Below are 53,585 nucleotides of genomic sequence, written 5' to 3' on the forward strand. Positions count from 1 at the left end.
TGGAATTAAAGGCATGTGCCACCACTGCCTCGCTGAGACAGGGTCTTTTTTTTTTTTTCCGTTGGTTTATTTCATTTTGTTCTGAGATGGTCCCCACTATGTAGCCAAAGCTATCCTGAAATTCTGTATAGATCAGGTTGGCCTCTTGAGTACTGAGATTACACTTAGTTTAGGAAACATTTTTTTTAAGAGCCAGGCTTTGTGAAGTATGGTAAGACCTTGAGGGTAGATTGAGGATGCCCCAGTCCTAATAGTATCTCCAAAAACTCTAACCCCAGCTCTTATCTGTCCTGCACCATAACAAACCTCACTTTGTTCAAATGAGAATTAATACCCTCTACCTGCTTTAGTAGACTTTGGAATTCAGAGCCATGTTCTAAGGTTCATAAATCCAAGAGGACCCAGGGGTTCACGGCAGGATTCTGAGAGACTCTGAAGGTAGAATGGAGATGCCCCAGTCCTGATAGCAGAACCTCAAACAATCCATTCGTACCACTTTTGTTCACCCTACACCAAATGGTGACACCTTGTTGGAATGAGCTCTTCCACTTCTTCCTTTTGACGCAATGAACTCTGGAATTTGGAGCTGTGTTCTGAGGGAACTGTTAGGGAACTTGATGAGACCTTGGAGATACATTTAGAAGTTTCCCCCTGATGGAGATACTCCCCACAAGAATGATCTGACTCTGATTCTGTTTTCAGCCATGCACCATACAGGGGCTGTCTTGTTAATCCTCCACTTCAGTAGATTTTGGCAATCACAGTCCTCTTCTGAGGTCTGCATAGCTCTGTGAGAGGTTACAGTAAGATCCCAAGGACAGACTTGGGAAGCTCTAGTCCAAATACAGGGAAACTCCAAGTAACCTTCAAGGATGGTTTCATCCTTGACCCTGTTGCCAGCCCTGAACCACAGGGAAATAGGCTTTTCATGGGAGATACTTGGACCCCCAGCTCCCTTCCCCCAACCCCTCCTTCTGTCTCAGGAGTCCCCTGGAGTCAGACCCTTGGTCTGGGGGCGGCAGACTGAGATCACCAGATGTTGGTGTCCAGAATAATCTAGGAGTCATAGGGAAGACTGCAAGGGATGATAAAGTGCCACCAAAGTATCCCACTATGCCCTCCCTGTTAACTCTGGGAGGCTCAGGATCTATGGTCAGATGTGGAGTTCCCAAGATTTTGTCTTGGGTATCAGAAATGAAGGAATTGTCATGGTCAGAGGGGGAAAGGTCCGGATTGTGAGGGGGAGAATTCTAATACAAGAAGGGTCCCACAGAAGCCTGGTCATATGGTCAGCCCAGGGAAGGAGGTGACCAATAAAGTAATGCCTGTTTTCCACATCTTGGTCTGAAAGGGGAGAGGCTTTGTAGGTAGAAGTAAGGCTTCGGGTCAGCAGAGTAAGGGAAGTCAAGATGAATATTTAGGAAGGACTGAGAGTACCGTGGATGGGGACCAACTATACCCTTGCCCTGAGCCCAGATAGACACTAATAAGCAAGTGATTTCTGACTTCTGTATCCAGGTCTGAGAGAGTTTGGGGATTTTACTACAAAGAACACTACCTAAGCAGAGGGAAGGGTCCAGGTCTTAAGAAGACTAAAGGTAGGAAATAAAGGACATCAGTGGGGAGCTCGCACTTGAGAGCACATGGTTACCTCCCCCCTCTTGTCAGCCCTGGTAGTCTCTGGGAAGAGTAACCAGATGCAGTGCACCTTCACTTTAGCCTATGGGGTGTCAAGGAACTATGAGGGTTGTGCAGAATCTCTGGGGAGATGAGATCTGCTATAAAGGGGAAATGTCAGAAAAGACACATCAGATGAATAAACTTCTGGTGGACTTAGGGAACCCTATATGAGCAGAGATGAGTCCAGATCAGGTAGGCAACCCTGAAGATCCCATGCAGGGCTGAAGAGATATGGCTGTCTGTTTGCTTCTCCTGAGAGTTTTCAGGATTTGAGGGGGAAATGAGGAATTTAAGCTCAGTGGGTGATCTAAGCTAGGCACAGATATTAAAGGATCTGGCAAGAGTCACAGACACCAAGGGCTGACTGAGGTAACTCCAGTCTATGGCACAGACAGGGTCCCCACAGAAGTCTGCACTGCAACCCTTGTCACCATCATCCCCACAATCCTGGGCAGCGCCACCAGTCTAAGCCCTCTGTCTGTTTCTAGGTCATTGGTCTCAGAGAACTGAAGGTCCTATCAAGACGATCTTGACTCAGGTCATCTGAGAAAAGATTCCAGTTGTGTCAGAACTCAAGGTGAGGACTGAGAGAGTCCCATCACCCAAACACATGGGACCTAGTGTTTCTGTTGGCTGTGGGAAAACCTGGGGACTGTAGGTGGATTCCCTCCCCTCACTTCCTTTTTCTTCTTTCTCACAGAAATACATCTTCACGTTAAAGAAGGTGGGTGCAGCTCATTAGGGGAAGCAGTTCAGTCCTTGCAATTTATCAAGGTATGTATGAGACGGGCTCTACTTCCTGATACACATAGACCCTAGTGAAGTATGTTACCTCTTCCTGTCACCCTGGGAAAGGGTAGCTGGATACAAGGCTCCCTCACTGCCTTGTCCTGTCTCAAAGCTGTGGCATTTCATTGCAAGAAGTTGGCCTCAGGCCAGAATAGAGGTGGGGTCCAGACTCTGACAGTGTGAAGAGTGACTGAAGAAGGTACCATATGAGACAGCAGAGAAACTACCCAGAGTCTAGCTCTCCTCTCCTATCAGGGCCAGGCACCTATTATTTTCACACTGTGCAGCTCTGGGATGCCTCTGTATCTCTTACAGGAGTTCCAGGGACCAGAAGTGAAGGACTTGGTCTGAGGCAGTGTCCTCAGGTCAGACATAGGGGAAGCCCAAGCAGAGTCAGGAGTTAAAGTGAGATACCAAGGGTCCCATCCACCCCAGAACACAGGGACTATACACATTTCCCTGCCCTGCTGGAGTGTCAAGCTCTGTAACCTAGCTGTGCTCTGAAGACATTTCTCACTACTTCCTTCAGTGTCATAAGTAATAGGACTGACAGAAAGACAGGTTCCCCTATGGCCATACAGTACCACCTAAGAGAAAAACTGCAGCAGGCCATTTTGAGAGGTTTCAGAGGTATAACTGTCAGCAAAGTATTCTCACACTGCTCTCTTCTTGCCCCAGGTCTGAGTCTGTATCACTGTGTTCCTGCCCATCCTCCTACCTGCTAGCTTCAAGAACATCATGTCTCACGGTCAGAAGAGGTGGTATTGCAACTTTCAGGGAGAATCTCAGGCCCCAAGAGAAGAACAGGGACAGATGAGTTCTGATCTCTCTGTGGCTGAGGGAGAAGAGTCCAATGACAACAAGTCCTCCTCTTCCACTAGCCCAACCATCCCCAGGAAGACACCTGCTGGTGGGATACCAAAATTTCATCAGAGTCCTCAACGAGCCATATCTCCTCCCACTGTCATGGCCTCCATTCCAATATCCCCATCTGATAAGGCCTCTGGCAACCAAATAGGGGAGCTGGAAGGCCCCATGGTATTGCACCATGCACTAAGTGCAAAGGTGGCTGATTTGGTTCGGTTCCTGCTCTTCAAGTATAGATTGAAGGAGCTGACCAACAAGGCAGAAATTATAGAAAAGATTGTAGAAGATGATGAGCAGCACTACAATAGGATCTTTAATGAGGCCTCTGAGGGTTTGAAGCTGGTCTTTGGCATTGACGTGATAGAAGTGGACCCTGTGGTCCACACCTATGCCCTTGCCATTGCCCTGGGAATCACTTATGATGGAATGCTTACTAATGGCCAAGGCATGCCCAAAACAGGCCTTCTAATAATTGCCCTAGGTGTCATCTGCATGCATGGCAACCGCGTCAGTGAGAATGTGATCTGGCGAGCACTAAATAAGATGGGAGTAAGTCCCATGGAAAATCACTATGTAGCTGGGAATGCCAAGAAGCTTTTCATTGAAACTTTTGTACAGGAAGGGTATCTGGAATATAATCCAGTGCCTGACAGTGAGCCCCCTCACTATGAATTCCTATGGGGTCCAAGGGCCCATGCTGAAACCACAAGTGTGGATGTCTTAGAGTTTTTGGCTCAGATCAGCAGGATGAACTAAGTGATTCCAGATCCTTCCAATGCCTGCATTTAGTGGCTTTGAGAGAACAGGGAATTTTGTTTAGAATTGCCACCACAAATGGCACACTTCACAGCCAATACAAGTTCTAGTGTCACATTTAGGAGCTTTCTGAATGAAGTCTCAGATGAGTCTTCACTGTGTTTGAAGGTGGCAGTCACTGTTTTAAGTAGTAAAGACGGCCAGTGAAAGTAAATGAATACTGTCTTTTTTTTCTCCCTGTTTTATAAGGGTAACTTGGAACTTTTATTTTTTTGGTATTTTTTCAAATCTTGTTTCTCTTAATTGAAGGACTTAGTGGGCTTCAGAATCTAAGTCTATAAATAGTACTAATGACACATGTACTGCTTTCTGCAGTAGGGTCACACTGTGTAGCCCTAGCTGGCTTGGAATTCTCCATGTAGGCGAAGCTGGCCTTGAATTCAACAGATATCCACCTGCCTCTTCCTCCTGAGGGCCAGGATTAAAGACTTGTGCCACCACACCTACCCATCTTTTGCTACTTTATACAAAATCTTCCATCTTATTTTGTGGTCTGTAATAACATTGGAATAGGAATTTAATTTGAATTGTGAAAGAATTTAGTAATATATCCAATGTCAAAAAATAGAGAAAAATGAAACAAATGGTTAAATCTTATTTTCCCCTTCAACAAAATCTGTTCCTCTGTAAAATTAAGTTACATGTGTAGATCTAAATGTGGATGGCCTTTTGAAATTGTATGAGGAATTGTATCCTAATAAGTTACCCAGTATGACGCTCCACAGCTTCAGAATTATAGAGACGCTCACTATGATGTATAGACTTTGGATCTGGTTATTTCAGTGTGTGATGTTTTTGATTTGCAAGTTCTTCTTAATAAAATTACAATACAAATAAATAAGCCACCGCGCTTACTGGCTGATTTATTGAGGACCTGTTGTTTGCAAGGTCCTGTATTCATGGGGTAATACTAGGAAAAGCTGGATCTGCTTGCCATAAATGGTCAAGTACATTAGCAGTAGCCATATCAAGAAGAAATGAGGTGTCCTCTTAGACCAAAGGAATCATTTCATGCTGTGATTTAGGCCTGAGAAGTGAATGTTTCCATTCTGAGCAGTTCTTTTTCCAATTTCAGAGCAGTTCTTTTTGGGGTTTGTTGGGTTTTTAGTTTTTGTTATATTGTGAGTAATTATGTGTACATGTGGGGATCTGTGCGTGTCAGTGCCAGTACACTAGGAGGCTCGAGGTGTCAGACGCCCCTGAAGCTGAAGTTACAAGCAGTTATAATCCACCTGCTGTGGGTGCTAGGAATTGAATCTGACTCCTCTGGAATTGAAGTATGCTCTCTTAACCATTGAGCCACCTCTCTGTTCCCATAAACAGTTCCTTTTGGATAGCAGGTGGATATGGCAGACAGGAATCACCATCTACATTGTGTGCAGGAAATTTCGTCCTCAGTGTGATACAGAGAGGACTTTCAAGAGGTTGAGTCAAATGGGAATTCTTTGAGATCATTGCCCTCTTCGAAATAATTGATATGATTCCCATAGGAGCCTGTGTATTTTTTGCAAGCACTTGTTATTAAAAAGAGTTAGCCTTTGGGTTGGAGACATGGTTCAGTTGCTCTTACAGAAGACCCAGATTTGTTTCCCAGCACCCACGTAGCAGCTGCCTGTAACTCACACAACTGTCTGTAACTCCAGTTCCAGGGATGCCCTCCTCTGGCCCCCCATAGGTACCAGGCATGAATGTGGTACACAGATATACATGTAGGCAATCCACTCATAAAATAAAAATAATCATTTTTAAAACAAAAATAAAACTTTAAAGAGCCTGACCACTGAATTGCTCTCTGGATTCCTGATCTGTCCCTCTTGCACACACTCCCACTATAGTGTTGGCTGCCATGAGGCCTTTATCAGAGCTGAGTTTGTGTTCTTGGACTTTTAGCCTCTAAAACTATGAGCTAAATAAAGTCCTTTTTATAAATTACCCAGTGATCTAAATGGAAGAGCATTCAGGAACTGACAAAAGTAACTGGAGAAAGGAAATATTTTGGCTCACCATTTTTGGATAAAGCTCATCATTGTGGGGAAATCCTGGACACGGGAGCTTGCAGCAGCTGTTCAAGTTGCATCTGCAGCCACAAAGAAAAGAATGAGAATGCCTGTGTTCAACAACCTTTCAGTCAGAACCTCAGCCCAGGCCAGCAAATGGTGCTTCCCACATTTAGGTTTTGTCTTCTCACATCAATTAACGTAATCAAGACAATCAGTCACAGGCATGGCCGGAGACTAAACTAACCTAGATAAACCCCTACAGGTATGCCCAGAGGCTTGTTTCCTAGGTAATGCTGGCATGCTGAAAATCAATATTAACATCAAAGAGCCAGATGTGGTCCCAGCACTGTGAGGGGGAAGTGGATACAGAGTCCCACCCCTAAAGGAGAAGCTATTTACAATTGATACTCACTGGCAACGGAAAATCTGTTTTCTCCAGTGGAGTGTCAGTGTATATCAACCACACTCCAGTGGAAGCCCCATGCTCAGGAATAGCTGGCCAACACAAAACAAATGCTATGAGTTTTGTTGTTGCTGTTGTTGTTTTGTCTTATTGGTCTTTTGCTTGTTTGCTTTGATTTTTGTTTTTGTGTTTGGTGGGTTTTGGAGAGAGAAAAAAACAAAGTTGGGTAAGTAGGGAGGGGGGATCTGGGAGAAGTTGGAGCACGAGATGGAACATGACCATGATATATTGTATGAGAATTTTTAGTTAAAATAAGAATAGTAAATAAAAATATATATTAACATCACAGTATGTACTGATAGTTTTATATCAACTTGATACAAGCTAAAGTCATCTGAGAGGAGGGAATCTCAAGAAAATTCCTCCATAAGATCGGGTTGTAGGCAAGCCTGTAAGACATTTTCTTAATTAGTGATTAATGGGGAAGGGCCCAGCCCATTGTTGGTGGTGCCATGCCTGGGCTGGTGGGCCTAGATTCCATAAGAAAGCAGACTGAACAAGCCAGGAGGAGCAAGCCAGTAAGCAGCACCCCTCCATGTCCTCTGCTTCAGCTCCTACCTCCAGGTTCCTGCCCTGTTTGAGTTCCTGTCCTGACTTCCTTCAATGTTGAACAGTGATATGGAAGTGTAAGCCAAATAAATCCAACTTGCTTTTGGCCATGGTATTTCATTGCAGGAACAGAAGTCCTAACTAGGGCATAGTACTTAAATTCTAGAAGTTTCAGTTGCATCCAGTTAGGGAAGGGTCTAGACAAATTAAATAATAAATAACCTAGGGAGAAATGGTGGTTGTATAGTGAAGGGGGTTAAACTCTCCCACCGTCAAAACTGAATTTAGGTTTCAGTTCTCTGAGAAGGGCAAAACAGGTGTCTCTCCCAACAAAGGGCCATTTATCCACAATATCCTTACATTCAGGCATGAGGAAGAGAGCACACTCAAGGCCTAAGTCAGCTTCACAGTGTCCCAAGGACAAACCCAGCAGCCCCCTTCTGAGTCACATCCAAGTTTGTGCAGATGTGTCCAAAAATGATAAGACTAAACCTCAGACAATTAAAAAGTATACTAATATAACTGCTGCTTGTTTAACCAATCACATTTGAGGTGACCTAACTGTCCCTGAAGCTCCCCTTAGCTGTTACTAAAAGGGGCCTGCGTGCTCATCTTAGGGTTGTCACCATTTTGTACAGGTGAACACCCCACATGCATGTTGGTATAATAAATGCTCTTTGCTTTTACATACTCTTTGAGTCTGGGGTCTTCCTTCAGCACATTTTAGACCCTACAATAGAAATCTCTGCTAGATATTACTATTCTAATATGTATCATGCTTTGGATGCACTTTGCATGCACCACAAACATCCCAATAAATCTACTTCACAGTTGAATAACCTGAAGTTCACAAGGCTTAGTAATTTTCCCACAACTGTATTGGCTCATAAGTGTCAGGATTGGAATGAGATGGCTGTTGTTATAGGTAGAATTGTACCAATTATAAAATTTCTATAAAAATCTGCACCTCCAATACTTAAGACTGTGACTATATATGAGTACTGGGGAAGCTAATACAAAATAAAGTCATAGTATGAGTCCTAATCCAATGTGACTTGGATTCCATATAACAGCGACCACACACACACACACACACACACGCACACGCACACGCACACGCACACGCACACGCACACGCACACACACACACACACACACACACACGCACACACGTGCGCGCAAGACAAATAAGTGAAAACACAGAGGAGAAGGTTATCTATAGAGCCAACAAGAAAGAACTTACAAGGAGCCTTGATCACAGACATCCAGCTTCCAGAAATGTGTTACATTTTTGTTATTTAAGCTGAAACAGGAGAGCATTTTGATTCCATACTAGGCCTGCCTAGGCTACATAGAAAAGGCATGTCTTTCTTTTTTGTTGCTGAGATTTTTTTTCAGTTTTCATAAATAGCCTAGAGATCAGGTATGGCAATATATTGTGTACTCCAATAAAGCTTGCCTGGGGATCAGAAGACAAAGCCAGCCACTATATTAAACATAGATGCTAGGCAGTGGTAGCACTCGCCTTTAATCCTAGCATTTGGGAGGCTGAGATCTATTCAGATCTCCACGACTTCAAGGCCACACTGAGAACAGAGCCAGGAGTGGTGGTACATGCCTTTATTCCCAGCACTAGGAAGGAATGAAGATGATAGCAAGGTATAGAAAGTTACACAAGGTGTGAGTAAACAGGAAGTCTCCCTCTTGAGGCTGAGGATTTCATAGAGGTAAAAACATGGCTGGATGTTCTGTTATTCTGATCTGTAGATGTAACGGTCTTATTAAATAAGAAACACAGAGCCAAATGCAGAGTTAAAAGCCTAAGAGGTCAGAGCAGTAGCTAAGAGCTGAGACTAAAACCACCTTCTTACCACCCACTGCCGCTGCCATCCTTTTCCTGAGAAAGAGACCTGTGTGTCTGTCTTTTTATTGACTTTCTGTTCTGCCTTCTCATTGGTTGTAAACCCAACCACATGACCTCCTCATCACTGCCTGTCTATACAGAACTCCAGGTCTCTATGGTTGGTATTGAGATTAAAGGCATGTGTATCCACCAGCACCACATGCTGGTGGTGTCCTTGAACACATAGAGATCTGCCTGTCATGTGATTGGGATTAAGGGTATGTGCTACCACTGCCAGACTTCTGCTATGGCTTGCTATTAGCTCTGACACTCAGGCACTTTTGTTTATTAACATACAAATAAAATCACATTTCAGCACAAATAAAATATCACCATATTTCCCCCTTTCTATTTTAATAAAAAGAAAAAAGGAAAAAGGTTATAACTAATATAAGAAAAACTATATACAAAAAGTACAATAACTATATACAATATATACAAGCAATAAATACATAAACAATGTCTAGTCCATTTGCATTTGACATATTCAGAGAAAATAATTCCATTATCTATCTTATTTTGGTAAGTCCAAAATGTACCCGATTCACTTTCTATCCTAACTTATATTACTAACAGAACTATCTTATAATGTCTTTCAAAGTTATACACTTATACCTCTTTAGTGAGTTTCTTCTCTGAAATTCTTAACAAGGAAAACTATAACTATCTAATCTTCAACTCCATCAGAGATTCAAAAAGGAAATAATATTACTAAAAAAAAAAAAAAAAAACAGGAAGTGGACACAAGCGGTTTCCAAAAAATGTGAGTTGACAGAAACAACCAGCTGCCTGGACAGTCACCCAAGGTTTCTCCGCAATGCTGGGGCATCATCTTCAGCCTATAGGCTTAGCGTATCTGACAGACTCATTTGTGAAGTGGGATGTAAACAAGGTAAACAGTTCAACCTCACATTTGGTGAGAGCAGTACATGTACCAGAAACACCTGAATTCTACTAGTGTCATGTCATAATTCAGTATTTTAAATTCTGGAAATTGTTGATGGTTTTTGAATTCAGCTGTCCATTCTTCTTGGCTTGTGTGTGTGGCTTCATCTTGGCATCCCATTCTTCCCAGCATCCCATTCTTCTCAGCTTGTGGGTGGTTTCAACTCTTTTATTAAATGCCAGTCTACCATTGAGAGGTTAGACTCTGTCAGCTTAGTTACTCTTTCAAGAATAACTGTTCCAGCTACTGTTCCACTGCACATCAGAAGCCATTGCTCCACTGCCTGTTCAAACTGCCTTAGAAGAAAGGGGCATTGTACCTTTTCTGGATTGGAAAGGCCACTTCAGGGATGGTGCCATATTGTCCTGGCCTCAGCAAATGCCTTTGTTAAAGCCACAACAACACTTGTCTTGGCCAGAATCGGTAGACCTTTGTTTCATGTCCTATCTGTTCATTTTGTCCTGTTTGTCAGCAGTTGATTCAAGGATACTTTGTTGTCCAGTGGCTAACTTTGGCCACAATGAAAGTTAACTCCAATTGCAGTTTCTTCAATGCCGATATTTTCTCTGAAGTAGATTGGTACTGCCAGGAGCCAACATGTCTCATAGTTATAACAAAAAAAGAAAAATTTTCTAAGTTATTAAAACATTTTTATAGTTATTAAAACATTTTAAATGCCATATTCTGTAGATCTCTGAAGAGTTTTAAGATGACCTGTCTATCTAAAATATATCTGCTCAATCTTGAAAACATACCTAATATGACTACAAGTTCTATTATATGTCTAACTACTAACTTTCATTTCTTTATATTCTAATAGTTGGTAATAATAACATTCAAGGATCAGAAAATTGCATTACATTGTTAAATGAATGGTATAAGTACAATATCCTGAACAAGATTAGAAATATATGTACATCATTTTCTAACAATATCAATCTCAATATATATAATTTGTATACGATATACAAAAATCCAATCCAATGTAAAGTATTTAAAACTAGTAATTGTCTTTTAAAAGTAGATTCAATAATCTATCTTTTTATCTATATCATATCTATATCTTCTCTTTATTTTTCTGAGTAAATTCAATAATCTGTCCTCTATTCTATCATTTCTAGATATCTATTTATTTAAACAAGAACCTTAAATCTAATCTGCTTTCCTTAGCCCTTTTCCTAACCCTTAACAACAACTTGTAACCAACCCTGCTAAACAATGAAAACTATCCCAGACCCAAAACCCATTAAAAGACCAAAAAACCACCTGCCCCACACCACCTCTTTGGGAATGTGGACATTGTGTTCTTAAAATTGCTTCCTGCTGGATATGGGTGAAGGTATCTTTATTCTGAATAGAAAAATATTGGGTTAATTTTCAAATTCTAGGAAAGGTAGCTATATCCTTTGTTGTCCAGTCTGTGCATAATGCCAAAGTTCAGGGTTTATCTCAAGTCCTTATTCAAGTAGTCTTTGAAACTGGACCATCTCACCTAGCCCTCTCAAAATTGCTCTGAACACTTTGTAGTCCGAAGCTGATCTGTAGATGATGTTTGTCAGCTTAGTAATATTATTATTGTCCACGTGGAATTGTTGTTGTTGTGGGACCCCATCTTCTTCCTGGAGACTTCAGTTGATGTTAGGCCTAGCCATGATTTCCTGCAGAAAACTGATAGAGACTCAAACACAAAGACATGTAAAGGCAGCTAATTGAAGCCTTTTGTTCTAGAATTAGTTAGTACCCAATATGACCATTAATATCTAAACAAAATTTAACATATATATAAATCTTGTAAATTTTGATATAAAATTCATACTTTAAGAAAAGCTTAAAGAATCAGAATAGAATCAAAGAATTGAGATTAGTAGTAATAGAATAGTCCCTTAATTAATTTGGTTTTTCTCCTGTTCCATGTCAGAAAATGACTCTTTCTTCTGGCATGACTGAGGGAGTTTGCATTTTCCTTTTAACAACATGCTTGAGTTTAAAGAAGGAGAGAGCCATTCTCCAACTCCAAAGCCAGGTTTAAATTTTAATTGAACTAGGATTACAAGAAGACCAATAGTGTTAAATGTCTTTAGAGAAGAGCAGAAACAAACATTTAGGAAGACTTATGAAATTTTATATGTGATATACCAATAGGCCAATTACTCTTTTTCTTGAGACATTTTTCTAGATGATTTGTCCTTTTTCTTCAGATGTCTCATTTGTCCAGTGTTCTTCAGATTCCTTAGCCTTCATTCTCCTAAAAGACAAAAACAAAAACCTTTCCCCAAGACTAATTTTGGGGAGGTTCCCTTTTGGCAAGTTATATCTGATTAAATGAAAAGACATGTGTTAATGGTATAAGTTAGGTTAAATTGGATGGTCATGCTAGTTGAAGAACTATCACCTCTTCTAATTAAGAGGACTCTCTTTATCAATTTTGATGGTATCCACAGCTTATCTTCTCCTGTAGAAACAAAGCAAAACCTTGTCCCCAACAGAACACATATCCTGGTTTCCATTCTGAGGTCAGCACATCCTTAAAGTATATAGGCTGATTTAATTCTGTAGTTTTTTTCTATTATCCAATGTCTCTCTGCAGCTGTTGTTCCTTTCTCATTAGCATTGAGAAAATTCAAAGTTAATAAAGCATTGTGCAGTCTATTTCTGGGTGTTTTTGTTACCCCTTTCTGTTTATTTAGCATATCCTTTAGAGTTCTGTTTGATCTTTCTATAACTGCTTGACCTGTAGGATTATGTGGTATACTTGTAATATGCTTGTAGCAGGAATGTTAAAAGTTCTTATTAATAAAAACAAACCTGAGGCCAGGTATTGAGGTGAACACTGGAAGATCAGAGAAGCAGAACAAGCCACAGCTTCCTCACTTCGCCAATTCCTCAGCTGATCCTGTTTCCTCAGACTGGAAGGCTCTCAGTCCTCATCCCAAATGAATCTCAGCTGAACTGTGCTGCTCCAAAGCCTAAAAGCTTAACCAGCCAAATACTTCTAGTTTCTGGTCCTCACGCCTTATATATCTTTCTGCTTTCTGCCTCACTCCCTGGGATTAAAGGCTCACTTTCTGGGATTAAAGGCGTGAGTCACCATGCCTAGCTGTTTCCAATGTGGCCTTGAACTCACAGAGATCCAGAGGGATTTCTGTCTCTGGAATGCTAGGATTAAAGATGTGCCTATTCTCTATGTTTAATATTGTGGCTGTTCTCTTCTCTGACCCCAGATAACTTTATTAGCATGCACAATATTTGGGGGAACACAATACAACCACATATGCTTTATATTATAATAAGCAAAAACTGTTTCATTTTAACAGAGACATATGATGGAGCATTGTCAGTTTTAATTTGTGCAGGTATACCCATGATGGCCATACCTTCTAGCAAATGAGTGATTACAGAATCAGCTTTTTCAGAGCTCAAAACAGTTGCCTATTGAAATCCTGAGTAAGTATCAATGGTATGGTGAACATATTTCAATTTTCCAAATTCTGCAAAGTGAAACACATCCATCTGCCAGATTTCATTCCTCTGAGTACCTTTTGGGTTACATCCTGCTGGTAATGGTGTCTGATTGTAGAAGGAACAAGTAGGACATTTCCATACAATTTCCTTGGCTTGTTGCCAGGTTATGGAAAAATCCTTTTTTAAACCTTTACTATTGACATGATGTTTTTATGAAATTCTGAGGCCTCCAGCACATTTCCTATCAATAATTTATCAATCTCATCATTACCTTGTGCTAGAGGACCTGGCAGACCCGTATGGAATTGGATGTGAGTTATATATAAAGGATGACTCCTTTTCCTGATTGTACCTTGTAATTGAATAAATAGTGAAGTTAATTCTGAAGCATCAGGGATAAATTCTGCAGTCTCAATATGTAATACCACTCTTTCAGCATACTGAGAGTCAGTAGCTATGTTGAGAGGTTCTGAAAAATCCATTAATACCAACAGAATAGCATACAATTCTGATTTTTGAACTGAATTATAAGGACTTTGAAGCACTTTACTTAAATTTTCTGATTTATAACCTGCCTTTCCTTGTTTGTTGGCATCTGTATAAAATGTAGGGGCTCTAGATATTGGTGTTTCCAGTACAATTTGAGGCAGAATCCAATCAGCTCTCTTTATAAGTTGAATTCTATCACTTTGGTGGGGATATTTGCTGTTAATGTCTCCCAAAAAATTACTGCAAGCTGTTTGCCAAGGTTCACTTTCTAACCATAATTTGTCAATTTCATCCTTAGTTAAAGGTACTACATTTTCTGCCAGGTCTATTCCTGCTAATTGACAAAGTCTCAATTTTCCTTTTAAAATCAACTCAGATCTTTTCCACATAAGTTTTTAAATTTTTACTCTGAGAACGTCATTTATTCGTATTTTTAACGTTGGTCTTTGTTCATTTATAGAAGTTTGCCAAAAAAATTGCTTTATGATTTCTCCCAAATTTTTTGTTCTGTCTTCTACAGCCGTTCTATCACTCTGAACAGTAGGGTTTTTTACAATAGGCAATAATTATATGCTATTCTGATGGTATTAATGGATTTTTTCAGAACCTCTCAACATAGTTACTAACTCAGTATGCTAAAAGAGTGGTCTTACATATTGAGACTGCAGAATTTATCCCTGATGAGTCAGAATTAACTTTATTTATTCAGTTATATGATATAACCAGGAATAGGCATCATCCCTAATATAAAACTCACATCTGATCCCATACAGGTCTGTGAGGACCTCTAGCACAAGGAAATGATGAGATAATGGACTAAACCTCTGAAACTTTAAGCCAGCCCCAATTATAGGAGTTGTTGTGGTCATGGTGTCTTTTCACAGCAATAGATAATCTAAAACACTTGCTAAACTCCACTGTTGGTTCTAAATAAATTTCTTAAGATTGACAGAATTTTCTGAATACACTATGATCTGTGTGTAAAGATAGTTTACTTTCTCCTTTTAATCGTTTGGATGTCTGTGGTGTTTAGTGCTGTCAACTTGGCGTGATCTAGAAACACGTGGGAAGGAGAGTCTCAATGAGGGATTATCTAAATTAGGTTGGTCTGTTGGCATGTCTGTGGGAAATTATCTTGATTATATTAATTGAAATTGGGAGACTCACCCACTGTGGATGACACCATTCCCTATACAGGGGATTCTGAACTGTGTGAGTAGCAAAAGCTACTGAGCACTAATATACATGCATTCATTTTTTATACTTCTTCCTGATTATAGGTATAATGTGATCAGCTTCCTCAAATCACACACTGTGACTTCCCCACTATGATGGACTTTAGCCTGAAACTGCAATCTAAAATAAACCCTTCCTCCCATAAGTTCATTTTGTCAGTGTATTTTATTACAGCAATGGATGAGACACTTTAAGACATCCTCTAAGAGCCATTATATGTTCATTTTATCCTGCAGCATGACTTACAGCAGAGGACTATCTGCCTCAGCCCCTATACTGTTAAAATCCTAACCTCCATATTTTACCTACTGAGACTAACGTGATCCACACATTTGAAACAAAATAAGGATGCCTAGAGGAACAAGACATTGACTTCAGAATGAACAACAGAAAACTGAGGCAAGTCATAAGGACAATAAGAAAAAGAAATGGATAGAAAAGTTCTATAGTAGTAGCCATACATGGATGCACAAAACAGTTTTAAGCTGGAAGTGAGATGATTCAGGCTGGTGAGATATCTTGGTGAGTAAAGGTGTTTGCCACCAAGCTTGAGGACCAGAGTTTAATCCCTGGGACCTACATGGTAGAAGGAAAGAATGGACTCCCACAAGCTGTCTTCTCACCTACACACACACACACACACACACACACACACACACACACACACACACACACACACACATTAATTAATTAAATTGAAATATAATTTTGAAAAGAATTGAGATGATTTGCATCTCCACAGAATCTTGTCTTTTTTCTTTAAATTTTTTTTTCACGTTACATGCCATCCTCAGTTCCCCCTCCCTCCTCTTCTTCCACCCCTCCACCCCCCATTCTACCTCCTATCCACTTCTCAGAGGGGGTAAGGCCTCCCTTGGGTAGTCAACACAGGCTGGCATACCAAGCTGAGGCAGGACCAATCCCCTCCTGAGCAAGGTATCCTACCATAGGGAATGGGCGCCAAAAAGCTAGTACATGCACCTGGGATAATTCTCGGTCTCACTGCCAGGGAACCTACAAACAGATCAAGCCTCGCAACTATCATCCACATTCAGAAGGCTTAGTTTTGTTCTGTGCAGGTTCCTCAGCTATCAGCCCCAGAGTCCGCGCGAGCTTGCACTAGCTCAGGTCAGCTATCTCTGTGGTTTTCCCCATCATAATATTGACTCCCCTTGCTCATATGATCCCTCGTCCTTCTCAGGCCAGTAGAAGCTTAAGCCTTAAGCTTAGTATTGGAAGGGTTTTAAGTAAGACATATGAACATGAGGTAATTGCAAATGATGGGAGAGACTAGCATGAACTGAATAGGATGCCTAAAGGCAATGATTGTATAAGACATTTTCTCGATCCCATGTAATCCACTAGAATTTAACATAAGTAAATACAGAAGATGAAAGGGCAGTTGAGAAAGCTGAGAGGTACTAAAGAAATGGCCCCTTACTCCAACCAGAGTGTGTTTGAGCAACTAGTATCCTCTACCCCACAGAGATGGCAAAGTAATGTTGCTGTGGATATCACTCTTTATAAATAAAATGCTGATTGGCCAGTAACCAGGCAGGAAGCATAGGCGGGACAAGCAGAGAGGAGAATTCTGGGAACAGAAGGCTGAGGCAGAGAGACGCTGCCACCCACCACATGAGGAGCAGGATGTAAGATACTGGTAAGTCACGAGCCACATGGCAAAGTATAGATGAAAAGAAATGGGTATGGTGGTATTTTATTTGTACTGAAATGTGATTTTAATTGTATATTAATAAATAAAGTTGCCCGGGGGTCAGAGCTATTAGAGCCATAGCAAGAGCATGGCGGTGGTGGCCCACGCCTTTAATCCCAGCACTTGGTAGACAGAGCTAGGTAGATCTCTGTGTGTAAAAAGATACAGCCAACATTGGAGACACACGCCTTTAATCTCAATCCCAACCATAGAAGAACTGGAAGTCTGTACATACAGGCAGTGACGAGGCAGTCACATGTTTGGGTTTACAACCAATGAGAAGGCAGAACAGAAAGGCTATAAAGACGAACAGACAGGAAGTAGCCCCCTCTTCGGAGAGCTCTCTTGGCTGAAGCAGGAAGGGTAAGGCTCTTAGTTCTGACCTCTTGGCTTTCTTCTCTGAATCAGCTCTGTGTTTATTATTTAATAAGACAGTTGGTTACATCTACAAATGGGTTAATTTAAGATAGAAGAACTAGATAACAAGAAGCCTGCCACAGTCATACAGTTGGTAAGCAATATAAGTCTCTGTGTGTTTACTTGGTTGGGTCTGAGCAGCTGCAGGACTGGCGGGTGAGAGAGATTTGTCCTGACCGTGGGCCAGGCAGGACCAGGAAAACTCTAGCTACATAATGTACTATAAATAATGCCCCCCTCCCCCACCCAGAATCAATTATGTCTAAGTCCCTCCTACCCTCTTGACTAGGGGTGTGGCTTGCTGATAAAACAAAGCCTAAGGGAGTTGCCTTCTCTACTCTGGGCAGAGCTATATATACAGAAGGCAGGGGGCCTGGGTCAGATCTCTGGGCAGTGTAGAGATGGAGAATATGAGCAGAAGACCATCAGTACCTATTACTGAAATTCAACAAGCAACCTCGAATACCAAAAAGGAGAAGAAAAAGAAAGCTCCCCTCTCAACCCAGATCCAGGGACAATATCAAGGTAAGCTGAACCATCCAAGGCCCTCCTCTTCTCCTTGACTCCTTGGTCCAACACTCCTACCCTGTCCTCTCCTGGAACACACACTTCAGGCCAAATCCTGTTTTTAATCGTTCCTGCACCCTTTTCCTACAAAACAAACTATATCCTCCCTGTTGTTCTTCCAGATACCCATAACACTAAGAACAACAGTAACCATTACAGAAGTTTAAGGGGAAAAGCTTCCCCCAGAAATCAGACCCTTTCTCTTAATTTTAAGAAAGGGAGAAGGCCAGTACCATCTGCCCACAATCAGCAGCTGAACAAGTTGAATGAAGATAAGCCATGGCTGACCCAAACAGTGAAAGCTCCATTGTCTTGAGGCTGACCCAAGCAGCAAGTAAGGTGAGAACAAGCCAGAAGACTTCAGAACCATCTAACAAATCTCCAGAGCCCTGGCTGCTGTATAGTAGCCTGCTGTGGAATAGTCCTTTTGTACACTGTAAAGATTTGTCACTCGAATTGGTTTAATAAAAAGCCAACTGGCTGTTAGCCAGGAAGGAAGTATATTCAAAACAATCAAACTAAGGATGCTGGGATGAAGAAGGGCAGAGTCAAAGGAGTCACTAGCAGATGCAGAGAGAAACAAGATGGGCATGCTGTGCTGAGAGAAGGTATCAAGCCATGTGGCAAAGCAAAGATAAGAAATATGGGTTAATTTAAATGTAAGTGTTAGCTAGTAACAAACCTGAGCTATTGGCCGAGCATTTACAATTAATATTAAGTTTCTGAGTGATTATTTGGGAGTGGCTGCCAGCAAAGGAAAACTCTACCTATAGTGGCCAACTACAAAGAAGTGATTTTTATAGCAAGTGGTCAACGATAATGAAAATAAAACCAGGCTCTTACAAGTAGGGGTGTGAGTGTGTGTGTGTGTGTGTGTGTGTGTGTGTGTGTGTGTGTGTGTACACTCTCTTATGGCAAGGAGTAGGAGGTGGCAGGAAGTGAGTATGTAGGAAGAGTAAGAAGTGGGTTCTGTGCAATTTGGTGTCTGAATGTCAGGTCCACAGTGAACCAGATATGGGAGAAAAGGACCAGATCAGACATGCTACTAAAGATCAATTTTGCCTTAATATTTTGACCCATAGAAGAGAAAAAGAATTTGGAATTTCTACTTTTCTGTGTGTGTGAACGGTAAACAGATAGGTGTGGTGCAGATATTGACAATGTCTACCCAAAAAGTACACAGAGCAGCTGTTTCAGAATAGCTAACTCAGATGTCATTTCATTCTAGTTTGTGGTGATTAATTTTGTTTTTCACTTTGACTATGGTGTGGTACACAGATATTTAATCAAAACTCATTGACCTGTAAGTATGAAAGTATTTTGTACATATGATTAACATGTAAATCAGGTGAAGCAGATTGCCCTTAATATGGATCACTCTCATGCAACCAATTGAAAGATTTAAGAGATGAGAAACAAAGCCTCTAAAGATTTTATTTCTCTGAGATAAATATCCAACAGCTCAATTTCAGGGTTATATACTAATGGCATATTTAGTGTTAACTCCTTCAGAGTGACTGTGGTGGTTTGAATAAGTATAGCCACCATTATATATTTGAATGCTTAGGGAGTGGCACTATTTGAAAGTATTAGGAGGTATGGCCTTATTGAAGGAAGTGTGCCACTGGGGTGGGATTGAGGTTTTAAAAGCCTAAGCCAGGCCCAGTGCCTCTCTTCCTGCTGTCTTTGGATCCAAATGTAGAACTCCAGCTACTTCTCCAGCACCATGCCTGCCTGCTGCCATGCTTCCTGCCATGATAATAATGAATTGAAACTGTAATCAAATCATAATTAAATGCTATTTTTTATAAGAGTTGCCTGGGTTATGGTGTCTCTTCATAGCAATAGACCATTGACTAAGACAATGATCATACCATTTATAGTCTTACCAGAAAAACATAGTGTTGAAATTTATCTATATCCTAGCCAACATTTGTATCACTAATTTTTATTGTAGCTGTTATGATAGGCAAATAGTAACATCTTACTACAGTTTTTAACTTACATTCCATGATAGTTGGTGGTATTGAATGTCTTTTCGTGTACTTATTTGCTATCCATGGATTCTTTTTCTTTTTGCTGTGGCTAAAGCTCCCAGTGTTGTGCAGCAGAAGACTGGAAAGGCTGAGAGTGAGCATCTTCTGCTTGCTAATATAAAAAGAGAAAACACTCTCTTTTACCATGAAATATGACATAATGTGAAGTTGTAGTAATGGCCTCCTATTACCAATTGGGGAAAATTTTATTTTTTATAATAAACAGCTATTAAATTTTGCCTGATGCTTTTTTGCCTCAAATTAATATAATCATATGATTTTAATTCTGTCTGTTAACTTATGGGATTACAGTGGTTTTTCAAATATAGAACAAATTTAGATACCTAGATAAATCCTACTTAGTCATGGAAAATAATTATTTTTTATACATTTTAGAGTTTCATTTACTAATATTTTGTTGATAGGTTTTGTGTCTAAGTTCATGAGAGATATTGGTCTTGTGGTTTTTCTTTTTATATTTGTGTCATCATCTGTCTCTCATATGAGAGTGATAAGGATCCTATGAAATGAGTTGAGAAGTATTAGTTCCTCCTCAGTTTTCTGGGAAATTTTGTACACAGTTTCATTATTTCTTCTTTTAATATTTGATAGATGTTCATGGACATTATATGATACTGGAAGTTTATTGGTGGAGAGATTTTTGACTAAAAATTCAATTGTCTTAATTGAGTATTCTCTAGATATATTATAGCATGTTGATCAACTCTTCATATCTTTATTGATATTTGTACACTATTTCTAATGATTATTGAAAAGAGGTATAAAGAGTACAAATACAATGGTAGATTTTTTCCTATTTCTCCTATAAAACTTTGCTTCACTTGTTTTGAACTGTTATTATTAAGGATTAGTACATCTTTTTTAAATACATATTTTTATTTTATAATTACCTTAATTTCACATATCAGCCACGGATTCCCCTGTCCTCACTCCTCCCACTCTCCCCAGACCTCCCCCCCTAGTCCACCCCCCATTCCCACCTCCTCCAAGGGAAGGTCTCCCCTGGGGAGTCAGCTCAGCCTGATAGACTCAGCTGAGGTGGGTCCAGTCCCCTCCTCCCTACACCAAGGCTGAGCAAAGTGTCTCAGCATAGGCCCCAGGTTCCAAAAAGCCAGCTCATGCACCAAGGACAGGTCCCAGTTCCACTGCCTGGGGGCCTCCTAAACAGTTCAAGCTAATCAACTATCCTACTTATCCAGAGGGCCCTGTCCAGTTCCATGGGGGCTCCTCAGCCATTGGGTCACAGTTCATGTGTTTCCACTAGTTTGGCTATTTGTCCCTATGCTTTTTCCAATCATGGTCTCAATATCTCTCGCTCATACAATCCCTCCTCTCTCTTACCAATTGGGTTCCCAGAGCTCCACCTGGGGCCTGGCCATGGATCTCTGCATCAGCTTCCATCAGACACTGGATGAGATTTCTATCATGACAGTTAGGATGTTTGGCCATCCGATCACCAGAGTAGGTCAGCTCAGGCACTCTCTCGACCATTGCCAGTAGTCTACAGTGGGGGTATCTTTGTGGATTTCTGGGGACCTCTCTAGCACTCTGCTTCTTCCTAATTCCCTGGGGTCTTCATTCATCATGGTATCTCCTTCCCCATTCTCCCACTCTGCTCCTGATCCAGTTGGTACCTCCCGCTCGCCTAAGCTCTCTTTCCCCTGACCCTTGCCCTGATTACCCCCCTCAACCCCCAGTTTGCTCATGTAGATCTCATCTATTTCTCTGTCCTTGGGTGATCCCTGTGTCTTTCTCAGGGTCTTCTTTACTAGGTAGCCTCCCTGGAGTTGTGAGTTGCAGTCTGGTTATCCTTTGTTTTACATCTAGTATCCACTTATGAGTGATTACATACCATGTTTGTCTTTCTGAGTCTGGGTTACCTCACTCAGGATGATAATTTCTAGTTCCATCCATTTGCCTGCAGACATCAGGATGTCATTGTTTTTCTCTGCTGAGTAGTACTCCATTGTGTATATGTACCACATTTTCTTTATCCATTCTTCAGTTGAAGGGCATCTAAGTTGTTTCCAGGTTCTGGCTATTACAAATAATGCTGCTATGAACATAGTTGAGCATGTGTCCTTGTGGTATGATTGCGCATTTCCTGAGTATATGCCCAAGAGTGATATAGTAGGGTCTTGAGGGAGGTTGATTCCCAATTTTCTAAGAAAACACCATATTGATTTCCAAAGTGGCTGTACAAGTTTGCATTCCCACCAACAGTGGAGGAGTGTTCCTCTTACTCCACATCCTCTCCAACATAAGCTGTCTTCAGTGTTTTTGATCTTAGCCATTCTGACAGGTGTAAGGTAGTATCTCAGAGTCATTTTGACTTACATTTCCCTGATGATTAAGGATGTTGAGCAATTCCTTAAATGTCTTTCAGCCATTTGAGAGTCTTCTGTTGAGAATTCTCTGTTCAGCTCTATACTCCATTTTTCAATTGGACTGTTGCGTATTTTGATGTCTAATTTCTTGAGTTCTTTATATATCCTGAATATCAGCCCTCTGTCAGATATGAGGTTGGTGAAGATCTTTTCCTATTCTGTAGGCTGTCATTTTGATTTATTTACTGTGTCCTTTGCCCTACAAAAGCTTCTCAGGTTCAAGAGGTCCCATTTATTAATTGTTTCTCTCAGTGTCTGTGCTACTGGTGTTATATTTAGGAAATGATCTCTGGTGCCAATGTATTCAAGACTACTTCCTATTTTCTCTTCTATCAGGTTCAGAGTAACTGGATCTATGTTGAGGTCTTTGATCCACTTGAACTTAAGTTTTGTGCACGGTGACAGATATGGATCTATTTTCAATCTTCCACATGTTGACATCCAGTTATGCCAGCACCATTTTTTGAAGATGCTTTCTTTTTTCCATTGTACAGTTTTGGCTTCTTTGTCTAAAATCGTATGTTCATAGGTGTGTGGATTAATGTCAGGGTCTTCAGTTTGATTCCATTGGTCCACATGTCAGTTTTTATGCCAGTACCAAGCTGTTTTTATTACTGTAGCTCTATAGTAGAGCTTGAAGTCAGGGATCATGATGCCTCCAGAGGATGTTTTATTGTACAGGATACTTTTCGCTATCCTGAGTTTTTTGTTTTTCCATATGAAATTGAGTATTGTTGTTTCCAGGTCAGTGAAGAATTGTGTTGGAATTTTGATGGGGATTACATTTAATCTGTAGATTGCTTTTGGTAAGATTGCCATTTTTACTATGTTGATCCCACCTATCCATGAGCATGGGAGATCTTTCCATTTTCTGACATCTTCTTCAATTTATTTCTTCAGGGATTTAAAGTTCTTGTCATACAGGTCCTTCACTTGTTTAGTTATAGTTACCCCAAGGTATTTTATATTATTTGTGGCTATTGTAAAGGGTGATATATCTCTAATTTCTTTCTCAGCCTGTTTGTCATTTGTATATAGGAGGGCTACTGATTTTTTTAGTTAATCTTGTATCCTGCTACATTGCTGAAGGTATTTATAAACTGTATGAGTTCCTTGGTCGAATGTTTGGGGTCACTTATATATACTATCATGTCATCTGCAAATAGTGAAAGCTTGACTTCTTCCTTTCCCATTTGTATCCCCTTGATCTCCTTATGTTGTCTTATTGCTCTGGCTAGAACTTCAAGTACTATATTGAATAAGTATGGGGAGAGCAAACAGCCTTGCCTCATTCCTGATTTTAGTGGAATCGCTTTGAGTTTCTCTCCATTTACTTTGATGTTGGCTGTTGGCTTGCTGTAAATTGCCTTTATTATGTTTAGGTATGTTCCCTGTATTCCTGATCTCTCCAAGACCTTTATCATGAAGGGGTGTTGGATTTTGTCAAAGGCCTTTTCAGCATCTTGTGAGATGATCATGTGTTTTTTTTCCTTTGAGTTTGTTTATATGGTGTATTACATTGACAGACTTTGGTATGTTGAATGACCCTTGCATCCCTGGGATGAAGCCTACTTGATCATGGTGGATTATTATTTGGATGTGTTCTTGAAGTCTGTTTGCCAATATTTTATTGAGTATTTTTGCATCAATGTTCATGAGAGAGATTGGTCTGTAGTTCTCTTTCTTTGTTGCATCTTTGTTTGGCTTGGGAATCAGCATAACTGTAGCCATAGAAGGAGTTTGGTAATGTTCCTTCTGTCTCTTCTTTGTAGAGAAGATCTAGTAGAATTCTGCACTGAAACCATCTGGACTTGGGGTTTTTTTTGGTTGGGAGACTTTTAATGACTGTTTCTATTTCCTTAGGGGTTATTGGTCTATCTAAATAGTTTATCTGGTCTTGATTTAACTTTGGTATGTGGTACCTATCCAGAAAATTATCCATTTCTTTTAGATTTTCCAGTTTTGTGGAGTACAGGTTTTTGAAGTATGACCTGATGATTATCTGGATTTCCTCATTGTCTGTTGTTATGTCTCCCTTTTCATTTCTGATTTTGTTAATTTGGATGCTCTCTCTCTGTCTTTTGGTTAGTTTGGATAAGGGTTTGTCTATCTTGTTGATTTTATCAAAGAACCAACTCTTTGTTTCATTGATTCTTTGTATTGTTCTCTTTTTTTCTATTTTATTGATTTCAGCTCTCAATTTGATTATTTCCTGGCATCTATTCCTCTTGGGTGACTTTGCTTCTTCTTGTTCTAGGGCTTTCAGGTGTGCTGCTAAGTCACTTTTGTGAGATTTCTCCAACTTCTTTATATGGGCATTTAGTGCTATGAATTTTCCTCTTAGCACTGCTTTCATAGTGTCCCATAAGTTTGGGTATGTGTTATATTCATTTTCATTAATCTCTAGGAGGACTTTAATTTCTTTATTTCTTTCTTGACCCATTGGTGATTCAGTTGAGCATTATTCAGTTTCCATTTGATTATAGGCTTTCTGTAATTTTTGTTGTTGTTGAAATCTAACTTTATACCATGATGGTCTGATAGAACACGGGAGGTTATTCCAATTTTTTTGTATCTGTTGAGATTTGCTTTGTGGCCAAGTATGTGGTTGACTTTAGAGAAGGTTCCATGGGGTGCTGAGAAGAAGGTATATTCTTTTTTGTTAGGATGGAATGCTCTGTAGATATCAATTGAGTTCATTTGAGTCATAACATCAGTTAAGTCCCTTATTTCTCTGTTAAGTTTTGATTTTGTAGATCTGTCCAGTGGTGAGAGTGGGGTGTTGAAGTCTCCCAATATTAATGTGTGGGGTTTTATGTGTGGTTTAAGCTTTATTAATGTTTCTTTTACAGATGTGGGTGCCCTTGTGTTTGGGGCATAAATGTTCAGAATTGAAACTTCATCTTGGTGGATCTTTCCTGTGATGAGTATGTAATGTCCTTCTTGATATCTTTTGATTGATTTTAGTTTGAAGTCTATTTTGATGGATATTAGAATGGCTACACCAGCTTGCTTCTTAAGACCATTTGATTGGAAAGTCTTTTCCCAGCCTTTTACTCTGAAGTAGCATCTGTCTTTGAAGTTGAGGTGTGTTTCTTGTATGCAGCAGAAAGATGGGTCCTGCTTTCGTATCCATTCTGTTAGCTTGTGTCTTTTTATAGGTGAATTAAGTCCATTGATATATTAAGGGATAATAGTGACCAGTGATTGTTAGTTCCTGTTATCTTTTGGTGGTTGTGTGTGTGTGTGTGTGTGTGTGTGTGTGTGTGTGTGTGTGTGTGTGTATGTGTGTGTGTACTTCTCTTCTTTGGGATTTACTGCTGTGGGGTTATCTATTGCCTGTGTTTTCATGGGTGTATCTGACTTCCTTAGGTTGGAATTTTCCTTCTAGTGCTTTCTGTAGGGCTGGATTTGTGGATAGGTATTGTTTAAATCTTGTTTTGTCTTGGAATGTCTTGTTCACTCCATCTATGATGATTGAAAGTTTTGCTGGGTATATTAGTCTAGGCTGGCATCCATGGTCTCTTAGTATCTGCATTACATCTGTCCAGGTCCTTCTGGCTGGACTTTGAGAAGTCTCCATTGAGAAGTCGGGTGTTATTCTGATGGGTTTGCCTTTATAAATCACTTGTCTTTTTTTCTTTGCTGGTCTTAATATTCTTTCTTTATTCTGTATGTATAGTTGTTTAATTATTATGTGGTGAAGGGACTTTTTTGGGGGTCTAGTCTGTTTGGTGTTCTATAGGCTTCTTGTGTCTTCATAGGTATTTCCTTCTTTAAGTTGGGAAAGTTTTCTTATATGATCTTATTGAATATATTTTCTGTGCCATTGAGTTGGTAATCTTCTCCTTCTTCTATCCCTATTATTCTTAGGTTTGGCCTTTTCATTGTGGGCCAGATTTCCTGGACATTTTGTGTTATAACTTTTTTGGCTTTGTTATTTTCTTTGATTGATGAATCTATTTCCTCTATTGCACCCTCTACACCATAGATTCTCTCTTCCATCTCTTGTGTTCTGTTGGTTATGCTTGCATCTGTGTTTCCTGTTCATTTACTCAGATTTTCTATTTCCAGCATTCCCTCTGTTTGTGTCTTCTTCATTGTTTCTATTTCCCTTTTCAGGTCTTGAACTGTTTCCCTCACCTGTTTAATTGATTTTTCATGGTTTTCTTTAAGGGATTTATTGCTTTCTTCCAATTTATTTGTCTTTTCCTCTATTTCTTCCAATGTTTTTGTCTTTTTCTCAATTTCTTTATTGATTTCTTCCACTTTTTTTTTATATTTTCCTTCATTTCATTTTTCATTTTTTCTTGAAAGGCCTCTAGCATCTTCATGATGCTATTCTTAAGGTCACTTTCTTCTGCTTCTACTACCTTGTGATGTTCAGGTCTTGCTGTTGGAGGAGTGCTAGGTTCTGGTGATGCTGTATTGCTCTTTGTGTTGTTATATGTACTTCTGCCCATCTGTTGTTGATGTCTGCCCATATCCTCCTCTAATGGGTATAAGAGGTGCATGTGTCTGAGCGAGTTGCTGTTGTTTCATTCTGTGCTTGCTGTATCTGTGTCTCAGGGTGCCCATCTGGGTCCTATCTTAGCTCTTGGTCTAATTTGAATAAGCTGATTCTGTGTCTCAGGGAGCTGCTCTAGGGTCAACACAAGCTAGTTGATTCTGTGAGTCACAGATGCTTTCTTGGTCTTCTCAGGACTCTTGGTCTAGTCAGAGCTGACTGATTCTGTGTTTCAGGAAGCTTCTCTTGGTCCAATGAGAGGTGGCAGATTCTACTTCTCAGAAAGCCACTCTTGGTCTAATCAGGGCTGGCAGATTCCCTGTCTGCTGAGGTTACTGTTAGTCCAATGACAGCCCTTTGTCCAATGAGAGCTCTCTCTCTCTCTCTAGGCCAAATGACAGCTCTCTAGGTCCAAATAGCACTGGGGGTTAGTTTCTAAACCTCAAGAAGTGGCTGGGGTCTCGGGTGGATGGAAATTGGGACAGGGTGTGCAGATTGCAGGGTCTGCTGCTGAGGCGTCTTGGTGAACAGGGAGCCTTCCTGCAGGAGCCCTGCCTGCTGGCCAGCAACTGGGGCCAAGTTGGGTGGTGTTCCCAGGCAAGGGACGGGGCCCAGGAATGGGTCCTAGGGGTGTGCCTCATTGGGTATGAACACAGTCACTCACCTCTAGGACCAGGATTAGTACATCTTCTAAGGAGACTGACTTCTTTTTTTTTTTAATTCAAAACAAGGTTTCTCTGTGTAGCCCTGGCTGTCCTGGAACTTGTTCTGTAGACCAAGCTGCCCTTAAACTCACAGAAATTCACCTGCCTCTGCCTTCTGAGTGCTGGAATTAAAGTGTACTCTACCACTGCCAGGCTGAGACTGACTTCTTTATCATGCACTATATTTAATCACTTGTAATAACTGTCTGAAATATACTGTGTCTAATAATAATACAGATAATCTCTGATACATTAGTTAATATTCTTGTACTTCTTTTCATATTTATTTTATTTTATGCATATGAGTGTTTTACCTCCATGTATGGATGTGTACTATATGCATTCCTGGTACTCACAGAGGTCAGAAGAGAGCATCAGATCCCCTGGAACTTGTGTTACAAACTGTTGTGAACCAACATGTGGGTGCTGGGAACCAAACCTGGGTCCTCTGAAAGAGCATCAAGCACTCTAAATCATTGAGCTATTTCTCCATCCACATATTCTTATATTTCTGATATAGGCATCTCTTCATAAAGTTATATTTTATGAAAAATACAAATGGAACACTCTTTTTTTAAAATATGACAACTTTACATTTTATTTTGGCAGTACTAAGAATTGAACACATGCCTCACGCATGCCAGGCAAGTGACCTATCACTGAGCCACAGATACAGCCTAAAATTTTGCTTTTTCAATTGGGGCATTTAAATTAACCCAAGATTTTTGTCTTAGGGTTTTATTGCTGTGAAGAGACACCATGACCATGGCAACACTTATAAGGAAAACATTTAATTGGGGCTTGATTACAGTTTCAGAGGTTTAGTTGTAGCTGACGTTTTCTCCAGTCCTGTCTGGCCCACAGTCTGGACAAATCTCTCTCACCTGCCAGTCCCACAGCTACTCAGACCCAACCAAGTAAATACACAGAGACTTATATTGTTTACAAACTGTATGGCCGTGTCAGGCTTCTTACTATCTAGTTTTTCTATCTTAAATTAACCCATTTTTATTAGTCTATACTTTGCCATGTGGCTGGTGGCTTACTGGTACCTTACATCTTGCTTGTCATGGCAGCAGGTGGCAGCGTCTCTCTGCCTCAGCCTTCCACTTCCCAGAATTCTCCTCTCTCCTTGTCCCACCTATACTTTCTGTCTGGCTACTGGCCAATCAGTGTTTTATTTATTAACCAATCAGAGCAACACATTTAACATACAGAACATCCCACAGCATTTAACCCATTATCATCATGGTAGGGAGCATGGCAGTACGCAAACAGACATGGTGCTGGAGAGACAGCTGAGAGTTCTACATCTGGGTCAGCAGGCAGCAAGAAGAGAGTGAGAAACTAGCCTGGCTTGAGCTTCTGAAACCTCAAAGCCCACCCCTGCTAAAACTAAAACACTGATTGGCCATTGACTAGGCAGGAAGTATAGGTGGGACAAGGAGGAGAAAAAAGCTGGGAAGTGGAAGGCTAAGTCAGAGAGACACTGCCAGCCACCTCGATGACAAACAGCATGTGAAGATGCCGGTAAACCACGAGCCATGTGGCAAGGTATAGATTAATAGAAATGGATTAATTTAAGCTGTAAGAACAGTTAGCAAAAAGCCTGCCATGGCCATACAGTTTGTAAGCAATATAAGTCTCTGTGTTTACTTGGTCGGGACTGAGCGGCTGTGGGACTGGCAGGTGAGAGAGATTTGTCCTGACTGTGGGCCAGGCAGGAAAACTCTAGCTACACACCCCCAGTGATAGACTTCCTCCAACAAGGCCACACCTACTCCAACATGGCCATATCTCCAATAGTGCCTCTCCCTATGCGTCTACAGGAACCATTTTCATTCAGACCATCACAGTTGCATAATCTCTTTAGGAGAAACATATATTTAATGATGAGCTAATGAAGGGGCATATAGACTAGCCCTTTGCCTCAATTCAAGGCAATTACTGATGGGTCATGCCAGCTCCAAAACTCTGCACATGATTGGGAAACTGTTACTGTGATGACTGAGTCATAGTTCAACTCTTCTTGTGCTTCCTACTGACTATACTTTCTCATACATAGTGTTCCTAAAATGCTTTCAATAATCTTTCTGTAAAGAAATCTCTTGTGAATCTGACTAAAGACAGATAGATTTTAAGTAGAGATTATAAATACACATGAATCATACATCCCAGAAATTACACTTCTAGATTAGTTCTCCAAATTAAAGAAGACATAATCTACAGATATATTTACACAAAGTGTATAAGATGTTTATAGTAGGGTTATCTTAGTAACCATCCTATTGCTGTGAAGAGACACCATAACTAAGGCAACTCATAACAGAAGCATTTCATTGGGAGCTTGCTTACAGTTTCAGAGGTTTAGTCCATTATCGTCGTGGCAGGGAGCACAGTGGCACACAGGCAGATTTGTCCTGGAGAGGTAGCTGAGAGATCTACAGCCGGATCCACAGATAGCAGAAAGAGAGAGATGCTGGGCCTGGCTTGGAATTTTGAAACCTCAAAGCCCAGCCCCAGTGACCCCCTTCTTCTAATAAGGACACACCTATTCCAACAAGGCCACACTTCCTAATCTTTCTAATCTTTTCAAACAGTTCCACTCCTTGGTGACTAAGCATTCAAATATATGAGCCTATGAGGGGCATTCTTATTCAAACCACCACAAGGGTTATAACATTCCAAATGGAAACAAACTCAATATCTCCTTACAAATAAATGTTTAAACAAATTGTGATCTATCAAATAAAATGAACTCAACAATAAAAAATAAAATAGTGAAACATAAAACACAATGAATTAATCACAACAATATTGAGAATAAGAATCTTGACAAAAAGTTGAATGTTCTTTTTATTCTAATTAAAGGACATTCTAGAAAATGAAGAAGAAATTTATAATCATGAGATCAGAATATGGCTACCTTGGATGAAAAAAAATATTGACTAGAAAATGGAATAAAGAACTTTCTGAAGCCAGAGAAAAATTTGACACCTTGATTTTAGTAGTAGTCACACAGCTTAGATATTTGTCAAAAGTCAATAACAGCTGTGATATTAGCATTTGGAAGGTGGTAGCAAGATGATTTGGAGTTCAAGGCCAACTTTGGTTACATAGTGAGTTTAAGGCCAACCTGAGCTACATGAAACTATATCTCAAAAACAAAACAAAAACATAATTAACAAAAATAACTTCAAGAAGCTATGTATCTAAATTTTGTTTGAAAATTAAAACTGAATAAAAAATTTCAACTCAGGCTGGTGGAAGGTTGCTCAGAGCTAGAATGTATCTCTAGCATGTGTAGGCGCTGGGTGAGATCCTCAGAACTAAAAAGGAGAAATGTTAATTAGTTAATCAATGTCACAGGGAATAAAAATATTAATAAAGGAAGAATGTAATTATCACAAAGAAAGAAAATAATTATTACAAAATCTTCCTTTATCATAGGTGTTGATTATACTTCATATAGGAGGCTCTACATTGCTAATAATACTCTATGTAGATTTGTGTGGTGCATAATTGTATGGTACCCTTATAACCACTGATAAATTACACTTCTGAAGTTTTTTGTTAGGATATTTCACATAGGAAATTTTTAAACATATTAGGCCATCAAGATGGCTCATTGAGTAAACCTGCTTGCCAGCAATTCTTGCAACTTGTTTGATTCCAGAACACACATAAAGGTGGGAAGAGAAAACCAATTCCACAAGTGGTTCTCTGACTTCCACAAGCATGCCATGACATGCATGCCCCCCCCCACACACAATGTACACACACACAATAATAAAGAGAAATTTCTAAATACAATAGCAGAACACTATACACGAGGCTGAGAAAAAAGCTACATGGTATAGCAGTTTCCTAGTAGATATGAGGCCCTAGGTTCATAGAGAATACTGTATACAAGGAATTATTAACACATTGAAGAGGCAAATAACCCATTTATGGTGATCAAAATAAACAGTTGTACAAAAGAAGAAACAGCTACAGCAAAAAGGTCCAGAGGCATTTCTGAACAGCAGTATTGAGAAATAGTTCACATCCCATATTTGTTATCAATTTGTGTGTACATGTTTGCATGTACAGATGTGTATTCCAGTGCATGTGTATATAAATGCACATGTACATAAATGCTGGAGGTCAATGTTAGATGTCTTCCTCTGTCGCTCTCCACTTTATTTTTTTCAGACATGGTCTCTTACTGAACCTAGAACTCATAGAATGCCTAGCTGGCCAGTGAACCCTGGGGATCTGCCTCCCAGCACTTGGATTACAGGCATAATAATAAAATTTTAGAATTAAAGCAGACTAAGAACTACAAATGACTGAAAGTAAATATAATTTTGTAATTAAAAGAGTACCACAGAAACATGTTTATCGAGTCCATGCCTCTCAATTCACTACCAGATACCAACAAAGGCCTGTCAGAGGCATCATGGATTCCCCTTAGAGATTTCTGAAATTTCCAGTTTACAAGCAAGCCCTTCATCTACAGTCAGTTTAAAACACCAGGCAATATTCTTTCTTTGTCATTTACACCCTTTGCTTCATTTCTGCTATGTCAAGGCAACTCCTCACTGTTGCCCCCACCAATATATTCCAATACTGCAGTTATGTGGATTCATCCAAGGTGTTTTTGTTTGGAAGCACTCCCAAACTGCTGGCACAAAGGGAAGCCAGACAAATCTTGGTTAGATGAAAACTATGAATCAAGTATGCCAATAATATATAAAGACATTAAACAAAATATTTTAAAACATCATAAAGGGAGAAAATACTTTATGATAAATGGGATGGGACATTTGGACAATATACAAGTAGAACTAGAAATGAACAAGTCATTGTGATATAGATTCAAGGGATAGAATGTAAATCAGATTACACAGTTGAAAATAAAATCAGTAAAATGGAAGGTAAATGCACAAAAATTTCTCAGAATAGAGGATGGAATGGGAAAATATCTTAAGCAATAAAAACTATATAAAAAACATATCCAACATCTATGGAATAGGATTTCAAGTAGAGAGAATAGAAAGAATGTAGAAAAAGCTACATTTAAAAACATAGCAGAATTATCTAGAATAAACTAAAGACATGAATATCAGATTAATAAACAGACTGATACAAGTATGAAATATAAAGAAAGAAATCTCTAATCTATATATATCAGAGGAGAGACGAAGAATGCCCATGTGCTTGGCCCTACTGCAGCCAGGGTCTGTATTGATGTCCATGGTTCCTGTTGTCATAGAGGGCCATGCTGATTCCCAGGTCTAGGCCACCACCTGGGGCCATGCTGGTGTCTGAGGGCCATACTGCTACTGGGGCCATGCCGATCTGGGTGGCCTGCACTGCCTCCTAGGGCCATAATGATATCCTGACCTGCTGCTGCAAGGACAATGTCTGGGTCATTGGTCCTACCACAGCCAGGGTCTGTGTTGAAGTCCATAGCCCATGTTGCCATCAAGGCCCACATGGAGGCCCAGGGTCTGGGCTGCAACCTGCAGCCTTTTTGGAGTCTGGGGGCTATACTGCAGCCAGGCCATACAGATCTGGGTGGCCTGTGCTGCTACCAGGGTCATGGTGTCATCTGGGCCCAGGCTGCTGCCAAGGGTCATAACTGGGTCAGTGGCCATATAGTAACCAGAATCTAGGTTGACATCCAAGACTCCTGTTGCCACTGAGGGCCATGTGGATCCCCAGGGTCAGGTCTGCCCTCTCACCTGAGGCAGGTGGCCCCAGTGGCCCGAACTGACCAGCTCAGATACCATCCAGGCCCACAGCCCAGCCTTGGGTTGGCCCCCCTTAACATCTAGGACTTGCTGGAGCTCAGGAAGGGACTGGTCCTGTGGAACAATACCCAATGGATTTCCATGACTCAGGGAAGTCACAGGATATCCCAGAGGAGTTCCAGTGAGTATCCAGTGATGATGGCATAGCAGAAACCAGAGGCCTTGAACCAAACCAATGACTCATTGCAATGAACATTTGCTAGTAAAGCTGATTGGACAAAAGGATATACTATGCAACACACCGCTCCCAATGCCACCAGGACAAATGAAGATGTATGAGAGAGGTAGGAGCAAAGAGGGGTTTTTTTGGGGGGGGGGTTGTTATTGTTTTATTTTGTTCTTGTTTTTGTTAGTTTGCTTGCTTGCTTTTGTTTTGTTTTGATTTTTTTTAAATTTTCTTTTGGGGGGCACTGCAGGGGTGGGGGAACTGGGGGCAAGCAGATATGGGGGGACTGGGAGGTGAGCAGAATTAAGGTGCATGAAGTGAAATTCCCAAAGAATCAATAAAGAAATTATGTTAAAAAAGAAGAATGTCCAAGTGTTAAAAAAAATTACTTGAAAGTACCCAGAGAGGCAGATTGCTAATGAAGGAAAATTATTAGATTGATATTGGACTCCTTAACATTAACTACAAAAACAGAAAGTTATGGGGAAACAGCTTCAATATGCAAGGAGAAAAATAACTGTGAATCTAAAACTACACATTGACTATCATTAAAAAATGATTGTGAATAGATATTTTCAACAGGTTTAACACTGATAGACTGATATGGGAATTTCTCTTATGTGTGGGGTGATGTAAACAATACCCAGTCACTCTTTATAATGTCTCAACAACAAACCAAAGTACAATTACACCAAGCTTCACCCTAGGGAACTAATTGGGCTTACTTACAAAGCATGAGTGACCACTTGCTTAAAGGAGCATGGGCACCCTCAACACTGACGTACTGTAAAGTTTTGCCTAGAATGAATGATGGATTCCCCCTAGTCACATGGATAAAATCTCGTCAGTTAACCTTTCTAAGCCTATATACTATAGCACCTCCCAAGACTCCGAGTCCATGTGCAATTAGGACAGAATTGTATACAAGTGGCTGGGAAGAGTGACTGGACTCTGAAGTGAGGGCCTAATGACTCTTCCTACACCCTCCTTCTCTGAATGGGCTTGGTGAAGATGTCTCTTACAAGCAGGTACAGCTGATCTGATGAAGGTGGCAGCTGTTTGGCTCAGAGGATGGTACTCTATAACAAAAATCATTGTTTAATGGACGTGTAAAATTGTATGGCAGAAAGATTATTCTTAGAATACTAACATAAAAGTGCAATGATAAACAAAGGAGATGGTAAAATAAAGGTGAATCTAGACAAGCATTGACTATATAGAGTGGCCAATAATGGAGAGGATCATAACAATAATGAAGAAATTCTCAATTCATGGAGAAAAGAAATGAGATACAATAACTGCAAACAATAGCAAAGTTTTCTAAGATCCTTGTGCAGTTTAAAAGGAGAGTAGAGAGAGCCATTTTACTTTGGGGGAGCTAATTATGAATGCTGAATACTTAAAGAGCAAACCTGAACTCAGCAAACTAGAAAATATGAAAATCTGTTTTAAGTGCACAGGTTTTACATTGGTTGTTCAATACAATTTACTTGAATGAACAAATAAATGAGTAAAACAATCATAGTGGCCTCTTCCTACAATCTCTTTGCTACCAAACATGGACTTGTTTTTATTCCTGTTCTCTAGTTTATGAGAGATTCTGGAAATGGATTTGCATCTTTGTTGGGACTAGTAGTGCACTCAGTTGAAAGTGGGGCTTCTGGCAACAGAGCCTGAGAAAATGCTTTGCCTTTCTGCTGTTTTGCCTCTGTGACCTGTAAAGATTGCCCAACCCAGCAGCTAAGAGTTTTAGGCTCCATCCCCAGAGAGTCTATTGTAGATTGTGGAGCAACACATGTCCTCTGGCTGTGCTTTCCTTGCTTCTTCTTCTTTTTTTTTAAGACAGGGTTTCTTTGTGTAGCTTTGGAGCCTGTCCTGGATCTCGCTCTGTAGACCAGGCTGGCCTTGAACTCACAGAGATCTGCCTGCCTCTGCCTTCAGATTAAAAGGTGTGCGCTGCCCGGCTTCCTTGGTTTGTGGTATACCCTGTGACACTCCATTGAAGAAAACAAATTTTCCCTTTCCTAGAAGATATTAATTCCAAATAGTTTCTTAGTTAGGTATGAGACCTTCTGCCCACTTTTCCCCACCTCTCAGTGCTGGGACCCTCTCCCCGTGCTGGGTGCTGTCTGCCTTGAACCTCTGCATGTTTTGTGCCCAGATGACACTGTTTTCTTGGAGTCATCCACCCCCTCTGGCTCTTAAATCTTTCTGTCTCCTCTTCCACATTGATCCTTGAGACCTGAGTGGAGGATTTTGATGAAGACATTCCATTAAAGACTGAGTGCTTCAGTATCTCACTCTCTACATGTTGTCCAGCTGTGGGTCTCTCTATTTGTTTCCATCTATGTGGTTGTATTGTGTTCCCCAAAATATTGTGCATGCTAATAAAGTTATCTGGGGTCAGAGAAGAGAACAGCCACAATATTAAACATAAAGGTTAGGCAGTGGTAGCACATGCCTTTAATCCTAGCATGCCAGAGGCAGAAATCCCTCTGGATCTCTGTGACTTCAAGGCCACATTGGATACAGCCAGGCATGGTGACACATGCCTTTAATCCCAGAAAGCGAGCCTTTAATCCCAGGGAGTGGTGGTAGAAGGCAGAAAGATATATAAGGCGTGAGGACCAGGAACAAGAAGCATTTTGCCCTGGTTAAGCATTCAGGCTTTTGAGCAGCAGTTCAGCTGAGACCCATTCTGGATGAGGACTCAGAGGCTTCCAGTCTGAGGAAACAAGATCATCTGAGGAACTGGCTAAGTGAGGTGGCTGTGGCTTGTTCTGCTTCTCTGATCTTCCAGCATTCACCCCAATAACTGGCCTCAGGTTTGTTTTTATTAATAAGAACTTTTAAGATTCATGCTACACATCTACTGCAAGAAGAGGCTTCTCTGATGAGGACTGAGTGATGCAATGATCTATGGGTATAGCAGTATGTCATTAGGAATCATTTTATTGTTTTGTTCCTTTAGCACAAAAATAGTATTTGGTTTTCCCTTAAGCCTGTGACCTATCTAGTCTCAGGTTCTTGAATGCTTTAGCAGTGTCAGGTATGAGTTAACATCTCACAGAGTGTGCCTTAAATCTAAAGTTGTTGGCTACTCCCATCTCCCATAACAAGGCACTTCCAAGCCAAAAGACTTCTTGCTTCTTTGCCTCTTAATCTTTAATTATGGTAAAATACAAATAACTTGAAATTTATCATCTGAGTTACTCTTTAGTATGTTGTTTCACTTAGAGGAATGTCTTCATTCATGTTGTAATTTTTGTCATACATCACTTTTTATGATCAAATAATATTTTTTCATCTGTAGCCAGCATATTTTGTTCAGACCGTCATCTGCTAATGAACATTTGGTCCATGATTTCCACCTCTTGACTATTGTGAATAATACAGGATGAGGGTGTAAAAAAAATGTCACTGTGATCTGAATTCAAATCTTTTGAATACATATACATAAATAGGATTGATGAATCTTATGATATTTGTACTCTTCCATGGTGATTTCACCTTTTTAGAACCCCAGCAGCAGTGCACAAGGCTTCCAGCTTCTCTACATGCTCAGCAACACTTTCTATTTTCTATTTTTTGAGTGGTGCCATTCTGATGTATATAAAGTGGAACCTATTGGTGAAATTATTAAGGCCACTCCACGTAGTTAAAAGGAGATTTATTTAATGGCGTAACTTAAAAGTGAAGGGATAGGTAGGTCGCGGGGTCTGGGGAAGGTGTATCACAGTCCAGCGGTGTTCTCTGGAGCTCTGCTTGGCCCACCTTCACCATCCAAGGTCCAGGAACCGAGTCAGAGCACAGCCCATCCAGATCTCAGGTCTCCAGGCACCTCCCTTGGCCCCGCCTTCTAGGCGTGACAGTTGCTGAAGTCTCAATGGGGGTTTGAACTTCCAGATCAAAGCTGGAATGGCTACCCACTACAGGAACCTCATAGTGATTTTGATTGACTGATGGTGTTGAGCATTTTACTGGCTATTGTGTATTTTATTTTTAAATATTTACTTTAAACTTTTTATGATATTTATGTGTGGGCAGGATGCACACATGTAGATCAGAAGACAACTTACTAGAGTCAGTTCTCTGTAGTGGGTAGTCATTCCAGCTTTGATCTGGAAGTTCCAACCCCCATTGAGGCTTCGGCAACTGTCACGCCTACAAGGCGGGGCCAAGGGAGTACCCTGAAGACCCGAGATCCGGATGTGCTGGCTCTCATGGTTCCTGGACCCTGGATGCTGGAGGTAGACAGAGCAGAGTTCTCCAGAGAACACCACCGAACTGCGCCACACTTTTCCCAGACCCTGTAAACTATCCCTTCACTTGTAAGTTACCCCACAAACTAAACCTCCCTTTTAACCACGTGGAGTTGCCTTAATAATTTCACCAATATCTGGCGCTCACGTGGGGCAAATTCCAAAGGCCTGGGTGGCTCCCACCCTCAGCTTCCTCCCCGGCTGGCGGGCACTTGAAGCTGCAGGGTACCGCCTGCAGAGCTCCATAAAACCAGGAAAAACCCACATGGTTTCATTCCTCAAAGGAGCTAATCCAGTCTCAGTTCCAAGGAAAGTTTAGCACCCAGACCAGCAAAACCCCAGAGTGAGGCGTTCCCCCTCCTCTTTGAGTGCTGGCTCCCCGCCCTAGCCCAAGGCTTCCACAGTTTCACCTAGTTAAAATAGACTTGGCACTGTCCCTGGCAGCACCCTACTTAGGCACAGAGAGGGCTTGGAGGCATGCCTGCTGGCAGACCTATTGTCTGTAGAGGCAGAGAGGGGCTTAGAGCGGCCTGGAACTCTCCACGCCCTGAAGCTCCAGGGAGTCACTGGAAGAACTGCCTACTGCCTTTGCTCACTCTGCTGCCAGTCAAGGCATTCAACAGGACCTGTTTTGGAGCTATACCAACGCCTCCTGCTGGCTGAAAAGTGCTACTACATCCCCCAAAACCACAGAAAGGTAAGATAGGCAAACCAGCGTCTTATTTCAAGTAAAAGTAAAAGTACTTGATAATTTTACACCTTAAAACTGACTAACAAATCTTGAGTAATGCTTGTAATATGTCTGACAACATTACCTCACAAGAATTTAAAAACCTTTTTGCCTGTATGATGAATGACATTTTCCTGGAAATATACAACCTTCCTAAGGCATATCTGGCCTGTACCATTTTGGCCTTCATCATAATAATTCACATAGTGTTCAAATACTGGTTTAATAATAAGAACAAAGATGAGTCATTATTGGGACTGATACAGGCTTTAAAAAGTAGCAATGAAAGCTTACAGAAAAAGATTCTCTTTCTGGAATCTGCTAACCAGGATTTACAGGCTTTCAAAGATAGCAATGAAGGCTTACATAAAAAGATTCTCTCTCTGGAATCTGCTAACCAGGATTTACAAAACAGGCTTGTACCCAAGATTGATTTTATTGATAATAAATATGAATATTTAATGGATAGAACACTAACTCTCCAGAGTGAAGTTGTGGCTACTCAGACACTATATAAGGAAGAAAGATTATCATTAATTGATAAGGTCCATGGAATCATGTTTCTGAAGAACATAAAAAATTCCATGATTCCATGAGAAATCTGGAGTCCCTTGCAAGAGAGGAAGTTCACTCCCTAGAACAGACCCTAGGTGCTCGTTTGCAAGCCCTGGAAGAAACTCTCAGTAAACATGACAATGGACCTAATTAGCAGAAGGGCAAGACCATACAGGTTGTACCATCTCCAAATGGCTCTCATACAATGGCTTATCCTGTCATCATCCATGAAAAGTCAGCAGATGACACACTCTGAACCATATATGACATATACATTACAACCAATTTCAACAAGGAACTTTAAAAATATAAAGGGAGTGGTAGTTACATATTGGATACACTCCACATACATACGGCAGATGTTAAATTTGTGGTCTATCTCACATAGAATCATTCCAGATGACTGGCATCAGTTAATTTCAGCTGTTCGAGAATATAGCCAGCAATTACAGTGGAAAAGCTGGTTGAGAGAAGAGGCAAGAAATTTAGGACAAGAAGGTAAACTCAGAAGTTTTGAGATCTCCCAAGATCAAATACTTGGTGAGGGATGTTTCACTGACAGGAATGTACAAGCCAGTTATGATGAGCATACAATATCCCTATGCCGTACAGTAGCTCTAAATGCTTGGGAAAAATTTCCAGAACCTGGAAAACCAACTGAGGTATACACAAAGATATTTCAGGGACCACACGAACCCTTCACTGATTTTTTTACAAAGGCTGAACACGGCTATAACAAAAGCTGTGTCAGATAAAGAATTAAGAAAAGTATTAACTGAGTCCTTGGCATCCAACAATGCTAATGCAGAATGCAAAAGAATACTTACACCATTAAAGGTCAGATCAGCTCCTTTGGAAGAATGGATTCAGTATACTATGGTGTTGATTCTCTTAACTAGAGTGATGAGGCTTGGATAAGAGAGACAAATCCCAGAGGTGAAAGAAGGCCCTGTGGTACCAAATGTTTTAAATGTGGTACACCAAGTCATATAAGTAAAAACTGTACATGGGGTGCTCAAAGAGGTAATACTACTTCTAAAAATAGCCCAAACAGGAGACCCCAACCTCCTGGATTATGTAGAAGATGTGGCAAAAAGCCGACATTGGACCAGTGAGTGCAGATCAAAAATAGATATACGAGGCAACCCTTTACTGGTGGGAAACACCTCAGAGGGCCTCTTGCAGGCCCCCAAATAAAACATGGTACAAACATTTCCAGCCACTGTGGAAGAAATTCCTCTCCAGGACAACTGAACAAACCAATGCCTAATGTAAAAACTGATACTGCAATGGATGATAAAACAGCTCTGATAAATGAATCACAATTTCCAAAGAACACAATAAAACAAATATTTTGGCAGACTTCCGTAAATGAACAAAGACCAAAGCTTAGAATTTGAATTAATGGCCTGGTAGACACAGGTGCGGATGTGACTATAATTACACCAAAATCATGGCATCCGAATTGGCCTCTTCAAGAGGTAGATGTCCAACTTCTAGGGATTGGAACCTTATCTCAGATAAAACAGACTTTGAGATGGGTTGAATGCATAGGGCCAGAAGGACAGACAGGAAGGCTGAAGCCATATGTAGCAAATGTAGCAGTAAATCTTTGGGACCAAGATCTGTTACAACAGTGGAATACCCAGATCAAAATTCCTAAACTCTCAGAAAAGGAATACAGACCATGTTCTGTTTCTAGGAATAATATCATAACAGGCTATAAAAAACAGTCACCAACCATTCAGGCTGTACACAAACAGAGCAAAACTGCTGTTGAACTCTCAGAAGTACCAACTGCCTTACCTTTAAAATGGCTAACTAATAAACCTGTCTGGGTTGGACAATGGCCTTTGACAAAAGACAAGCTACAAGCTTTAGAACAGCTGGTTCAAGAGCAGTTAAATGTTCAACACATTGAAGAATCTACCAGCCCTTGGAATTCTCCTGTATTTGTTATTTAAAAAAAGTCTGGTAATTGGAGAATGCTGACAGATCTGAGAGCTATTAATAAAGTAATTCAGCCAATGGGCTCTCTACAGACTTGGCTGCCCTTGCCCTCTCTGCTACCCAAAGAATGGCCTATAATAGTTATTGACTTAAAAGACTGTTTCTTTACCATACCCTTACAAGAAAATGATAAAGAAAAATTTGCCTTCACAGTACCTAATTACTCCCAAAGGGAATGTTAAACAGCCCTACCTTGTGCAAAAACCATTGGAGATAATTCATGTAAAGTTTCCACAATCCATAATTTATCACTATATGGATGATCTCCTATTAGCTGATCCAAAGTTAGATACATTAGAAAGCATGTTTGAAGAAGTAAAAAAAGTTTTGCCTCACTGGGGACTGCAAATTGCTCCTGAAAAAATACAAAGAGGAGATTCTATTAATTACTTAGGATATAAGATAGAGCTACAAAAAAATTAGACCCCAAAAGGTACAACTAAGGAGAGATCGATTGAAGACTCTTAATGATTTTCAAAAGCTGTTAGGAAGCATTTCTAACTTACTGGGTATTATGGGAACACCCAAAGATGGACTACAAAATTTGGCTAATACTCTAGAAGGGGACAAAGAATTAAATAGTCCAAGAGAATTATCAGCCAAAGCTGAGAAGGAATTGGCTATAGTAGAAAAGACAATTCGAGAAGCACATGTGGATCGTGTGGATCCAGAACTTAAATGCATTCTTGTCATATTCCCCTCCAGACATTCCCCAACAGGTATTTTGATGTAGAGGGAAGATATTATATTGGAATGGATATTCCTACCATGTAAACCAAATAAGAAGTCAAAGACTTATATAGAAAAGATCTCTGATTTGATTCAAAAAGGTAAACTAAGACTTTGCCAGTTGACAGGAATGGACCCAGCAGAAATTGTAGTACCTTTAACTATTGAGGAAATTATATCACTATGGAAAGATAATGAATACTAGCAGAGAGCCTGCAGTAACTTTTTGGGAGAGATTAATAACCATTTTCCCAAAAGCAAGAGAATAGAATTCTTAAAGAAGACTGAATGAGTCCTTCCTCACATTGTACAACAAAAGCCAATTTCTGGAGTCTATATTCTATACTGATGTAAATAAATCAGGGAAAGCAGAATACAAATCAGGAGACTTAAGTAAAGTGGTACAAAGTCCATACACTTCTGTAAAAAGGCAGAACTGTATGCCATTCTTATGGTACTGATGGACTTCACAGAACCCCTCAATATAGTCACTGACTCTCAATATGCAGAGAGAGTTGTTTTACATATTGAAACTGCTGAATTTATTCCTGATAATACAGAATTAACTTCATTATTCATACAATTGCAGGAAATCATCAGAAAAAGGGAACATCCTATATATATAACACATATCAGATCCCATATAGGTCTGTCAGGACCTCTAGCACAAGGTAATGATGAGATTGATCAGTTACTAAGAGATAATGTGCTAGAAGCCTCAGAATTTCATAAGAAATACCATGTAAATAGCAAAGGTTTAAAGAAGGATTTCTCCATCACTTGGCAACAAGCTAAGGATATTTTGAAAAAATGTCCTACTTGTTCCTTTTATAACCAAACTCCATTATCTGCAGGTAGCAATCCAAAAGGTATACAAAGAAATGAAATTTGGCAGATGGATGTGTTTCATTTTGCAGAATTTGGAAAATTAAAGTATGTACACCATACCATTGACACCTATTCAGGATTTCAGTGGGCAACTCCTATGAGTTCTGAAAAAGCTGATTCTGTAATTACACACCTATTAGAAGTTATGGCCATCATGGGAATACCTGTACAAATTAAGACAGACAATGCCCCAGCATATGCCTCCAATAAAATGAGACAGTTCTTTGCTTATTACAATATAAAGCATGTTACAGGTATATCACACAATCCCACAGGCCAAGCAGTCATAGAAGGATCCAATCGAACTTTAAAGGATATGCTAAATAAACAGAAACAGGTAACAATGACTCCTAGAAATAGATTGCATAGTGCTTTATTAATCTTGAATTTTCTCAATGCTGATGTGTAGCTTAAGTTTTCCTGCCTGGCCCACAGTCAGGACAAGTCTCTCTCACCTGCCAGTCCCACAGCCACTCAAACCCGACCAAGTAAACACAGAGACTTATATTGGTTACAAACTGTATGGCCGTGGCAGGCTTCTTGCTAACTGTTCTTACAGTTTAAATTAATCCATTTCCATTAATCTATACCTTGCCACGTGGCTCGTGGCTTACCGGCATCTTCACATGCTGTTTCTCATCATGACGGCTGGCAGTGTCTCTCTGACTCAGCCTTCCACTTCCTAGCTTTATTCTCCTCCTTGTCCCGCCTACACTTCCTGCCTAGCCAATGGCCAATCAGTGTTTTATTTATTGACTAATTAGCAACACATTTGCCATACAGAACATCCCACAGCACTGATGAGAAAGGAACAAGAGCTGCGGAGAGACATTGGATGACAGACAAAACTTCTGAGCTAAACCAACTGCTTTATGTCAATGATGTGTTGACCTCAGAATGGAAACCTGGATATGTCCTACGTTGGGGAAGGGGTTTTGCTTTTGTTTCTGCAGGAGAAGAAAAGCTATGGATATCAACAAAATTAATAAAAATTCGATTTGAACAGGAGAAACCCCTTGATGAGGAGAAGTAAAAGATCATTCACCAATATGACATCTCTACAAGTTCTAAGAAAAAATTAACAATCAAAGGTTGGAGTAGGGTTCTGTTTTTGTCTTTCCGGGACAATGGAAATACCCATCTTCCAGAAATCATAAGGCCTTGGATATCCGGATGTCTACAGCAGAAAGAAAGAATCTATTGGTACCAATTTACATAGGGTAAAATCTCACTGTCTAACATCTATATCTCTATCAATCTAGAAAAGATGTGGTTCCAATTCAATTATAAACCAAGCTGGCTTTGGAGATGAAATTGGCTCACTCCTTCTCTAAACCCAAGCATATTGCTAAAAGAAAAGGTTGAGAAATTCTTCATTCCCATATCTGAAGAGCCCTCTGGTGTGGGACAGAAGGAAACCAATAAAAAGGGACCATTGTCTTCAAGATTCTAATTCTCTCCATGCTTACTCTTGATATCTCAGAATCCTTTCTTACATGTCATATCATCTTTAAATCCAAACTTTCCATTTTGATAAAAAAAATAAGTTTTTCTGATAGCAATCTGCTGTGGCATGTTCTGTATGGCAAATATGTTGCTGATTGGTCAATAAATAAAACACTGATTGGCCATTGGCCAGGCAGGAAGTATAGGTGGGACAAGGAGGAGAATAAAGCTGGCAAGTGGAAGGCTGAGTCAGAGAGACACTGCCAGCCTCCACAATGACAAACAGCATGTGAAGATGCTGGTAAGCCACGAGCCATGTGGCAAGGTATAGATTTATAAAAATGGATTAATTTAAGCTGTAAGAACAGTTAGCAAGAAGCCTGCCACGGCCATACAGTTTGTAACCAATATAAGTCTCTGTGTTTACTTGGTTGGGTCTGAGTAACTGTGGGACTGGCAGGTGAGAGAGATTTGTCCTGACTGTGGGCCAGGCAGGAAAACTCTAGCTACAAATGGCATCCAAAGTGGTGGCAAGAGTTTCCACCTAAAAACTGAGAAAAAAGATTCTAAAATGGAGCTAAAAGCAGTTCCTAATTGTCTCTCTCAAATGAGCGGCAGCTGCTGGTTTGAGCTACTTGTGGGTTCCTGGCCTGTGTGCTCGACCTGCCACCACCTATGGCGGGAATGAGGCCTCTGCAAGTGGCACATTAAGCTGTGTGGTGGATTTAGCCTTTGCTAGTACAAAACAAAAAAAAGAGGTTTCTGGGCTACATGCTGCTTGGATAAAAGCATAGACCCACAATAGCTCCCAGAGCTGGCAGAAAACGCCATGTTGGGAAGCTGAGGTGGGCGGAGCCAGCAGCCACAACTGCTGCAATTTAAGCAATAGATTCACAATAAGACAGATTCAGATGTAATAGTTTAAAATGTGTGTAAAATATATGTAGGCTTGAAAGAGACAAAAAAGGTGATATATACAGTTATATAAACAAATACATAGTTTTAAAAAATAAAGTCTTTAAAGAGACAGTAAAGTTAATATCAAAAATAAGCCACGTAAAGATGAATATTACACAGAGAATCTGGATTGTGTTGTCTTTGGGATTTTTAACTGCAGAAAAACATTTGATTGTAAAAGCTGTTGAGTTATGCCAAAATGTATATTTTAAAGGTACCTTGACTTCAAAATTTGGATATAAGGATATGTTGCTTTGGAAAAGAGTCTCTGCTTTTGTTCCCACAGAAAGCCAGAGGCTATGGATTTGTTGCAGATTAAGATACATCAGGTTTGACCAGCCAAGACCCCCTGAAAGGTCTCCGATGATACCATGGCCCAGATGATCCAACATCCAGAATGGTTTCAAGGCAACTGACTCAGACGATATACCCTCATGGACTATTCCATAATCCTAAAATTTTCTTTGTGTCCCCATAAGATACAGCGCCCCCTCCAGCAGGAAGTAGTAAGAGAAGCTACGCCCAAATTCCCAAATTATATGTAATTTTACTTTGTTAAGGTTAAAAACTTCCTTCTTGGAAAAAAAAAAAGGAGGGGGAAGTGCTGTGGGATGTTCTGTATGGCAAATATGTTGCTGATTGGTCAATAAATAAAACACTGATTGGCCATTGGCCAGGCAGGAAGTATAGGCGGGACAAGGAGGAGAATAAAGCTGGCAAGTGGAAGGCTGAGTCAGAGAGACACTGCCAGCCTCCACAATGGCAAACAGCATGTGAAGATGCTGGTAAGCCACGAGCCATGTGGCAAGGTATAGATTAATGGAAATGGATTAATTTAAGCTGTAAGAACAGTTAACAAGAAGCCTGCCACGGCCATACAGTTTGTAACCAATATAAGACTCTGTGTTTACTTGGTTGGGTCTGAGCAGCTGTGGGACTGTCAGGTGAGAGAGATTTGTCCTGACTGTGGGCCAGGCAGGAAAACTCTAGCTACAGCAATCTCTGAAGTCTCTGGAAGGAAGATGGGGTCCCAACAACAACAACAAATCTACCCAATCCAGAAGGATGCCATGGTAATCATCATCATACTACACTTCTTGCCAGAATTTCAGACAATCTTACCCATTACTCTGAGACTTGTTGTGGAATCTACAGTTAGTTTAACTGAGATTTAACTATCTGAGCTTTCTTACAGTACCCAACAGAGATACCATCACCCCCTAAATAGCAGGAAGCAATTCTAAGAAAACGACGCTCCTTCTCCCTAAGGTTTCATATTTCTCAGGGTTATGGATGATGGTTATAGGGTTGGGGGTGAAAGAAAATATTAAACTCAGTATTCTCCTTAAGAAAAGAAAAAGTGTCTCAAAAAATGGAAAAGAAGAAATGGAATGGTGAGGTATAAGATATTATGGTAGATTATTGTATATACTAGTAAACAAATTTAGTAAAATAGCAGCCTTAGATAATTTGCACTGTAATTTGCTCTGTTATGGATTCTTATATGTTGATACAAACATAATCTATTTTTATATTCCTGTTTAAGATAATTTGTATATTGGTACAAATACAGAACTATATTTGTTACAATGTACACATATTTCTACTCTTATTTGAAATATTTGTATATTGATGCAAATGTAAATTTATATCTGTCATACTGTATGTGTGTTCTACTTCTGTTTAGGATATTCTGTATATTGATATATATTTAAGATTATTGTCATATTGCATATTGCACTATACATTCCTACCTCTATTATAAATATCTTGTGTATTGTCACAATTTTGAAGTCATCATCCTTTACCGTACATTTGCTTATAGACTGTTTACCTTGTTTACATGAAGCCTAAGTCCTTAGGTTATTTCGGTAGATAAGACTTATAGATTTATAGTCACCTATGCTTGTCATCTTTAGAGTTACATTAGTTAGGTTATCCAGATTTACAGATACATAGGTCAGATGGACAGGTAATCTTAAAACACTTCATAGACCTATAGGATATGGCATTTAAATAACTTAAAATTCTGTTGATGTGAGACACAATTGCTCCTGGCAGCACCAATTTGATCCCCAGAGAATGTTGGGCTTCTAAGACATTTCCATTTGGAAGTTTGTCTTCTTGGCACAAAATGGCCTACTGGGCAAAGAACTGCCCTTGCCTCGACGGCTGACAGTACAAATGCAATGCTGTCCTTTCTGGACAAGCGGGACACAAGGGAAAGCGACTTCTGAACTCTGCCAAGACAGGGTAAGACGGTCTCTCAGAATTCCTGCTTCTGAAAATGGTCTATCAGATACTCTAGGCCTGAAGCCAATTTGAATGCACCAACAATGCTGAGAAACATTAGGTGACTGTCCAGGCTGCCAGCTGTCTCTGTCTACTCTTGCAAGACTCCCGAAAGTTGCTTGCATCCATCTTCCATTTCTCAGGTACCATTATTCCTTCTCAAGTCTTTGATGGGATTGAAGACTAGCAGTTATAGTTACAACTTAGTATATATATATATATATATATATATATAATATCTTAGATAGAACATATTAAGTATTAGATTCAGGTTCTTTAGGATAGGACACCTTTTGGAATGATCTCTGTAACATGCCATTTACCTACGCTCTAGACTTCTCTGGATTTTAGTATGTGTCTCTTGCTTGATATTATTCGCATTGGTTGTAGTTCCATCTTATCTAGGTCATTACCTTCATTACTCCTGGACAATATTTGATAAAGATTCCTTTGTATATAGTCTTGTATTAGGTTAGACCCTTCTTATTTAGACAAAAGGGGGAGATGTAGTGGGTAGCCATTCCAGCTTTGATCTGGAAGTTCCAACCCCCACTGAGGCTTCGGCAACTGTCACGCCTACAAGGCGGGGCCGAGAGAGGACCCTGAAGACCTGAGATCCGGATGCACTGGCTTTCTTGGTTCCTGGACCCTGGACGCCGGAGGTACACCGAGCAGAGTTCTCCAGAGAACACCGCTAGACTGTGCTACACCTTTCCCAGACCCTGTAAACTATCCCTTCACTTGTAAGTTACCCCACAAAATAAACCTCCCTTTTAACTACATGGAGCGGCCTTAATAATTTCACCAATAGTTCTCTCCTTCCACCATGTGGGCCCAGGAATCTGTTTGGTTGTGAGGCTTGAAGGCAAGTGTCATTACTCACTGAGCAATCTCATCAGTCCCATATATACTTTATTGGCATAAACTTATTGTACATAATTCTGGGTTTCATAAAGATAATTTCAAGAATACCTATACTTTAACCATATTCACTCCCCTTACTCTTCCCTTTATCTTCTCTCCTTTTCCCCCTCCCACTAGTACCTTTTCTTCTTCCTGTCTTCTTTCTGCTTTCATGTCACATATGCAATTAAACAGCTTTATGTATCTCTATAACATCAAAGATCAACAAATGAGAAAAAGAATGTAATACATGCCTGAGTTTGGCTTATTTCACTCAGTATGATTATCTGCAGCCACATCAATTTTCCTGCAAATAACGTAATTCCATTCTTCTTTGTGGCTGAATAAATCTTTATGGTGCATGTTCTTTGGAGAAAAGGCTACTTAAAATCATTTGTCTATTTTAATTTATGTGTATGAGTGTTTTGCCTCCATGTAAATGCACCACATGCAATGTGGGGCCAGAAGAGGGTATCAGATGCCCTGACACTGGTATTAACAGATGGTTGTGAGCCTCCATAAGGATGTTGGGAAACAAACTCAGGTCTTCTAAAAGAGCAATGTGTGCTTTAAAGCACATCTCTCTAGCCCCTTGTCTATCTATTTTTAACATAAAACATTTTTGTTGTTGTCCAGTTGTAAAAGTTATTTGTGAATAGTGGATAGCAGATATATTATCAGATATATTAACTACAAATATTTTCTCTCATTTCATAAGTTGCCTTTTTACTTTGTTGATTGTTTCCTTTAGTGTATAGGTGTGTTTTACTTTAAAAATAGCATTATTTATTTATTTGTACTTTGGTCATGTGTATTTTTTAATGTCATATTCAAAAAAAGTTATCATATTCAATGTCATGAAGCTCTTTTCTCCCACTTTTTTCTACATCTTTTATAGTTCAGTACTATAATTTAGGTCTTGGTCTCATTTTGAGTTCATTTATATACATGGTGTATAGTGAGGTTCCAGCATGGTTCTTTGACTTATGGATATTCTGTTGTTCCCAGCATTATTTGTTTAAATACTCAGCTCTTGAAAGAAGTGACAGGAACAGAGTAAAAAGGCACTCCCTTCTTGCTGAGTCATTCTTCTGCTTGCAGACCATGGGCATAAACTGACTCATCTACATGTGATTCTACATTCAAGCCCAGAGTCCACAACCTCCATAAAACTTAAAGAGTCTATAGAATCAAATTTGGGAGAATTTATTTTTGCTTCTACCAACCTCTAACTGAAATTTAGCTTTACAGATAAAGGGTGCAAACAGCCAATCACAAGATAATAATAACTAGGGCTTTGTCACCAAGAGAAATACTTGGTATCCTCAGATCACAGTAGTCATGGCAGCAACTCTCTCCAAATATCCTTTAAACTTGTCAGCACTTCAAAATTACAGTAATTGGATCTGCCACTCTATTTCATCATTTCATGCATTAATAAAGAGTCACATGTGCTTTATGACAAAATTATGCTATAAGACTAACATTTTGGTAGTTGTATTTCAATTAAAAATTGGCTTCCTTTCAAAATGGATGTATTTTATTTTATTCATTCAGAAATGTTGTCTTTCCCCAGACAACAAAGAGAATATCTGGTGCCTTCTCAGAGTGGAAGGGAACATAGATAAGTAGATATAGCACATTCACATTAGGTGATTTCAGGACTGGGACACCCAGGACCATGGGAACCCAACAGACCACATCACTCCAAACTGATCACTCATTGTTTGGAGGTTTCTATGTGATAAGGGTAGCACTACTGATTTATAAACCTTGCAGTGGACCTGGACCTGCTCACCTGTTTGCCTCACTATGCAGAGTCATAAGATGCAGTAAAACTAGCCCTGCCCCCTTTAGTAGCAGCAGATTAGCTCCCGGCCCCCTCTTCTGCTGACACCAGGTATGTTCAGCTATAGGAGAAGAGATGCTACATGAGCTCTCAGTAACTATGGAAATCCAAGGGTTTCCCTAGCAACAGCTCCAAATGGTTCTTGTTGCTAGGGAATACGAGGCTTTCCCAGGCTACCAAAGAACAAACGTGCTGTAACTCTAGGGCATAAATGTGAGCTCAGCTATGAGTCTAAGCCCCTGGGGACTGATATTTACCCTTGCTTCTGATTCTTTAAGAGTACCCAAGGCCAAGCCAAGTGAAAAGGGAGAGGGATATACACTGGGTGAGGGAATCTTGAGTAGGGACTGAGGAGTGCTGTTGGTGTGAAAACTAATCACAGAAGTCTAGATGTGCCCAACAAATGTCTAGAGAAACGGAAAACATTTTTCAGTTTTCCAGCATAGCATTTGACTGTTCATCAAGAACATTCTCTGGGAAAATAACACAGTATCCATCTACCTGTCCAATTTCAAGAGAGGGGAGATTGCTAGAAGCTAGGCTGCTTTCATGGTTGTGTAGTCTAGGCAGTCACACGTGACCTCTGCACACTTAGTTTTAAGACTCAGCTGTCACCAACTTGAAGCACTTACAATTTTGTATTGGTTGTTTTTGTGTTTGTGTTCTTGTGACAAAAATACATGTATTACAAAAACAAGTCATGTGACCCCCACAGCCAGAAGATAGCTGGATCCCTTCATTCATGAATGCCATTGATCACTGCATGAACAGAGTTAAGGAGCTCACTCAGCATGCAGCTGCATTGTGAGCTCCCAGGCCATTCTTACTCCTTTTTCTCCTGCTCCCACAGCCAAGATCCAGTGTCTGCTTTTAGTTATTTATTTTTATTTTTTTTCCCTTTGTCTGCTTTTAGAAGTGGAGCTATGATAGGGTGCTTGCTGGATAGAAAGGAAGCTCCTGTCTATATTTCACAAGAGCTTCTTATCAAGATTGTAGGCTAGGACAGATTGGCAGTTATCTATAAATCATATGAGTGTGATATGCTTCTATGCTAGACACAGAAGAAATTTGTATAAATTTGTGTTCTCAGCTGTTTCTTGGAGATTCTTAAGGACAAGATTCTTGTCCTATTCTCTATTTTACAGTAAAGTATATTGTTTTATTAAGATTTTGATGATCTCAATAAAATGCTAACCTATGCAAAAAAATAAATACATGTTCATGTGTGTGCATGTCTGTAGAGACTGGAGATCAAAATCAAATGTCTTTCTCATCACTTCCCATATTTTGAGTCAGGATCTTATTGAACTTGGAGCCCACCAATTATCTATGTTAGCTGGCCAATGAGCTCTGGAGAATCTAACTGTCTCTACTTCCCCCATCCAGTGCTGGAGTTGTAGGTACTAAATGCCATACCTAGATTTTATGTGGGTTCTAAAGACCCAAACTCAGAACCTTATGCTTATGCAGCAAGCACTTTACCCACTGAGCCATCTTCCCAACACCTTAATGGTTTTTTGTTTGTTTGTTTGTTTGTTTTTAAAGAAGTAGGATAAGTAACACTAAACACATTTTTAAAAGCTGTATGGAAACCTACTACAGTAGGGGCTTCCTAAAAATGGGGGACCTGATATTTTTATTTTGCAGTCAGTCTCACAAATTACTTATAACTCTATTACTCTGCTGTTAAAAACAAGGACACCAGAAAATTTGTAGGCAAATGGAACTAGAAAAAAATCATCCTGAGTGAAGAAACCTGTGGGATGACTCATCCCTAACAGGCTTGTAGGCCATCCGGCCCAAACAAGTAAAAAAGATACTTTCTGAGAGCCAGCCTGGGTCTGCCTGATGGTCTTAGCAACAGCAGCTGAAACATGATCTGGAGATGACCTGGACCAATGAGAGACAGCCATGTCACACCAGCAGATGCATATTCATCAGACTTCCCCCCAGGGCGGGATGGAGGGGATATAAGGCTTGCCTCTTCCTGAATAAACTGAGCTTGTTGTTTTGACATTCTCCCAGAATCTGTGTGGTTTGACTCTGTGCCTACTTGGCCCCCTCCCCCAAAGGGAACAACAGCAAAAGACCCTGCTACAGAAACACAGACTGATAAAGACAAATATGTTATGTACTCACTCAGAAGTAGATGTTAGCTGTAAAATAAAAGATAACTATGCTACAATCCATAGACCCAGAGAGACTAGGTAACAAGGGGAGTTCATGGGTGACACCAAGAACTCCTTAGGAAGGGGAAATAAAAGATTTCATGACTGGACTGAGGGCAGGTGGGGATATGAGCGATCAGGTTGTGGGGAGCCACTGAGGGAGAGAGTGCTGGGGGCACATTTGGGGGTCAGGCAGGAGCCTGGCACAGGGAATCTCCCAGGAGTCTATGTGGAGGACCCCCAGCTTAGACTCCTAGAAATAATGGATAAGTATCCTGAACTAGCCTCTCCTGTGACCAGATTGGTGCCTGGCCCAATTGTCATCTGATAGGTGCCATCCAGCAACTGATGGAGGCAGATGCAGACCCACAGCCAAACATTAGGTGGAACTCGGGAATCCTACGGAAGAGGAGGAGAAATGGGGGTAGGAGCCAGAGGAGTCAAGGACACCATGGGAAGGCTCACCCAGTCAACTAAACTGGGCTCATAGAGACTGAACTGACAACCAGGGAGCCTGCATGAGACTGACCTAGGCACTCTACACATATGTTAACAGTTGTGTAGCTCCATCCTCTTGTGGGACTCCTAACAGGAGGAACAGGGGCTGTCTCCGACTCTTTTACTGGCTTTTGTGACCCTACTCCTCATACTGGGTCGCCTTGCCCAGCCTTAACACATGAGGAGGTGCTTAGTCTTACTGCAACTTGATATGCCATGTTTTATTGATACTCATGGGAGATCAGCCCTTTCCTAGATGGCAATGTAAGAGGAGGGAATTGGGGGGGAGGGAGGAATAGGGGTGAGGGACTGGGAGGGGAGGATAGAGGGGTAGGGAGGCTGCGGCCCGGATGTAAAATAAATAGATGAATAAAAAAGTATGTATAACTCCTAGAACTGCCATTTTACAAAGGAGAAAACTGAACTATAGGGAGTAGGTTTGATGAGCCTAAGCTCATGTGTCAACACACCATCAGGGCTAATGAATTTCACTATCTTCAGGCATCAGTAGCCAGGCAGATTGATCCAAAGAGGCATCAGTGTGAGAAGATCCTCCTGGGATACCCACAGAAGAAAATTAGGGATTGTAGAAAGCAAGGTCTCTCACCTGTTCTGGGGATTGAACTCAGAAGTGGAAGAAACAAAATTTGGAGAGCTTCCCATCTCACAGAAAAGATGGACAGAATTAAGAAAATGCAAAGGGAATATGAGCTAGGGGAGGCAATAGGAACAAGACAGAGGGAGAACAGGTCTTCCCATGTCTCAGAAGCTCAGTCTGCTT

At 40.4% G+C, this 53,585-nt stretch overlaps 1 protein-coding gene across 1 annotated transcript; it reads left to right on the forward strand.

Annotated features, from left to right (window-relative positions):
- Positions 1-3,207: 3,207 nt before the first annotated feature.
- LOC128117837 (melanoma-associated antigen 10-like) lies at positions 3,208-4,454 on the forward strand. Its single transcript, XM_052750250.1, has one exon. The coding sequence runs from the start codon at positions 3,208-3,210 to the stop codon at positions 4,090-4,092; it is 885 nt and encodes a 294-aa protein (XP_052606210.1). The 3' UTR covers positions 4,093-4,454.
- The last annotated feature ends 49,131 nt before the right edge of the window (positions 4,455-53,585 follow it).

Source organism: Peromyscus californicus, unplaced genomic scaffold, assembly GCF_007827085.1.
Source record: "Peromyscus californicus insignis strain IS unplaced genomic scaffold, ASM782708v3 Scaffold_10__1_contigs__length_136768540, whole genome shotgun sequence".
In the NCBI taxonomy this organism is placed as follows: domain Eukaryota; kingdom Metazoa; phylum Chordata; class Mammalia; order Rodentia; family Cricetidae; genus Peromyscus; species Peromyscus californicus.

Excerpts from the sequence above, each read along its gene's own strand:
- LOC128117837 (XM_052750250.1), top strand. The coding sequence starts at position 3,208 with ATGTCTCACGGTCAGAAGAGGTGGTATTGCAACTTTCAGGGAGAATCT.